Below are 72,089 nucleotides of genomic sequence, written 5' to 3' on the forward strand. Positions count from 1 at the left end.
TGTGTAAGGTGCAACTTTACACATTTCCCTTGTTACCAAAGGTTCCTAAACTAATTCAATGGTGTCAGTGTCATTTTCGCAAACAGAAAAATAAACCCATATCCAGACAATCTCTAGCAAATAAGTACCATGAACCTTAGGCTCAATCAGAAGGAAGAGATGGCACGATTGCACCGTATTTACATGTCACAACGTGTTACTTAGCAAAACAAAAGGACCACCAGCTTCGGTGCCAGGCCCAGTAGAGATGCATGTAAGAAGGAACGGTGAAAGCAATGAGTACACGCCAAAATTCAATTGATTCCATGGGCACATAGAGATAATCCAATAATGACATCCCCCGGACGATTCCGCCCTCTAAATTTCGCCGTCACTAACACGACAGTGACCCAAGCAGGTTGAATCCAATTTCACCGTCATGGAAAGGCAATTTTAACGCCCTTTCAGCTGGAAAGTAACCCGTGACCTCAAAAACCACGTCCCCGTCCTAAATCCACCCACGGATGCAGGATTCCCCGGCCAGCCTCCACCAGAGCGGCAGCAGTCAATGAGTACGAGGAGGCTGCGCTACCTTGACGGCCGCGTCGTCGTCGGGCGACACGGGAAGCACCTCGGCGTCGGCGCGCGGGGCGCGGCTTATCACGGACGTCACCTGTGACTCGCGTCGGCCCCTCGCTGCCACGGCCCCGCTCCACCTCTCCCTGGCCGCGCCCACCGCGAGCGGCTGCAGCCTCGCGGCCGCCGCAGGCCGGAGTGCGTCGGCCCTAGATCCACCGCCCAGAGGCCTGGCCGCTGCAGCCGCGGTGCCCGCCGCTGCCACCACCTGCGCCATCACTATAAGTCTATACGGGCGCGAGGTTTGGAGTTGGCAGTAGATAGGGGTGGTGACTGGTGAGGCAGGCGGGCGTGCGCGGTCGGGGTGGTGACTGATGGGCGGTGGCTGGGCTGGCTGGTTGGCTGCTGTGCCTGTGCTGATGCGGCGGCTTCGTTTGTATCGAACAGGGGTGGGGTGCGGGAGGGTGAGGACGAGGCGGGGCCCGCGTGGCATAGCTGGCGTCGTCAGTCGTCACTCGTTCGTGCACTGTCCGCTGCCTGCCTCGGCCCTCGGCGCGCGGCAGCCTCACACGTACAGTGCTCTACCTTGGACTCTCCGCCGCGGCTTGGCTGGGGCGGAATGGAACAGGCGGCGGCGTCAGCCGGGCTGCGGTTCTCTTAGGTCCAGTCACGAGGTCGAGGAGCGCTGGGTTCGGGGCTCGGGCTCAACCTGAACGGCTGGTTGAGCAGTGAATAGTATTTATTATCCCTGATGGCGAGGGCTCCTGGGAGGACGGGGAAGTCAGCTTAAGAAACCATGTGGTGGACTACGAAGGCAGACCAGGTGAAATGAGCAAATGACTTCTCCTGCCGTGCTTAATAGCACGTCCAACACGTAACGGGGGGCAAGTCAAACAACAGCTCCTGATGTGCCTCTTGGAATATGCATGCATGCATGGTGGCACGTGCTTTGATAAAGGAAACTGATGTAGCAGCACTGCGCACAGACTTCTCCTAACGTGTTGGAACAGGAACGAGCGATGTCTTAACGTCCAACTGCAATGGAGAATATTTTTGTCCGTTCAATTCTCGGGAAACGACTGCCGAAGTTGCCGGCAAACCATAAGAGAGGTAGCTCTGTTGATCCATCAAAAGTATTGCGCATACGTGAAAAAGTGTCTCAGATAAAATTGGTGCAAGTGATGACTGGCGAATTCCAATATTTTGCATGCTTGGCCGCTTCTCGTCACGCATGTTTCTCGTTTGGCACGATCGCAGGTTCACCTGCATGCGTTCAAAGATCAGCACTTGGATTCGCCGGGCTCCGTGACATGTGTTGGATATATGCGCCTAGCCCATTTATTTTTAATAATTTTTAATAAATCTTAAAACTTGTTAAAAAATTAAAGGAGGTTGGTTTTGTATTTCTGCCGGTAGAGATGAAGGGAGACCAATTTAAAAGTTGTTGTATTTTTCACTCCTTAACACGTGATGATAGGACTAAAATACCACATGTGCGCACTCAGCTCGTCTCGCCGGACTAAGGCAAAGGCGGGCGTGGTGGCTCCAACTTGCAGTTTTATTCTTTTATTGTGTGGCCACAGTTATTTACAGAAATTGTATTTGTTAAGAGTCCGATCGTGACGCTTCGATCGTGATATGTCTCAACCACAGCTTCTCTATATATATATCTACCGATCACCGGTATAAAGGATATACACAATTAGGATTTCGCTTATTCGTCTCTACTATGCCACCATATGTAGTCTACTATATTTTGCTATGTTGAGGAGCACTAATGATAGAAAAGAGGAGGTCTTCGGAACTCGTTGTACTTGCGATCCTGAATTAGGAGATGCAAATAAAGTTTTTAAGAAGCGTTTTGCGTGACTGCTCATGATCTGCTTCCTCTTTGCTGTCAATTGCGCATGGTTTGCTTCCTGTTCATCGGCACCTTCTGCATTGACATCATAGGGGCTTCTACGTCTCCCACTGTCAAGCGGTATGTTTGCTATGATCAACCTTTATTTAGTCATGGTTGTCATGCTGCGCAGTACTCTGATGTTCATGTTAGTGAGTACATTCAAGAGTTACATGTGTAGTTCTATTACATATATGTCTACTTTATATTGTCGCTACATCATGATGTTAGTCTACCATCTTCTACTCATGATTTTATTTTTGAACTAAAATAAATAGAAAGTGTGTATTTATTTAACAATTTAAAAATCTTGTTGTAGATATTTTGATTTAATGATGGCTAGTTTTGCTGAGGCACTGAGGCTAGACAAGTTTACTAATATGCACTTTAAAAGATAGTAGGTCAAAATCACATAATGGCTCACGACTATGAATGTCTACTGGATTGCATCAAGCAAACGTGAAGGAACTCTTACCTCTGAAGAGGAGAAGAAGTTTGAGGATGCCAACACACTCTTTGTATAATACATTCTTAGCATTTTTGTCGATCGTTTATATGATATGTACATGAACATAAAGGAGTTATGGGATGAGCTGAATACTAAATTTGGTGCGTCAGATGTATGCAATGAAATGTATATCACGGAGTAGTATCATGGTTACAAATATGGCTTGACTGATAATCAGTTTATAGTTGAGCAGGCTCATGAGATACAATGTATTGTAAGGGAACTTGAACTCCTTAAGTGTCAACTACGTAATAAGTTTGTGGTTGGAGGCATCATTGCTAAATTACCTCCTTCGTGGAGAAATTTTGTCATTGCTATAAAACACAAGAGATAAGAAATCTTTGTTGAGAATTTAATCGTGTCTCTTGATATTGAGGAGAAAGCTCGGGCTAATGATGTGCATGCCTTTTTTTTCCATTATCAAAGGTTCTAAGTGTCAAAGTTGTGTACAATCCAAGTAACCTTGTAAGCTTTACATGACAGGTGAGGAGAGAAATTTGATACCATTAGAACTCATATATTCAGATCTATGTGAGATGAATGGTGTGTTGATGAAGTGTGATAAAATATATTTTATGACTTCAATTGATGATGCGTCTAGATTTTATTTTGTATATCTGTTAAAAACTAAAGTGAAGTTATAGACTATTTAAAATATATAAGGCAGGAGTTGAAAATCATCTAAAAAGAAAAAAAAATCAAAAGACATAGGTAGGATCATGGTAGAGAGTGTTTCTCTAGTGGCTTCGATTTATTCTGTGAGGAACATGAAATTATTCATGTGATAATGTCTCCCTATTTGCTCTAATCAAAAGGGGTTACCGAAAGGAAGAACTACACCTTAATTGACTTGGTTAATACCATGTTAAACACTATGAGATTATCTAAGGCATGATGGAGGAGACCCTATTAACCTTGTGTCTTGTTCTAAATAGAGCTCGCACTAAGAATGAGGAGAAAGCTCCACATGAAGAATGGGAAGGGACAAGACCATCACTTTCCTATTTGCGCACTTAAGGGTGCTTGGCAAAAGTTAATATATCGATAACTGAAAATGCAAGCTAGGGCTTAAAATAGTGTATTGTGTCTTTCTAAGATATGCTGATCGTAGAATTGTTTATAGATATTTAGTAGTTAAATCTGAAATACGTGACATGCTTATTCATACAATTATAGAGTCTAGAGATGCTACTTTCTCTGAGAGCATAGTTTCCGTGAAGGATATACATAGCACTTCTAGTCAAACCTCTGAGATTATTCTCGAACCTAAGATGCCACTTGTGTATACTGAACAAACACATGAGCAAGTTCTTGAGAAGGATGACAGTGAGGCTCCAAAAAGGAGTAAGAGACAAAGGACATCAAAATTCTTTGGTGATGATTTCACTTTGTACATTATGGATGATACTTTCAAATCTATTTTAGAAGCATATGAACCTCCCGATGCAGACTACTAGAAGGAAACGGTTCATAGCGAGATGGATTCCATTCTCGCAAATGGAACTTGGGAAGTCACATATTGACCTTATTGTTCTAAACATATGGGTTGCAAGTAGGTGTTCAGAAAAGAAGCTTATGCCTGATGGTACTATCAAAAAGTATAAGACTCGGTATAGCGAAAATGGTCATATTAGACCATGATTATGAATTTGGTGATTAATAATAATATAGTCAATGAGATTAACATGTTTGTCAAGAATATATATTAGAAGGTCTCAGGGATGTAATACATTAAGAAGTAACCATAGCCGGGACAAAATTTGGTTGAATTGGAGATGTTCCAGGAAAAATGACAACACCGGAAGGTCTGGTGCAGAGGAGTTGTGAACGCTGGAGTGTTTTCTTGCTAGGTGTTTTTACACGCTGGATGATCCGACGATGTGGAGATATGAACGCCAGAGCATTTCTGAATTGAAGTTCAAGGATGGTACACGCTAGGAAGTCTGATGATTGAAGTGTGCACACCAGAGTATACGCCGGAGCATTTGTTGCAGAGAGGATGTCAAAGTCTAGTTTGGTGTAGTTTAACACACCGAATGGTCTAACAATGAAGCAAAGCAACGCCGGAGTATTTTGCACTGAGGAAGGCGCGGGATGGCTTAGTTGAACACGCCGGAAGGTCCGGCGATGGAGCTGGTGAACACGCTGAAACATCTAGTGTTCACATTTGTTTTGAGTGGAGTTCCAATGGCTAATTTTTGGAAGGTGTACACGTCAAAAGTTTCGGTGAGTACAATTTGTCTACACCGGAACATCCGGCGTATATAGAGAATTTGAGCCATTGGGGCAACAGCTAGTCTACAGGGTTGAGGCTATAAATATCCCTCCGTTTAGTCATTTGAAGGTGTTGGAGTCCAGAGAAGCTCATATACACTTAGAAGACATCCACGCCATCAAAGTGCTAAACGTGATCATGCAAGGTAATTAGTACACCATTAGAAGAGTTATTAGTGCTATTAGGCCTAAAGAGAAGTGTTGCTAGGTGCTGAAACCTAGAGAGTGGATCAAGGAGTGATCTGACCTTGTACCAGAAGGTACACTAGCGCCTTGGAGTCTTAGTGACTCGCTGACAACTTGAGCCTTGGTGGCTCAAGCTTGTTGACCCTCCAACTTAGTGTAGAACGGCGGCAAGAAGCATGTACAGGGATGCAGAGGCCCTTGCCTTGGTGGCTAAAACTCCGAAGTGAAGACGACATACAAGTGACCGGAAGAGGGGTTAGTGGTGAGACCTCACCTTGGTGGCTTGGTTGCTCATCGTGCCTGAGGTCTTGTATTGGTGGCTTGGTAGCTCAAGAGTCATGACCAGAAGAGTCTTGATGACTAGAAGCATATCCTTTGTTGAGCTCGAACATGGACTAGGGGTGGCTTGTGTGCCACCGATATCACGAGATTAAAACTCCTTGTGTCGAGTTTGCTCTCTCTACCTTATTTACATTTTTATATTTACATACTTATAATTTACCTTCCTAGAATAGGTTGCAAACCTTTTTAAACAGTAGAGTAGATACATTTGATAAACCGAGAGCATATTTAGATTGAAATTGATATAGGTTTATCTTGTGAAGTTTTTGGAGCTATTAATTTTTAAGTGTTCTAATTTACCCCCTCTTAGGACATCATCGTTCCTCACAATTAGTATCAGAGCTTTGTGCTCTTGACAGGGTTTAACCACCTAGAGTTGTGACGTCCGGAGTTGAAATGGATACCTATAGCACTCCACAATTCGACGACACTAATTTACCCTGTTGGAAAATTCTAATGATTTATTATTTGCAAGTTAAAGGTTTAGATATTTAGAGAGTCACAGAAAAAGTGATGATGTCATGTGTCACCAATAAGGAGAGGCAATTAGATTCATTGGCAAAGAGTATCATTCTATCATATTTATGCATTGATGTGTTTAATCGTATTTATTCTCTGACCAATGCACATGATATTTGAATTAGTGTCATTGAAATACATGAATGCACAAAGGATATACGCAATGAAAAATAGTATGCGCTATTCACTAAGCACAATGGCATCAGACAACTTTCCATGAAAATGTTAATGATATATACTCATGTTTGAATATTCTTGTCAATGAGATCAATGGGCTAGGTTTGATACCAATTGAAAATGATTAAGTGGTTAGAAGAATACTTTAAGCTCTTCTTCCAAAGTACAATTTGATAGTCTTCATCATCTACTATAACAACGACATCAACAAGATGACTCCAAGCTAAGTAATCAGCAAGATCACCGCCCATAAGATGACTATGAATATAGGGGGTGGAAGCTTCTTCCTTGTCCGACACTAAGAACCTTACTCTCCTAAGAAAGCAAGTTCAATGCCAACACATAAAGGCAAGGATGAGGAAATAAGAGCAAGAGTCAAGCTCAAACGAAGATGATGGTGATCAAGATGAAGAGAGCAATAAAGAGGATGATCAAAGTACATCAAATGGTAAAGAAATTGATCCCAAGATCGTCAAGCTTTTCTCAAAATTAGAGAAGAATATGAAGATGATCAATTCCAAAATTGATCATCCAATCTGAATTAAAGACTTAGTCAATATAATTAATCATATCAAGAAGGAAAAGAAGACAAGAGCAAGAACGAGACAAGAGGAAGGGCCAAAGCATTCGCTAGCATAGGAAGATGAGTGAACAAAGATGAAGAGTCAAGCTCAACTAATAAAAGCCTCACCAAACACTCCTCCAAAAAAAGCTCTTCCTCAAGATGATCATCACAAAGTCATTACACAAGATCATCATCACACAAGTCATTACTCAAGCCATCTTACAAGTGTTGTATGGCTAAAGGTATGGATAACAATATAAGTGATGATAAATTTGATGACGATTCCCCCTCTCACGAAGAACTTCTTGAATTGATCTATGAGCAACAAAGTGCCTTAAAGAAACAATCAAAATAGCTTAAGAAATTCAATTCATTTAATGACATTCATGCTAACTTTGTTTCTAGTTATGAACAATTATTGAGAAAATTCAATTTGCTAAATAAGGAACATGAAGAGCTTAAGGCTAAATTTGAGTGCATAGAATCTCAAACTAAGGTCCATTTTAAGCAATCTACATATCTATTTAATTTTAATCCTAAGATAGATGCTTACACTTCTTGTGATGATTTGATTATTTATCTAGCTCACCCATTTGCAATGAGATTTGTGTTGAGACTGTTGTTGTAGAACCACCTAACAACCTCATTGCACAAGAGAATGATGAGCTGAAGCAAGAAGTGAAGAATCTCAAGAAAGACTTGACAAGATTAAAGGATAAAGAACATGTTCAACCTACTTAAAATAACCGTGATAGCATGATGAACAAGCTTATAGAGGGGTCCACCGTGACATGCTTCAAATGTCATCAAGAATGCCACAAGTCCTTCCAATGCAAACAAGTCAAGAAGGAGACTAGGGAGAATAAAAAGACAATGAATCTCTCCAACAAGACCTCCAACCTCTACACCAAGCTTAACTACAAGATCAAGACCAAGAGCAATCACTGCAAGCTCAAAAAGCAAGATAATGGCAAGGTGGTTGCACACATAGTTAGGAGAAAGGAGCGGAGGTGGAACCAACCTATTTGGATGCCTAAGAAAATTATCACCAACATAAAGGGATCTTAATTGATTTTGGTTCCAAGACTTGAAGTCTATGGGTGGACTCAGGGATTTGGAGACTTGACTCACAAGATTAAGTAAATATTCAATCAAAGAAACCAAGTGTATAAGATTGGACGTGTTGATCATAAATATCATATACCCAAATCCTAATCTAAAGGTAAAAGAGGTGATTGTACTATATGTAAAATCCTTTTAATTAATGAGTACTTTTGTCTTGTCTAGGATTGTGCATGCTTATTTCAAATTATTGCAATGTCTAGTGTAGATTTTTTTATATGGTAGGTTGCTTGTATTTATCTCTTTCTTATGAGCAACCTACATTTATTAATTGTAAGTTCCTTATATGATACTAGTTTTATAATTGGTATCCTTATGTGCCATGAGTTCAATCTATAGAGTACTCTCCCCATTGTTATCAATAATAAGTGCATATTTCTCATAAGTATTCAGGACTTGTATGCACATATTTATGGGGAGTATATCCTATAGGTTGTGATTTTGGGATTAACATGTGTTTTAAGTAATATCTTTTGTAGTCTCATGGAGTAATCGATAATTTCCCATATGTATGCAATGCTTAAAGACTTCAACTGATATCTTTGTCAAATCTTCTGTTCATTTAAGCTACTATCATGCATAATATGGCTTAAACTTACTATCTTGACATATTTATCTAGTTGTGTATATATTTCTTTCTCATCATATGTATGTGCATATATATGAGGATTTTAAACTATATTATGTGAGTTTCATGAATTGTGATCTATGTTCTTTCATCTCAATTAATATTCACATATTTTTTAAATTGAATCCCTACAAGTGATATCATTTTATTGGATCATAGTTTATGAAGCTATCTCCCATGTGCTCTAATGTTTTTCTCTTGAGTTCGACAAGGGGATAATTGTGATTACCAAAGCAAGTGCAAGATACATGAAGGTTGGTAAAGGGGTAAGCTCTTGCATAGATCAATCAAGGGAGATAGTGGTGTTAGAGAAAGGGGAACCATAACAAAGAGGGACTAAGTGGTAAGAATATAAATCCAAGCAACGTGGTAAGACTTTGTACTCTTTACAATTGGTATTATTTATTACTTGTCACTTGCTTTGGTTATGTTGTCATCAATCACCAAAAAGGAGGAGATTGTAGCGAAAATGATCATATTAGGTCATGATTGTGATTTTGACTATTAATAATAACATAGTCAATCCGACTAGCATATTTGTCAAGAATATATATTATTAGATCTCATGGATGCAATACATTAAGAAACCACCACAGCCGGGATAAAGTTTCGTTCAATTAGAGAAGTCTTGGGAAAAATGATTACACTGAAAGGTCTAGCTCAGAGGAGTTATGAATGGTAGAGTGTTTTCTTGCTAGGTGTTTTTACACGTTGGATGATCCGGCGATGTGGAGATATGAATGCTGAAGCATTTTTTAATTGAAGTTTAAGGATGGTACACGCCAGAAGGTCAGACGATTGAAGTGTGCACGCTGGAGTATATATTGGAGCATTTATTGCAAAGAGGATGTCAAAGTCCAGTTCGGTGTAGTTTAATACGCTGGATGGTCCAGCGATGAAGCAAAGCAGCACCGGAGTATTTTGCACTAAGGAAGGCACAAGATGGCTTAGTTGAACATGCCAGAAGGTTCAACGATGGAGCTGGTGAACACCTTGGAACATCTGGTGTTCATATTGGTTTTGAGTGGAGTTCCAACGTCAGAGCATTTGTTGTAGAGAGGATGTCAAAGTCCGGTTTGATGTAGTTTAACACGACGGATGGTCTAGCGATGAACCAAAGCAACGCTATAGTATTTTGCACTGAGGAAGGCGCTAAATGGCTCATTTGAACACACCGGAAGGTCCAACAATGGAGCTGATGAAGACGCCAGAACATCCGGTGTTCACATTGGTTTTGAGTGGAGTTCCAACTGCTATACTAGAACATCGGGCGTATATAGAGAATTTGAGCCATTAGGGCAATGGCTAGTCTGCGGGATTGAGATTATAAATACCCCTCCACTCAGTCATTTGAAGGTGCTGGAGTACAGAGAAGCCATATACACTTGATAAGACATCCAAGCCATCAAAGTGCTAAACCTGATCATCCAAGGCAATTAGCACATCATTAAAAGAGTGATAAGTTCTATTAGGCCTAGAGAGAAGTGTTGCTAGGTGCTAGAACCTAGAGAGTGGATCAAGGAGTGATCGAATCTTGTACTGAGAGGTACTCTGGTGCCTTGGAGTGTTGATGACTTGCTGACAACTTGGGCCTTAGTAGATCAAGCTTGTTGACCCTCCGACTTAGTGTGGAGTGGTGGCAAGAAGTGTGTATGGGTACGTAGAGGTCGTTGCCTTAGTGGCTAAAACTCCGAAGTGAAGACGGCGTACAAGTGACCAGAAGAGAGGTTAGTTGTAAGACCTCACATTGGTGGCTTGGTTGCTCATCGTGCTTGAGGCTTTGCCTTGGTGGTTTGGTAGCTTAAGAACCATGACTGTAGTCTTGACGACCGGGAGCATATCCTTTGTGGAGTTTCAACATGGACTAGGAGTGGTTTGTATACCACCGATATGGCAGGATAAAAATCTCTTATGCCAAGTTTGCTCTCTCTACCTTATTTACGTTTTCGTATTTACATACTTGCAATTTACCTTCCTAGAGTAAGTTGCAAACCTTTTTGAACGGTAGAGTAGACACACTAAATAAATCTATAGCACAGTTAGATAAAAATTGATATAGATTTATCTTGTGAAGTTTTTGGAGCTATTAGTTTTTAAGTGTCATAAATCACCCCCTCTTAGGACATCACTGTTCCTCACACTCGAGTTGTGGCCAAGGGTTATGCCAAAAAATAAGGCGAATATTTCTTTGATACTTATTCAGCTATCGCTAGCAGGGCCGGTTCGGAGGGGGGGTCGAGCGGTGCGACCGCCCCGGGCCCCCAAAATCCAAAGGCCCCATATGTATATGTATACTGTGTATATCGGTCCAAAAGCAAACTAAAAAAATTAGATCTAGACGATTTATATTTAATAATGAGCCCTATTTTTAATCTCGCCCCAGGCCACCGAAATGTCAGGACCGGGCCTGATCGCTAGACTGGTCACAATAAGAGTTCTACTTTACTTGACTGCCTCACACGGTCTTCTCGTTCATTAGATGGATGTTAAGAGAATTTCCCATGATATATGTGTGTATTATCGTTATGGTGAAGGTGTGGGAGTTATTATGTGCATGTATGTTGATGGCATACTGATTTTTGGATAAATGTTGATGTGATTAATGAGACCAAGTCTTATTTGTCTCATAATTTTGATGTGGAAGATCCAGGAGAGGCTAATGTGATCTTAAGCATCAAGTTAATCAAGGTTGAGAATGGGATTACACTTTTGCAATCTCATTATACGGAAAAGGTCTTGAGTCGCTTTGGCTAAATGGACAACAAGACCTCTCCAACACCTTATGATCATAGCTTAATACTTCAAAATAATAAAAGAATTTCTTGGTTTCAACTGAGATACTCTCAAATTATTGGATCACTCATGTACCTATCTAGCACTACAAGACCTAATTGAGCCAGTTTACTTCTAACCCGAGTGATGATCATTGACGTGCGCTTGAGCGAGTCATGTGAAACTTCACTATTCTGGGTACCTATTAGTATTGGAGGGTTATAATGATTCAAACTAGATATCCGATGCTGATGAGATTAAGACCACAAGTGGATATGTATTCACTTTTGGTGGTGGTGCTAACTCATGAAGTTCTTGCAAACAGACCATATTAATGAGGTCAACCATGGCAGCAAAACTCACCGCATTAGACACAACCACTATTGAGGCAGAACGACTACGTGAGCTCTTGATGGATTTGTCACAGGTTGAAAAACCGATGTCATCTATCCTTATGAACTGTGATAATCAAATGGTTATTGTCAAAGTTTAAGGACAACATGAAATGCTCAACACATGTAAAAAGATGATTGAAATCTATCATAAAACTGAGAAACTCCAGAGTGATAGCGGATTATATCCAAACAGGCCTATATGAGTTATACTATAGTGATAACCTAACCTATATGATCGGAGATCCCGTAAAATAGAATCTAGAAAGAATAAGTTATTCAATAACTGAAGGAGAGTACTACACAACCCACTGCATTGAAGATGCAATACTCTCATAATCTGTAAGATATGATGGTTATTGCCTTAATATGTTATGTTGGCTGTAACTAGCGAAGATGTTATCCTACAGGACATTCTTGAAAAAATACACCTAATGAGCCTGATTGTTGGTCGTAATTTATGAGACTTGGGTGATCTCTAATAAACTCATAAAGAGATCAAGGAGTATGACTTATATGCTCTACTTGATGGGTAGTCTATTGGCTGTCAAGTATCAGTTATGACTTTACATGAAACTCATTTGTACAAAACTTGCAATTCAAGATATAATTCATTGTCCAAGTTGTAAATTAGTATATATTTAAGTTCTAGGTGAATGTTCAATCCTAACAAGTATCCAATGAAACACTGGTATATTGAACAAATATGGGAACAAGCAAATCTATATGAGACTTTGAGGGAGGGGATCATGGCCATGCACATTGATTGGAGAGTGATGGCGCGGGGAGGCGGTGATTTGAAACGGCGCGTGATTTGGGGGTGACCGGGACCGGCGGCGGGAGGTTAGGGAAGGGGATCCGGTCGGGAGGGCGGCTCGGGCGGGCCCTCATGGCAGCGAGACAGGCAGGGAGGGGCTGGCTCGGCAAGCGCAGGCCAGCTCGGCCTAACGGGCAGGCACGGGGGGGGGGGGGGGGAAGAGCGGCCCACGGGATAGAGAGAAGAGAGAGGGGGAATGGGCCGGCGCGGAAGAAATGGCCCGAGAGCACTTTTCCATTTTCAAAAGCCTTTTCTATTTTGATTTCAAACAATTTTCAAAAAGGGGTTTGAAACGAGCGACATCTAGCGAATTTTTGCAAACTTTTCCCACGCATAAAAAATCTATTGCAACTACGATGGCATGAATGCAACAAGCACAATTATAACATGTGGCCAATTAAATTTAGAAATTAATTTTCCATCTAAATTGAATAAAATACAACTCCTATTTAATTCTAACAAAATTTTAGATTATTAAAAAAAATTGAGATTTAGGGTGTTGCATAAACAATTTTACAAGTAGACTCGATGGGCGCAGGGATAGGATGGCTTGATAGACTATCTTACGGCGCACGACGATGAGATAGGTCGGACGGCTAGGGGAGGCAGGTGTGGAGGCGTTTCACGGTTAGGACATGCATTTAAAGCTCTCAGGACAAGTTGGGTTCACACAATTCTCCAATTTATGATCTAAGAGTAGAATATATACCTAGGCATGTGTCTGCTAATCGGGGTCCACCTGTAAGTTCTTTCTCTCTATGATATATATAGAGAGAAGGATCCCGTTTGTAAAGGAGGATCGGTAACCAATTCACAAGCACTCATATCAAAATATATATGATGTAGAGCTGTTATCATTTAGGAGACCTGAACGTGGATAACTCTGGTGTTCTTGAGTTCAACACGCACACACCGATGAACGTACACCTTAAACCTTAGACAGGTACAGCTCAAAATCATTATCATCGATTAACCCTTAACAATGCGGCTTTTATATACCGCTGCCACAAATGTGTTACTCATCATTGCTAGTCTTGGTGGTATACGAAGTGGAGTAGCAGAATAAACTACTTGCATGGTGTATGCGAGTTATATTGTAAGGGTACGTCACCTACTGTTGTCAGTCTTAGTTTAAATGGATTATGTGTTGTGAGTCATAACGTGTGCGTGTATCATGCGATGTTATGGTACGCCGCTCGAGCAATAGGCTATGTCCATTCGTGAGTGGCAAAATGCATGGTCATCTGTGGAACAGGCATCCGCATTATCATCACATCCCAGTACTTAAACTTTTTTTAAAGAGGAGGTCCATACTCACATAGCTGCACAGAAGCTGCATAAACGCCTTCAGAGAGCGTTGGGGCTCAAATCCGGATTGCTCCCCTGAGAACTGCTTTAGGAACAGTTGGTTCGGCAGCCCTCCCAGCACTGAAACTGAATACTGATCTGTCGCGGGCAAAGAACTTGAGCCATTGCGGTGCTAGTGCCTAGGAAGTGAAGAGCACCTCACCGTTCAAACTATCCAGTTCAACCCACCAGCATCCGGCCAGCCAAAAAGCCTGGAACCGTGAGCCCCTCAGGCACTAGTGGGTCGTGGCACGTGATGGAACTCCTTGAATCTCTTCCTCGACCAGACATGCATGCATCTGAGCTTTCAATTGTCAGTTTGATCAGGTCAAGGCCCAAAACTCTAAACATGTTGTTGAATAAATGCACACTTTTCAATTTAATTTAGTTCCTAAATAAATCATGAGCAGAAATTACAAAGTAGACATGTATATAACAGAACAACGATGTGGTCATAGTACCAAAGTAGATATGTATGTAACAAAACTTCACCTTTTAACTCTCAAAAGTACTCACTAAGAGGAACACCAGAATACTGCTCGGCATGACAAACATAATTGAATAAAGGTTGATCATAGCGAACATACTGATCGATAGCGAGAGACGCAGAAGCTCTCGTGATGGTGATGCAGAAGGCATCGATGAACAGGAAGTAGACCGCTCTATCAAAGGAATAGAAAGTAGATCACAAACAGTCATGCAGAGCACTTTCGAAAAACATTATTTATCATCTCCAGGTGCAGCCCTTTTAAAGCATTGGATGTACAGCTGGTTTCGCCCACGATGAACTTTAGCAATAAGGTGGTGCTGGCGGTCCCAGATTCGGAAGATCTTGTCCTCGATCAGCACCTTGGAGCCCCCTCATTCAGTTGGCCCACATTGATGAAGTTGTTCTTCAGCCATGGGATGAAGTAGACTCAGAGAGTGCCTTGTGCTCTCCATTCTTCCCAATGAACAGGATGGTGCCACAGCCGCAGATGTCGACCACCGAACCATCTCCAATACGGATGGAGCCCACCACGCCTTGATTGAGCTTCATGAAGACATTGTGGTGACCCTTCATGTGGTTTGTGGCACCAGTGTCAAAGTACCAGCCCTCTAGGTGGTCGCCGTGGTCGTTGACACCAAGGTGGACTTGCACACGCGGCTTGTCGAGGTGGACGTGGCTTGACGGTGGCTCCTACACTTCACTGAGAGAGTAGACTTGTCTTCTTCCTCTCCCTGTGCCAAATAAACATGTGCCTTCTTGAGCAATCGATAGTCTTGGCCCAGTGATCATAGTGCCCGTAATTGCGGCATTTGTTGTGAGAGAGGTTGCGCACGGCCTCCTTGCCTTTGGAACCGTCACATCCCCCTTCCTTCCTTGATGTGCATGCATGGCCACGGGCATTGCCGCCGCCATTGCCACTTCCCGAGGACCCTAAGCCTTGCTTCCCACTCCTTGATTCACGTGAGCCATTACTCATCGGTGAGGAGCTTTCCGCCGATGGCAAGGGATTCTTCTGGATCAAGACAATCCTCCACCACCTTTAGTCTCCCAGTCACTTCCTCCAACGTGAGCGTCGAGAGATCAAGAAGTGTCTTGATGGACGGAGCAATCTTTGAAAATCTCTTAGGGACTGCCCGTAGATATTTTCTACCACCTTCTGTTCTTCCATCATTTCTCCGTGCATGGTGAGGTTGGTGATGAGGCTGGAGAGACGCATCATGAAATCGTCGATCATCTTCCCATCATGGAACAAAATTGCCTCGAATTCCTTCTGTAGTTGTTGCGTCGAGGCCTTGCAGATGTGATTATCGCTGACACGCATCGACATGATGGCATCCCAGCCTGCTAGATGCTCATTTTGACAACGAGCGTGCCGATCATCTCCTGGGGCACGGCCTGGAGGATGGCCAACAGTGCCATGTGATCATCCTAGAAATTCGAATCGCCAAACTCCACTGCATCTCAGATACTACGAGCCTGCAGCATGACCTTCATGAGCAAGCTCCATTCAACATAGTTGCTCCGTGTGAGGATCGGGTACAACACGTCGCCAACCTCCTTGACTACACATTGGACGACCACATTGCATTCACCGATATCTTGGTGTCGCAATCATGGCGGTGGCAATGGGAAGTTGCGGTGGTTGAACTACCTCCAAGGACTCAGAGCTGCACCTATAGAAGCCGATATTGCTAGGATCGATCAACCCTGACTGTAGTACTAATTGTGGATTCGGTCCTGCAAGAGGTGGGTCGTAAGAATACACACGTGAGCACATACTGTTAGCAGCTTCTCGGGGTTGACACGGGAAGTCTCGGTAGCTCGCGAGCGCCTTCGGCGAAGTTTTTCCTCCTCTGCCCGCGCATATTCCTCGAACTTGCTCATGAGGACTTCCACTGTTCGTATTGGGCGCTGGTTCAGCCGATCGTATAAGGGGCCTTCGGCCAGGCCCTGGGTTGCGGCATCGATGACCAAAGAGTCCGATATGCCCCTATCTGGGCCTTGGTTTGGGAGAACCTTCAAAAGTAATCCTGGAGGGTTTCGTCCAGCTCCTGCCTGATAGTGAACAAGCCTTTGGAGGTTACTCGCTCGACGAAGGTGTCCTAGAAGTTACTGCGGAAGAGGTCCTGGAGTTGGGACCAGGCGTGAATGACGCCAGGGTCCAGTGCCCAGAACCAGCGTTTGGTCACCCATTCCAAGGCGAGAGGGAAGTATTTAGCCATGGTGGTCGGTCCGCCCCCGCTGGCCTCTATGGTGAGGGCATAGGAACGAATGAACTCATCAGGGTCCAAATCACCCTTGAACTTAGGTAGCTTCGGGGTCTGAAAGCCCTCCGGGAAGGTCGTAGCCTGTAGGGGAGAGTCGTAGTCTTGCACGGGATCCTCACGATGTTGGCTCCGAGGTTCCGGAGGCCGAACGTGCAGGGTCCTGGTGTCGAAGAGTTAATCAGCTCGTAGAGCTTGGATCAGAATAGCGCCGGTTGTCACGGGGGCGGTGGTGGTCGTGCGGTTAGCTTGCTGCTCGATCTGCTGGGCCGTTTGTTGTTCCTCCATATGGGTTAGGAGTGCCGCCAAGCGCGATTGATGCTCGGATGGAATGGTGTTTTTGGTGGTGGCACCTGCTGTAACCCCTAGGGGCAGCAGGGGCCTCACCTTGCTGCTGCTGGGTCTCCGGGGTAGAGAGCCCCTCGGTGTCGTCCACAACTATTGTCATGGTTAGGTTAGCGGTGATTGTAAGGCCCTCGTTCCCGCCGGTTGGGGGGCCGTCGCCGATGCGACCTATGTTTAGTCGCCTGGACTGTCGCACAGGCATGACCGGGGAGTCGACCGTCGTCACTGCAGCCTTGGTGGTCTTCTTCTTGGGTGTTAAATATTGTGGGTGAGATTGGGAAGCTGTTGGAGCTAGAATTGAGAGACTCTTGGAGATGTTTTAATCATCATCTATATAAACGGGGAGGTTCCATTGCTAGGGGGAGATCAAATTTATTTGGCCAAAGCCCCACCGCCACCGTCGTTGATTAGTTTGTCGCTAGTTCGATCCGCCACCGCCAAAGTTTGTCATTACTAACATCTTCCATCACCAAACTTCGGCGCCGCCATCGAATTAATTCACCGCCATCAATGAAGAAAATTTGTGACCGGAGCTTTGCCGCCACGTTCGGTCACCATGGTAGGTTTTGTTTATTAATTTTAACCTTCATCTTATTCCTTCTCCCTTGTCGATTGCTAGCGTCGCCGATGTGTGTTCCGGCTGGCTGTTTGCCATTGCTGCCAATGTGTCTTGCCAGTTAGCCTTGTCCTGATTTGCCACCGATGTGTCTTGTTGGTTGTCTGTGTGCCGATCTGCTACTGATGTGTGTTCCAACTGGACGTGCGCCGTTGATGTTGATGTGTGTTCTATCTGGCCGTGTGTTGTTGCCACCGAGGTGGTTGTTCTGGCTGGTTGTGTTCTATTGTCATCATTGAGTTCATGTCTGGTGGTGCCGATCTTTTGCTACCGGCTTACGATGGTTTGATCAGCTCATTGCCAGCCTATGGTGGTGTGCCTTCCACCAGCCTGTGATGGTGCTACCTGGGATGATTTGGTCAGTAGCTCTGTTGTCACCGGCTCGCGGTGGTTTGATCTGCTTGTTATCGGCCTGTGGTGGTGTTGTCTTCCGATGCTACTGATGCCATTTTGTTGCCAGACTGAGCTCTTGTTGCTGTTTGTCGCTTGTTGCCACTGGTGATGCTTTTGTTGTCAGCCCGAGCCCCCGTTGCTAAGCTGCTTATGTTGTTGGTTGTGTTGTGACCATGTGATGGTGCTTTTGTTACCGTCCTGTTGCTGGTCTCCTGTTGCCATGAGATGCTCCTTCTACTAGTGGCCGATCTGATTCTACTTTGTTGTCGGATGATACTAGTTGCCCTATTCTATCCCCTGGTGGCTAGCCGGCTGTCTTGCTGCCTGCTGATGATGGTGTTTCCGCATGGCCAATTATGTTTTTGCTAAGGCTTGCCCAATAAAGAGTATCTGGTTGATGTTGCTGCTCTGCTGATGGGTGATGCTTTCTGTTTTGCCTGGTAGTCTGCTGGCGATACTGATGTTTCCATGATGCCTAGTGTTTGCTGATGGTGTGCTCTATTGTCGGCCCTGCTGCCCTGTTGCCATCTGTCTATTGTCGGCCATGCTTTTGTGGCCATCTATCTGTTGTTGGTGGCCTGGTGACGGTAATTTTGTTTTGTGGCTGCTGATGGCTTGATGATGATTTATGTTATCCCCTTACTTGTTGGCTCATGGTGCTGATTGCCCTGCTTGTTGGCCAATGATGTTTGCTAAGGCCCAAAGGGTGTTGCCTGTTGCATGTCGGTATGCTAGTGACATGCTTGCTGCCTTGTTACCATGATCGATGATGATAGCTTGAGGTCATTATTCTAGTGATTCTGTGTGCAATGTCGTTCTTGGTTGCGGGTTCACTTGCGTTGCCGGTGATGTTATGTATAACGGCGTGCTCCTAGCTCATGGGTGTTGTCCATTATTTTGCATGAGGCTAATGATCTGCAACAAATTAATTTATTTTGAGGTCGATGATGTTACTTGAGACTGATGATGTTACAATTAGAATATTCACCTGCGATCGATGATGAAGATTGCTTGAGGCCAATGATGCTACACATATTCACAAAGAACCAACAAGGCTTTGGCATGTTACTTCTGTTTTCTCTTTTACATCTTATGCACAAATGGAGACCACCGAGACGGCGACCATAAACATAGTTTAATCAGAGATGTTTTGTGAATTAACAATGTAGATGTAATTAACTTGAGACTTCGTGAAGCCACGAGAAACAAGAACCATATAATCATCAACTAATTACTAGTCAAATGTACTTGGTGCAATTCAATATGTAATGCATGGAAAATAGTACTATGTAATTCCATGATTAATGAATAAAGCAATGTTTACCCAGTATTATGTGTGTTCATGTTTACTATTTATTTGTATACTTTGTATACGGGTATGTATGCGCTTCTTTAAACCTACACCGTAGAGTAAACTCTTCGTAGATGGTTGTTTCTCTCCATGTAATATTAGGTATGAATCAAACATGCCCTAACTAAATGTAGTCCGGAACGAAAGCTGGGAAGGCAAATACTAGTGTGCAATCAGATATGCTATTTTTTTGCATCTGCAGAAAACCTATTTACGATTAAAAATCCGTGTTCCAGATGCATGATGCTACTCGATACTGTACAGACTATTCACAAATGAAAAAAGTCTCTACATGTGAGACCTAACCTTACGTATTATAGACATACCAATAGCATTTTAATAAGATGTATATCTTTATAATAATATGAGAGTAATTTCCCCAAAACAAATCTGTTAGCTCAGCCTTGAGAGCACTCATCGATAATAATGTGTTACATCCGTAACTACCAGCGGCTGGCAGCTGTTCCACTGATATAACGCCATCTCGTGACGGCATCGCTGACAGATGAGACCCACGTTAGTCAGAGGATCTCCTTACGTGGCAGCTGCATCGTTTTCTCTCATGCTCAAAGTCACAATCATAGAAACACAGTAGATTGCATCATGAATCTACGAGACAACGTAGGGGGACGTAACTTTATCGCTTGCTTCTCGAGTACAGTTAACGACAGTAAAATCTCCCTTCGTATGTGCATATTGTTAGGGCGAGGAATCCTACTACTAATATCGTATTTAGTAGAAGCCAATCAAACTACTTCGCTTCGCGAAACCAAATGACCCGGGAGCAAGAGCCGCGCGTTTCAGAGCACTAATGTATTTCCCTTACAGCCTATGGTTAGAACTGTAATAATGAATGGTTAAGCGGACGTCTCATGCAAAGTTAGGAATAAAAGACGTTCTTTTGTGAAAAAAAAAAAATCAAACGGCAGTATAAATAGAAGACGCTGATGAGCAGTCGCCAGCCGATTTGTTGGGACACGATTCGTCGATGGTGGCGTTCTTGATCTGCCCCAAGTCAGAAACCACGCGTCCCACTGGATTAGCGTCACCTTCTGCGGCCTGTCCATGCGCAAGCCCATCAGCGCGTTCGCCAAGCACTTCAGCCCCGCCTGCGGGAGGTCCGGCGAGCGCAACGCATGCGCGACGAGGTGTCTCACGTCCATCACGTTGGTCACCCGAAATCCGTAGTCCACGAACAGCCGCTGTACGTCGCCGTCGATCCCGATGCCCACAAACCAGGAGCTCGGCGCGCGAGGAAGTCCTGCAGGGCTGCCGGGATAATGTCGGCATGGATGATCCTGTAGACGAGGCAGCGCCGTTCGACGCAGAGCGTGGGCAACGAGTCGGCCGAGGATATGACGGTGGTGTGGATCACGGTGCCGTCGTCCATTGGACGATGTCGGTGTGGTACGTGGCTGCCATTTTCTTTCGAGAACGATACGTGCCTGGCATTGGAGGAACCGAGGTGGACGAGCAGGGCTTTTGCTTTCTTCCGTCGACAAAACTTCAGGGATTGGTTTGATTGTGGACAAGAGTTTTGTGCTTGTTGTTCGTACATATGGAGTTGATGTGATCACCAGACTTCAGATTGGCATCAAGTGCATCTGACTTTTGCCTACCTTTTCCTTTCTGTTTCCTTGTGGAACAATGCTCCTTCCAAATACATTTTAGTTTGAAGAAGGAAAGAAATAATGAAGATTTCGCAATGTTAGTACAAAAATGTGCGAAGTTCTGATTAAGAACCATTGGGATATAGACGAGGACGGTCTGGGAGATAGTTGTTTGGTTTGTGCGCAGTTCAACCTTGCCAGAATTCGCCTAGCCTGAAAAAATTGGCAAACATTTGGACGATTGTCAAGCCCGTCCATGCCCATTCAAATCCTGGATAGCCGCATTGGGAGGCAGTGGAGTGGATCATGGGATATCTCCATGGGAGCTCGACGTTGAAGCTTTGCTGCCCATATCCCAAACATTACAAGCCAATTTGTAGGAATGAGATTGATGATTAAAGATGGAGTGAATAGGCGGTTTAATAAATTTTTTATAAAATTGATAGTCTTCTTCTATTTAGATCACTCAATATATCTCAAAACTCAAACGAAAATAAAAATAAAGTAAAATTTTAACAAGAGAAAATCAAAACAACATGACTCCACGAATAGTATATAAATCATATGTTCTATTTAAGATCAATCTTTGTGTCTTAGCACTTGAAAGATCACAACTAGAAAAAAAATAAGAAAAGATGAACACCGAGCAACGAAACTCTCTAAATTGATTGTCTAGAGACAAGAGAATTCAAGACACCATCATATAAACATGTGCATGCGAATTTTATACCTCTAGCAAAAAAAAATGACCTCACGAGGTGCTAAAATTTCAGCCCAAAATTAAAACAAAAATCAAATCCAGAAACCGAAAAACTTAAAAACTTACCAGAGAACCAATAGAGAAAAACTAGAAAGAGGTAAGCACAACAATATGAAAAAAATAGATTTCATTACAACAGAAGTTGACCTATTTTAAACAGATTATAAAGATTTTTCACTCAAAACTCTCAGTTAATATGTAGGCTAAACACTCAAATGAGTGGCACAATAGGCTCAAGTGGCTACTTCACCCTCTCCTATAACCATGCCCCTCTATTTATAGACGCAGAAAAATTGACCCTCAAGTTTTCCAGCTTTTTTCAAAATACCCCTCTCTTATAGTACCCTTCTATCTACCACTAAGGATGTTTTAGTGTATTTTTTTCTCCATTCATCGGACGGCCGTGACACCTTTACGATTTAACTTTGCCTTAACGCAAGCTTTGCGATGGTGCTACGTACTCCTCCAGTCCTCCCACGGTTTTGAGACCAAACTGTGAAACCCTAGCACGCTTCTCAAAGCGTGACTAGCCACCACTTGTTCCCATCTAAACCAAGCGCTCTGGTGATGATGCGCGTCCTCCATCTTGCGATCTTGACCGCCGTCAAGTCTCTCCCGCTCTTGATCCCTCGGATCGTCTTGTCACTTACACTGATATCCTCTTCGCTTGACTTTATCAACACGCTATCTTCATTCTCCGTTTCATACATTGCTTAACCTTCATGTGTACAGTTAGGATCATCTTTGACTCCACCTAGCCCTTCTTGATCATCTGGCATTAAGCACCCGCCTAACCTCGATCATTCGCCATCGACCGTTATGTTGTATGCATCACCTGCACACCTTAAAACAAGTAAACACATTTCTCCACATTTCTAAACATCTCCAGGTTAGCACTAAATCAAAAACTTCAACTCAGAGCACATCCTGCAGAAAATGTGAACACCAATATTCTGGTGTATTCTACTCTTAACACTAGACTATTTGGTAAGTGTAACACTATCAGTTTTAGGAAAACTTTCCTCTCTGCAAGAAAATATCCGTGAAAGCTTTCGGCGATATCATATACATCACCAGATAATCCGGTATGTACCAATTCACCGAACCACCTTTCTGCAACCTCCCTGAAACAAAGATCAGGTGCATTCTTCGGTATTCATAATCTCAGCACCAGACTATCCGATGTACATAATCAAACTTGGCGCAAAAAATTTCTTCTCCGCGGAAAATACTTTAGCGCTCTCAAAGTCTATCACTGAACCATCTGGTGTTTGGTTTTATTTCTGCTTCAGCACTGAAAATACTTCGATGATATGCTTCACACTCACCGGACCTTCCGATGCATTGATATCCAATTTCGTCTGAAAAATTACTCTCTGCAAGAAATAGTCCGACGAGTATACACTATCTACACCGAAACTTTCAGTGAACACCAGAACATCAGGTATACGTAATTTTTTTACGTCCAAAGAAGAATTCGTAATTCAAACATCACCGGCTCAAGTTAGACATGTAAAAAACAAGTATCTACAGACAAATACTAAACAAGTTCGAAACACATAAATTATTATCAATATCTCATCACTTCCTCACTTCGTTTCTCACGATCATTGGAAAATTGTGGGCGAACAAACTATTGGCCGAAAATTTTGGTAGGCTAGTTTTGGCTGAAACCACATTAGCAACATTTTGGCAGGGCTAGTTTCGGCTCAAACGAAACTAGCCAGATACTGATCGCTGCGGTCGCCCCGCGCCTGCTTAAGCTGCGACTGGATTTTTCGCTGAAAACTTAGATAATCCGCGATGATATTGATGCATGCTTCGTGCTGCAGGTTCTCGGGACGACTACATCAGGTCATGAATTGCGGCCAACGCCATACTTACATTTACTGACATAGTGACATGATTGCAGCAGAGTCAAGGGTAAACCCAGGCTGGAGACGAGCAATTCGACTGGAATTCGGACGGGAAACCCTTGATCCCACGAGTAATCTGGCGGTCCGAGTACCAGCCGATGTCGCTGCACGGAAAGTTGCCCCCGCTCGACAGCGCCAAGGAGATGTCGAAGCTTGTGTCGTCCAAGAAGTAGACGCCCTCCTGGAACCCGCTGAACTGGGACGCCTCGAACGCCCTGGAGCAGCCTCGAGCTAGGAAGAGCACGCGCCCGTCCAAGCCGCCGTCGAGATCCTCCCAGGAAGCCGTGTGCCGGCCGTGGGGCTGAGCCTGCACTGTCATCTCCAAGATATCGAAGCGGCGGTTTTGGCGCGGCATGGTGCTTGCGCTGCTCCCGTGTTCGACGGAGGGGAAGCGGCGCACGACCATCAGCAGCTTCCCGCGGGACTCCACCAGGTAGCGGCTCACGCCGGCGGAGGAGGCGCCGGGCCGCCGCTGCATCCGGTAGGATCTCGAGGCCATCATGAGGGCGGCCGCGCCGGGGGCGCCTCCCTGCGTGAACACTGTGACCGCCTCGTAGTCGGTGACGGCGTGGAAGCCTCGCAGCACCTCGCCTTCGTGGTACAGGATGTCCTGGAGCCTGTCCACCGTCTCGGAGGCCATCCAGTGAGTGTCCAGCCCCGGGCGCAAGAACGCGAGGTTGGATGCGCCGCACACGAGCGCGGCGGCGAGGCAGCCCGGCGAGGTGGGCGGCGCCGAGAGCGCGACCGCGCGGACGATCACGCAGCTCACGATGCCGAGGATAGGAACCCTGAGCCTCTCGGGGAGAGGGATCCTCGCCCTTGAGAAGAGGTTGACGAGCTCGTACCTGCGCCAGCCGTCAGCAGCGACTGCGAACCAGCCTCCTTCGTGGGAGCCGCAGTGGCGCGCGTCGCGGGCGCCGTCGGGGAGGGAGAGGCGGCGGCGAGTGAAGCCCGCAAGGAGGCTGACAAAGGAGGGCGCGTCGGCGGACGGGAGGAGTAGGAGCCAAGGGAGCTGCGGCGCCGGGACGAGGACCCGCCCGGCGGCGGCAAAGCGCCAGGAGCGGCAGACGGCGGCGAAGTAGACGCGGTCGGCGAGGCAGGGCAGGTGGAGGAGGACGACTCCGAGGAGCTCCGACGGCAGGTCCGACCACGACGGCGCCATCGGCGGAGGAGTGACAAGGCAGAGGAGGATCGAGGCCGAGAAGATTCTGCTGTGTAACAGTACAAGAAGCACTCAGGCATGTGAATTCTCCGTGAGTCAGACAGGTGCAAATTTGCCGCCCATTGGCATTTTCATCCTTCGTCTTTTTTCGCGGTTTCTACAGCGTGTCGGCAGCCCATGGTTTTTGTCTTTTTGACAATTTCAGTTGATGGGACGGCACTTGATGCTGAGTGACACAAGCCCATGCGTAACGAGCCAATCAGAAAGCGACGTCTGGCTGTGTGGGACCAAGAAATGGTGAAAAGCAAACAAGTGGAGTCGTGCACCCCAGCCTTGCCTACACACAAATGGACACCGAGCTTCGGAGACAGGAGTTGAGGATCGCCATTGGGAGGCAACGTGTGGAGTGGTGTTGAGGAAGGAGCAGATTTGGGTTACGCATATGAGTGGGGGGAATGTGGATTGTTTAATTCAGATGCAACTTATAGGGAAGATCTGAAACGTAGGGGACCATCATCTCACAAATAGATGGAACTTAGCATAACCGAGGATTAGAATGATTATCAGCAGTAAGTCAGAAGAGGACAAATTGGCGGTGAAATCATTACGAAGTACTATTATTAGGGAAAACTAAAAAAACCCCAAAAATCACTTGGATTTTGACTTTCCTCCAAAAGTTGTTTTTTTGCAAACCCCCCTCCCCAAGTTTGACTTTGTTAAAAAAACCACCTAAAAGTTAAAAAAATAAAAAAATCATTAACAAAATTCTAAAAATAACTAGAGACAATTCTAAGACCTTCTGTGAAATTTGTTTTCAAAAATAATATCTTTTGCATCATATTTCATGGAGAGGAAGTTTGGAAGAAAAAAAAGAAAAATGTGCAGCCCATTTATTAACTCATATTATTTTAACTTTGTCATGTCTACCATTATTTTTCCTACACAAATAATTGTTTAAGTAAACTAATAAAAGTGGTTTCACTAATTTTGGGGGTGTTATGGATTAGTTATGAATTAATCTATCTGCAACACATTTACTCAATCCTGCATGTTGCAATAACTATTTCAAGATTTCATGTAAAAAAAATTTACAAGATAGAGGATCATGTAAGAAGACTAAAAAATTTATTTCATGATTTTTGGATTAGTAAATAATTAACTATGCATTTAACTTGAATTAATAAATGAGTTGCACGTTTTTCTTTTTTTTCAAACTTACTCTCCATGAAATATGATGCAAAGGATATTATTTTTGAAAACAAATTTCACAAAAGGTCTTATAATTGTCTCTAGTTGTTTTTAGAATTTTTTGTGATTTTTTTAAAAAAATAAATTTTTAGGAGTGTTTTTGCAACAAAATCAAACCTTTGTGGGGTTTTTTGCAACAAAACAACTTTTGGGGGGAAAGTCAAAATTTAAGTGACTTTTGGGGGGCGGGGTTTGCATTTATCCCCTATTATTATTCTCATGCTTTAACTCGTGTAACCTGGAAAATCTAAACCCAAGCTAATGAAACAAGAAGCAATAAAAATACATCTTCCCAACTTTAGACACATGAGCTAACGGTGGTGATCACTATTACATAACAGGCTATAAGTAGCATCTTATCAGTGTCGATTATATAAAAATCATGACTGAAAACGTATCAGTGCCGGTTGTTAAACTCCCGCACGTGAACAATGACTGAGGCGTTATGAACCGACACTGACCTGACTATATCAGTGCCGGTTCCCTATACCAACCGACACTAATACATGCCTCGAGCTGAAAAAATCTAAGTCTTTGCACGGCTCCTCGAGCAGACCAATAAAACCGGCACTAATATATGCCACGAGCTGAAAAAAAAAATTAAGTCTTCGCGCGGCTCCTCCAGCAGACCAAGCCTTATCTCTTCCAGCGTCTCTCTCAATCTCTCTTCCTCTCATTTCTCCTCTCTCTCTCATCTCTCCTTTGTCAGCCGCTAAGGGAGGCGGCAGGCGAGAGGCAGAAGGCGCGGGATGTCGGCACCGCGACGAGGCTTGCAACCAGGAAGAGTAGGAAGCGCATGGATCCCACCAGCGAGTCCCCGCCGAGGTGCCAGGAGCCCACGACAGCCACGTAGATCTCGACAGTGACGGCGGCGCGGAAGTCAACGATGACCGTGGCCTCGCTGACGCGAAAGAGAAGTCGCGCGTGCCACGCCGGGTTAAGGAGGTCCGCGCCTAATTGGAGGACGGCCGCCGCCACATTGTCATAATTGGAGGACTCACCTTGAGGTAAGCTGCTTATCATAGCACTCGTAACTGCATCTTATTTCTGACTTTTCTTCCAGTGTCTCTAAAGGCCCTCACACTGCATATGAGGAGATGCACCAAGGAGACGAGAGTCTTGTGCGATCGAGTTGTCGATGTTGAAGCTTGCAAGACTCAAGTCGATGAATCGGCTGGTGACGTCGGCGCGGAAGTCCTCGGCGAGCGTGGCCTCGCGGGCGCGGAAGAGAAACCGCACGTGCTAGCGAGCGCAAGGTGACGACGGTGAGGCGCAGCTACGGCGGAGGCGAGGGACGTGGCGACGGCGAGGCAAGGTCGGAGCAGCATCAGTCGAGCGCGGCGAAGCTGTGGCGACGGCCTTGGTGCCACCACATTTTTCTCTGTAGGGCCCGTGTAGGGAATGGCAGCGACGAGGAGCGAGCGCGGTGGTGTCTGGGCGCGGCAGGGTGACAGGTCGTCTTTGTCTTTTTTTGTTTTTCGAAAATACTATCACTGCCGGTTGAGCCTCCAACCGGGTCTAAAACCAGTACTGAAGTTCTCATCACTGCCGATTGGAGAGTACCGAGTAAAAAATGCCAATTAAAAAACCAGTAGGAAAGTCATTTTCAACCGACACCGATATGATATTTTGTAGTAGTGGATCTATACACGAATCACCGGGCCTACGAGCTACGTACTTATATATTGGAGTAGTAGGATTAGTACTCGTCGTGAAGCAGCTGACGACCAATCTCGTAGGACACGAAGGGGTTGATGGTGGTGTACCTAACCTGCTCCGTCAGAACTTGGGTGTCCCACTGGCTCATGGTCACCCTCCGCGGCTTGTCGATCTGCACGCCCATCACCGCACGCGCCACGGCCTTCAGCCCCGCCTGCTGGAGCAACGGCCACCACAGCGCCTCCGCGGCGACGTGGCTCGGGTCCACCGTGTTGGCCACCTGAAGGTCATAGTCTTCGAACAACTTCTGAGCGTCCCCGTTGTTGCCGACGCCGACGAAGCGGATGCTTGCGTGCACGAGGAAGCTATGTAGAGCGTAGGGGATGAATAAGCATTCCTGGATGATCTGGTTGACCAGGCAGTGGCAGCCGACGCAGAGCTGGAGGACCGCGATCTTGTTCGGGTGGTCGCCAGGCCGACGATCAGGGTATTGCTCCTGAACTCCTGGAGGAAGAGCATGACGTCGTTGGCCGACGACATGACGGTGATGTGGATCGCGGTGCCGTCGTCTATGACGACGTTAGTGTCGTACGTGCCCGCCATTGGAGGAGGGCGGCTTTTGCTTCCATCTATTGGCAAAACGACGCGACTCGTTTGAGGATTGACGAGGGTTCTGCGCTTGTGCCGTTCGTATTAGGTAATATGAAAGCGTCGTGCAATCGTTTTTGGTCGCCCGATTTGTATCTTGCGGTCATCCTTCCGCCCGCTTGTGCATCCCATGTGCCGGCACGGGGTTCACGGGAAGCTTCTAATCGTGCTTCGTGTCCAACCTTGCCTATGCCCTGGTCACATTTGGCCCACGCGGTGCCTTATCAGGAGCAGCTAGGGAAAGCAGCCCCCACCCCCTCCCCCTGATTGGATCACCACGTTGCGTCGCCTGCAGGCACCGGTGTGGGCTCCATTGAGCAAGTGTGTGGGTCTCAACAACTGGGCAGGGTGTAGCTCAGGCGATAGAATCCAGTCCCCCTACCCCTCTCCCTCCTTTTTCATCTCTATGATGTTTGCGACGTATGCTTCTTGACTGCTTAGCCTCCGCCGTTGGCTCCTTGGCTCCTCACTCTTGACTGCTATGGTCAGTGGCTGTGCTCGCGCTTGCGGTACCCGTTGAATCCCGGTGGGCTAGGTTGTTTCGGCGGTTGCTTTTTTATTGTCTACAACCATATTCCTCCTCATGACCCCTCTTTGATTTGTTATCCTTTTTGGGTGGTCGCTTTCTATGTTGATGGAGTCGATAGGTGTTGTTTGCTCTTTTTCCCTTACCCTCCCTAGATTACTTTTTAATGTTTTTTTGTGCTAGTTGGTTGTATCTATCGATTTCTCTTTCGACAATTTTAAGGTTCCCGTGGTTTTTTTTTCAAAAGTCTTTGTTTGGATATTTGGCTCATGTGTCGTTTGTTCTGTCCGTCACTTTCGGTTCCTTCGTGCAGCTGACCATTCTTCCTGTGTTTATTACCTATGTTACATTATTCTGTTATGTATAGTATCACGACTGATAGATTGTTCCCTCCTTTTTTTAACTTTTCCTCGTCCCTTATCCTTCACCCCCTTTTCCTTTTCTCCCCTTCCTATTTTCATTTTACCCTCTCCTCCTTTTACTGCCTGGTGAAAAAAAAAAACCCAGCCAGAGTAAGCTGGGTAACCATATGTTTGATGTTGGTGCCTCTTATATCTCCTTCCTACAAGCTATTTTGGTTAGGTGTCGCTCTCCATACGCTTCATTGCTCTATGAAGTTGTTGAAGATGGAAGTGTTCTTTGTGGAGTGGAAATTGAATCGTCTTTGTTGAACTTCCAAAGTAGCCTACACCAACTGTTTTTCTGGTCATGCGCTAAGGCAGCGTGTGCAGCTGCTTATGAGCAGACTGCTCTTCGAGCCGTTGCCCGCCTTCAGAGCATATACGGTTTCATTGTGGTTAATTATAATTTTCAAATGCTAGCTCTTTCCAAAGAAAAAATGGTTGTGCTGTGCTAAGTATAGCTGTTGAGCACTACTACAAAAAACTCCTTCAATGTTGGCCCATAAAAGGGTTTTATTGTCGGTTTTGGAGTCAACAGTAGGCAACGGGCAGTGAGTGATAGTCGGGTGCCGAATCAATCTTTTTAGGGCTGGAAAAAATTGAAAAAAAAATATTTTTTGCACCCAAGGAAACCCCACACTTGCACAAGTCACAAGTCACGTGATTTTTCGCGTGAAATACACGCGCGTGCGATTCGTGGCACTTGAACTTGGAACCTCTCAGCTCGCATAATACGTCCTTATCATCTCACCATAGAAGTATTAGTGATACCATTAGCATATGCAATCTTTTTGACATCTTTTGTTTGAAATTTCAAATGATTATTTGGATATCTAAATGACATCAAATAAAGATATTTTCAACTACAAAGTTGTAGGTTTCGTCGAGGGCTACAGTTTTGATATAAAGTTTGTCCTCATCCGACTTCGTATGAAAAAGTTATAAATTTTTTAAAATAAGCTGTCATCCACTATAGCCATGAGCCGGTAGTGATAGTGGATTTTTACTACCAGTTATTTTTAAATAGCCTTTTAGTGCCAGTCCATAATACGAACCGGCAGTGATATTCCATCACTGCTGGTTTGTAAGAAACCGACAGTGATGGGCCAGCATATAAATCTATTTCTGTAGTCGTGGAATCTCCACGTTTACCAAGTATGGCTGCAAGTCTTAGGGATGGTGGTTTGTAGTGTTGTAATCAACTAGAGACGCAGCCCCACTATTCCTTGAAGGAGCTTGTATCGCTTAAATTATTCATTTAGTTTTCACTTGCAGTGTCGTCTTCCCCTGATTTGTTCATTGTGTTGTACATAGCTTGCTTTGCTAAACATTCCACTATTGATCAATAAATACCAACTTCACTATCCACTACCATTAAAAAAGCATTCACTAACATTTCTACCTTGTATTAAACATTTGTGCCTTGTATTGTCGACTTAAGGTGCCATAGCCTCTTTTCATTACATGTACATTTCCCCCCTCCCCCCGATTGGTCCCTACATAAACCTATGTTTTCCCCATTGGTAGCTAATGGAGACACATACGATTCAGCCACACGATGACACTGATGTTGTGTCATGTGCGTTCGTCGACCTTGCCCTTTGATCCTACCTCTATTTAGTGTATTTAGCGCAGCTTATTTCTAAGCTTACCAACTCGAGACCATTCCCCACTTTTTCTCTTTTTTTCTTCCCTCCCCTCTCCCTCCTTTCCTTAACCTGCCTCTCGTGGTTACTATTTCGATGACGTCCAGCACCCCACATGGTCTAGGAGCGGAACTCACAGAAAACGAAGTATGTTCCTTAACCATGCAATTCTAGATTTGCAACAAAAATTATTGCGCCCCTAGATATAACTAGCTATTATTGGTCAATAGGTGATGTTGCGCAAGACGTTGCGCACCACTACCCCTTAATTCTGAACCCAGCTGAATGCTGCCATAAATGTCAAAAATTATTGTATCAACAAAGATTGGCCATAACAGTGATCGTTATCAGCATCTAGCATGATTACATTCCTCTTGCCCCTGGTAATAATATTTGCCTTCACTATCTAATCCATGTTTATTGTTGTGCTATTCTAGGACCATTAAATAACAATGGATCATCATTAGAATGTGGGCGGTTCAGCCAAGCTTACATTGACGCGTTGAAAGGTACATGCCTTATTGTGCTGTGTCAATGCTCCCCGTAATATCATTGCATCTCCTGGTGCCCCCTCCCCCTTTTTGGCTCCCCCCTCTGTGCTTCACCCTTTTTCCCCATCTAATGCAAATAAATGATTAATTGTCTACATATGCAGCATGCTCATTATCTAACTAATCATTTATGTTGCTTCTTCATGTCTTTCTATGGCGGTGCCCCACTACGTTGCAACATGTCCTATATTCTAATTCAAAGTCTCTCAAGCTGAACGGTATTACGGGCGGGCCCCTCACTGTGATCGAACAGATTAGTATAGTTGCTTACAAACTTAAACTACCCCCCAGGCTTTTTGATCCATCCCGTCTTTCATGTGTCACAATTCAAAAAGAAGGTGAAGAGGTTTATTTATTGTTCAAAACTTGAATGAGACAAGAAAACAAAATTTCAATTAGAATTTGCTGAAATTGCATTGTGCTAGAAATGCAGATCTATGTTTTTGCTGAATGCATAAGACTTTCAATACCTACCATATTCTGTAATTTCCATGTCATGTCATGTTGTGTTAATTAAGCTTCGGTAGATGGAGGCATTAGCCTTCTTTGATCCATCTTTTTTCATCAGCTTCTCATTTGTCACTAGAGGAGTAGCGACAGGTTTGCAGCCATACATCTTCCAATTTCTTCAGAAGATTCTAAGTGTACTTTTTTTGCAAAATGAAGATTCCATCTTCTTCTTGGCTTATCTTGATTTAACAAAAGGAACTGGCGTCCTATAATTAAGAAATGCGAATTCGAATCCCCTCTTTCTTCGTTTAGAAGAGTGCTGGACCTCCACAACGTCAAACCACCGGCAGCAGCTCTAGAGGCACAGGGCGAAGAGTAAGCATCTAACTGAAGTTTGACAACTTGGAAAGATGGCCTCACTGATTGGGAGATTGGATTGGAATCCGAGGAGAACTGATTGGATGTCATGGAACGAATGGGGCACTACGTTGGTTACCCACTGCTAGCCTAGCGGAGATTTCTCTATTTGTTGAAAGTGTTAGCTTGCTATTTAGTACAAATCGGTGAAATGAGAGAATCCATAAAAATTATTCAACAGGTATTTTTTTTTCTTCCAGTAAATCTTCAACTCATTCCTTCCATTATTGAATATCATTTGTAGTGTATTTTCCCTCTCAAAAAAGGAAGATCCCTCACTTCACTGAACTTATTGGAAATGCCTAGGACAGAGTTCATTCACTTGCCCTGCTGCCCTACTCCTCATAGTTGATCCGAATTTCTATCCCTGATTGCCCACTTCGTTCTCTCGCTCTCCTCGCGGCGCTCCTTGCTCGCGGAGCGGCATACCGAAAAAAAAAGTATCACTATATAGATTCTTATCCTCATCGCTCCTATTTTGGCGCACCTGACTACAAGTGTAGATATTGCCATGCTATATTTTTAGCTTGGAGAAAGGATAAAATCTAATTCATCCATAAGAAACAATAGAATAATTTACAATTCTTACTGTAAAGGAGGCAAGATTTCTATACCACCTTTTAGAAAGTGACCTGAACCCCTGAGTAGCTTGGCTAAATTCGATGGTGATGCTCGTTCCAAAAAGTTTTTAAAAAAATATACGCCAGTACAATTATTTATTTGCCTTTACATCAATGGGGGGTACACATAGACGACTCTATGAATGATGGTCGCGGCCCACTTGTTTTCAAAATTAATGGTCAAATCCATCGCCGAATTGGGTCTCTACTTCCACATGATGAAAATCCTCCTAAGTTCATATAATTATACATATATGATACTGCCAATGAAGTTAGGAATAGGTTGCATGCTTTGAATCCAGACGAAAGACCTACTGACCCTTTAGATCCAAGAATAATTGAATATCTTATAAAAATGCTAGATAACCACAATCCATTTGCAAAGAAATTCAGGCTTGCAAGAGATATGCTAAGAGATCATGGCAATGAAGAGTTCATTATTAGGATCATAGGTGCGAAAGAAGGTGACCCAATGCAATATAACTTACCTACGACTCATCAACTTGCCATGCTTGTTGGCAACTTCACATTAGACACATTCAAGCGAGACATAATAATGCAAACTCATGCTGGCCAGCTCCAACAAATATCTACGTTGCACCCTGCTTACATGTCACTTCAGTATCCCCTTCTCTTCCCAAATGGTGAACACGGTTTCCAAAATTGGAGTGCCCTATAGTGATGTCAGGCCCCATTGTATTAGGACGCGTGCTAAAATGACAATGCAGGACTACTTTCGCTATATGTTACACTATAGAAAAATCTACCAAATCCATATTTATGCTGCGGTGCTCTATCCAGCCAGGCCAAAGTCGATGCTCATGCATGCATAGACGAGTTAAGACTATGGTACATACTTAGGAACCAAGCTAAACTTAGAGTAGAAAACTTGCAAGGTATAACAGATATTGTTAGTCGCGGTTGTATAGATAGCAATGAGATTGGAAAAACTGTATTACCAGCTTCACACACTGGCAGTAGTCGATACATGATCCAAAAATTATCATGACAGCATAGCAATATGTAGAGTGTATGACTCACCAGATTTCTTCACGACGTTTACATGTGATTCAAAATGGCCAGAAATCTCTGAAGCACTGAGTTTTGAGCCAGGAAAAAAGTCGACAGATAAAGATGATACTATCGTGAGAGTTTATAACATGAAACTTGAAGAACTTTTAGAAGATTTAAAAACCGGTGTAGTGTTTGGCCACATTAATGCAGGTGCGTGTTGCTGTTTACCATAGCGTATTTTCCAATATTCCTCTCTGTTGATTCAAAGTTCAACAATACTTATACTGCTTTATCCTTACTAGCCCATCAAATTTATCCTCACATCTGCAGTACTACACACCACTGAATTCCAGAAACATGGCCACCCGCATGCACACATTATTATATGGATCTCCCATGACACCTCACAACTGACACCAGCATTCATTGATTCATACATAAGCGTAGAAATTCCAGACCCAAAGATTGATCCCTTAGGATGCACATTAGTTGCTGAACACAGGACACACGGTCCATGCGATCAGAAGCACCAGGATAGTCCCTGTATGAAAAATGGCAAATGTTCAAAATGACACCAGCATTCATTGATTCATACATAAGCGTAGAAATTCCAGACCCAAAGATTGATCCCTTAGGATACACATTAGTTGCTGAACACAGGACACACGGTCCATGCGATCAGAAGCACCAGGATAGTCCCTGTATGAAAAATGGCAAATGTTCAAAAGGGAACCCTAAGTCTTTTCAGGCTGAAACCACAGTTGATGAAAATAGCTTCACGGTGTACAAAAGACCTGATAATGACCGATACATTCAAAAAGGGAATACAAGCCTAGACAATCGATGGATAGTTCCATACAATATGTATTTGCTAAAAAAATTCCAAGCACATATCAACGTAGAGTGGTGTAACAAAGGTGTTTTTATCAAATATCAGTTCAAATATGTGACAAAGGGTCTAGATTGCGGTAAAGTTTACATTGAGAGAATAAGAAATGGCCAGGATGCACCATACGATAGTGAAAATCAGACTATAAACGAAGTTAAAGAATACCTAGATTGCCACTACATCTGCGAACAAGATGCATGCTGGCGTATATTCATAATCTATATCCATGACATTTCCCAGTTATACAAAGACTCCTTGTCCACTTGCCAAATGAAAACAATATAACATATAACACTGATGCTTATTTAGCCAATATCATTTCCCAAGACTTCCTACATAGAACCATGCTGACTGAATGGATTGTGGCCAACCAAACATACCCCCAAGGAAGAAACCTAACATACTGTGAATTCCCTTCAATTTGGTGGTGGGATGAAACATTTCGAATATGGAAACCTAGGCAAATAGGGTCAAGCATAGGTCACTTATATTATATACATCCATCTGTTGACGAGCGTTATTGCCTCCATATGCTACTAATGGTTGCTAAGTGCACGCAAAGCTATGATGATGTTAGGACATACAACGATATTACATATGCGACATTTAAAGAAGCATGCAACGCACGTGGACTTCTCGGTAATGACCAGGAATGGTATAATGCTTTTGATGAGGCAGCAACCTGGGCTACTTCTGCACAACTTAGACAACTATTTGTGACAATGCTTGTATTATGTGAAGTCAACAACGAATACACTTTCTTTGAAAAAGTTTGGTGAGCATTAGCAGATGATATCCAATATAGGTTTATAGAGGCTATCAACAACCAAAATTATCAAATGTCTTATCTTGAATTGAAATATTACTTACTTGATGACCTTTTGACTTTGATTGCCAAAAATGGAGGTAGAATTAGAGACTATAATTTGCCACATAAAACAGGTAACTTTGAATCAACGTGCACCAATCAACTTATAGATGAAGAATTATCAAACAACTACTACTTAAATCTGATCATTTAGTTTCAAAACTTAGTGATGAATAACATGATGCCTTCAAATCCATAACATGTGTAGTTCTTAATAATACTCATGCCTTCTTCTTTGTTTTTGGTTATGGAGGTACTGGTAAGACCTATTTATGAAACACTATAATAACATACTTACGAGCGCGTAGAAAAATTGTACTTACAGTTGCTTCCTTTGGTGTCGCATTATTGCTACTTCCGGGTGGTAGAACAGCTCATTCCATATTCAAAATTCCTTGTGACATAGATGATGCCACTATATGTGATATCAAGCAAGGAACCATGCTTGCTGAACTTATAGAGAAAACTTCATTAGTGATTTGGGATGAGGACCTTATGACACAAAGAACAGCATTCGAAAAACTGGATAGAACATTCTATGATATATTATCGTCCCAATCACCACACATGCACCATATTCCCTTCGGTGGCAAAGCCATTGTCCTAGGAGGCGATATAAGGCAAATTGTTCCAGTTGTTGAGGGTGGTACTAGGGCACAGATCATAAATGCATCAATAATAAACTTACCCCTTTGGAACATGAGGCTCCTTTCCCTAGATTTAGACCCACAGGCACAACAAGAAATTGCTGAATTTAGTAAGTGGGTGCTAGACCTAGGTGAAGGAAAACCAGAAGTAACAACACACGAAGATGAATTAGAGGCCACATGGATAAAGGTACCACATGATCTACTTTTCATGATCAATGGTGATAAAATTACTTGCTTAGTAAATGCCATATACCCAAATTTTAGACATAGAGTTTCTTGATGTTTCATATCTTCGCGCGAGGGCTATATGAACTCCAACTAATGAGTTAGCTGATCAAATAAATTAACATGTAATATCTCTTATTCCTAGTAAGGAAAAAGAATATCTAAGTTACAACAAAATATCCAAAGCACAAAGTGTGCATGACTCATACAATCTATTGTATCCCATTGAGTTTTTGAACTTATTAAATGGAAACAATTTCCCACATCATAAACTGGGCCTTAAAAAAGGAGTTCCAATAATGTTACTTCACAATTTGAATCAATCTAGTGGCCTATGCAATGGAACACGCTTGATAGTTACAACAATGGGCGATGTGGTCATCAAAGCACAAATAATCACTGGCACTCATGCAGACAAAACTGTGTTTGTTCCTCGCATTTGTTTGACATTAAAAAACCCCCCAAACTACCTTTTATACTTGAACACCGTCAATTCCCTATAAAAGTCTGCTATGCTATAACTATTAATAAAAGCCAAGGTCAAACACTTGACAAAGTAGGCGTTTACCTAAAAAAACCTATTTTCGGCCATGGTCAATTGTATGTCACAGTGTCCCGTATTACTTCAAAACATAGGCTCAAGATATTAGTACAAGATGATGATGGCAACTTCACTGATATGACACATAACATAGTTTAGAAAGAAATATTGCCATTTACCTTGCCTCCAACTACTCAGGCATAGAATAAATTATAATTGCTCACACACACAAAAAAAACTATGTTTTTCACTTTGCATATAAAAGGGAATTCTGCAACGGCATCAAAACTTGATAAGATTACTATCTGTAGCTGCATATTTCACCACCACAAACTAAAAAAGCAGCCCGTTTCCACTTTTTTTATACAATCCAAGTGGTATCCAACAGATACATATAAATTCATGTGTTACATCAATGCCTATTATTTATACCCACTAAACTCAGATAAAGTTTTGTCTATTGATCAATGCAATATAACTGATGTGAGGTTATATTTTGAATCGATGTACAACTTGCAGGATTTGAAGATGGCATTTGATCTACTCCCCACACTCCATCCAAAGTCCAAGCACTGGGTAGTTTTTGTACACGTTTCATGCAAATGGGAGTACCGTGGCGAGACCGACGATGGACCAATAGCTCACATAGATCTTGTTCTTGTCGATGAAAAGGTGTTATCACATTTCTTTATATACCTCGTGCACTATACTGTCATATCTCTTTATATGCCTTGTATCTATACTTATGACTGATTTTGCATCCATATTTCTATAATAGTTACTTGAAAATTTAAACTACTTAGCTTTTGTTCTAAAACATAGGGAGATGTCATCTATGCTAAAATACCAAACTCTAAAATAGACAATAAAAGCCCTTTGATCCAATAGGGTGGCATCTACATCATAAGCCGTTTTAGAGTATCGAAGGCTAAGTCTCTCTACAGGCCAGTTGACGCACCTTTTACACGATTGAATTCACTTGCTACACCAAGATAGCTCTAGCAAAATATATGGTAGAAACATTCCCAATATATGTTTATAAGCTCACTCCTTTTGTTGACCTACCAAAATACACAGGTGAAAATAAAAACTTCTTAGGTCAGTATCATCACTACCTATAGCCCGATAACTTTATGTTTTTCCTACTCCACCAGAAATTTGACAAGAGAAAAAAACACAACTACTACAGATGTCCTTGGCATCGTTACTGAAGTTTCTGGCGCGATCTTGCTGCAACTTCCAAATCAACCAGCTGCCACTCAAAGTAGAAATGTAATCCTCAAGGCTCTGAGGTTACCAAACCATATCTCTAAAATTATGTAGCCAAATAAGCAATGCTTCATCACAGATACAATTGACAAAGCTATATCAAAAATTAACTCCTTTTATCCATATCAATGTTGATGCTAAGCGGACCCTATGGGGACAACGGGCTGCTAAATTTAGCATCGATGAAATTTACAATGAGGAAGAAAGTAACCAATTGTTGTCCTCATTGTTGGCAACCTCATGAAAAGTTTCGCAGGTAAATATAATGCTACTCCTAGCAAGTATCACTACTTCACAATCACACAATATCACTCTGAATTCTCTAATTTAAATAGGTGAAGAATACCTTAGTGGAAATACTACATGTCACTAGTACTTCAATCCCACAATTCCAGAAGCTGAAGAGTTTTATAACAAATATGCAATCCTTTATCTGCTACATACCAATACATGATATTCCTATGTGACTCCATACCACTTCAACTTAGACCATTACCATGTATTTACTCACAAACATTTATATACACAACATTCACAACCAGCAGTTGACAATCAAACGTACCATCGCTCCTGCACATCAAATAGTACCACTGCAAGAACCACTACAACTCAAAGATAAGCATCTGCATGATTTAGAAACAATGGATCCATATGACTTCCCGGTATGCACGATTCATGTCGTCACTGCTACTGCCTATTGAAACTGTTATTCTTCCCATGATAGTGCTACTCCCTATATTCAAATAATACATCATAATTAGTTTCCTTTCCACCACTAACTACATCTTCTAACAATCGCTTAACAATTTTTTATCATAGGAATCTGGGTGTCATTGTACTGTTACTATCACGCACCTAATCTTAAACATGCCATGGTGGTTCCCATCATGTAACAAATGCAGTAGAGCATGCATACCAAGTGGCGATGGTTATAGATGCAACACATGTTCCTGTACTGGCTACCGTTTCAAGTAAGCACCACTTTCTTTTTCTTTTCATAAAACTAAATCTACATTAATTAGTACCCTGTGCAACTTTGCTTCTACATATACAAACTATCCTTCATTAGGAATGATGGAATTGCCGAAGCTGAGATGATAGCTTTTGGCTAAGTTGCTCGCCGTATTGTTGGTAAACCTGTCTAGCAAGTCCTAAGAGCAGCAAGATTTGCAAATGACGCACCACCTGATATTGCAACTATAGTATCCTTAAAATTGACCTTTGCAATTACCCTAATAGATCAAAGCTACTATAATCCCTAGAAAACATATCAGGTCACCTCTGTCATCGCTGCTTATGGAAGACAACATACACTTCCACATATAAGAGGCAACCAACCCAGGGATCCAATAGCCTCCCAGATATCCTAGCCAACCTTTTAGCTAGACAACTATCCTACCAATCCCTACGCCTCTCTACCCGATGCTACCCTCCCATCTGGATTCAGGAGCACCGCATCTTCTTCACAATTAAGAATTGAAAAGGCAGCCACAGAAAACATACCAATAGATACTGTAACACCGCACTCTTTCTTATGGACCATTTAATGACACATAAAACATACATCGCTTCTTTACTATGATATAATAATGGCATGTTAAAATTCTATTGCATACCCCTCCCCCTTCACTACAACATGATGAATCGTCGTTCAAGAAAACTGAGTGTCCGTAAATATCCACAAGCAATGCACATGAAATCAATATCCTTATCATTCTATTACGTAATATATTAAGTGCTTATTTATATAACATACAGGGATGCTGCTGATCCATCCAAACATTCAACTGCTCAAAAAAGGCTATTCGAAGATACAACAGATTCTGGAAAGGCAAGAATGCTTTCTTATCTTCAATATTTAATCCTTTGTGCATTTACTCCATTATAATAGATCCTATTAAATATTAATCCACTTTTACTCACATCTTTTCCTGCTTGTCTAGGAGGACGTACAAAGATACCAAAAAAAAGAACAAGAATGAGACTACCAGAGGAGCATCTGACCCATTGTTTCACCTGACAGGCCAAAGGTGCAAAATGAAACTCCTCCTATAACAGAATTTCCATGTTCCCTTTTACAGCTGACCTTAATACCAGTGTTCCTACATCATTTTGCATCCACACAGGACTACTTCTCAGAAAATCACACCTAGCGCTACAAAGGTCCTAAATCGAAAACTACTCATACGCAAAAAAAAAACAATCAATGAAGGTCACTTCCACTCGCATACCATTTCTCTATACACTGTCTTTGTAACTTGTAAGGAACCATCCAAATAGTATTCTAATTAATTATTAAATCGATCTTTTACTTAATCATGGCTTCAATGATTAATCAGAATACTACTCTAGTAGTCCCGGCATGTGTTTTGTGCTCAAGATCAAAACACATGCATTTCCAACATATCACACCGCAACAAAGCTTAACAAGAGCGAGTGATTAAATAATATTACAAGTTCTTAAGCATCCATAATTTTTTACAATTTACAACAAAAGAGAGTTAGAAGGAGACTAAAACTAATCAACTCCTAAACAAAAAGAACTATGCAGCGGAAGCTAAAACTATGAACAACAAAAGGAGGATGGAGCCATATGCCTGTATGCCCCATCAAAAATACAACCTCCAAGTAGTTGTCTACCCATGCCCGCCACCACCCTCGGTGGACGTGAAGTAGCCAAAAATCAGCTCCTCATGACCAGTAGCACCTAAAAGAGCACCATGAGTACAAAGGTACTCGCAGGACTTGACCATATTGGGTACTTATAGATAACCCGACTCTAAGGATTATGAATTGGGATATTAGCAAGAATACGACCACATGGTTAAGTACATTTATATGCGAAAGTAAAATTTGACAAAAATATATGTGAGCATTTAGACTTAACCAACACAACTATCTAACTCATAACCATCGATTGAATATATATGTAAAAGGAACCATAGTAATAATACCTGTAAATACCCATCTCAACTCAGCAACCATTTCAAACCAAACTCAAAATTGTACGACTACTGCAAATGAACAAAAGCATGCTCATGACCAAGATTGCGGCACTTCGAAATGTTTTTACACCCTGCAGGGGATACATCTCTACCCACAAGACTCGAGGACCATATGGCTCGAGTGACCACACAGGTCCACCCAAGCGGGTACTTGTGCCAACCTTTCCTAATAAGCCCCAACCATTTGAATCAGGCATTGCTCGGTGTGGAGCCCACTTAGGTTAACTCCCGGAGCAACCTCAAGTGCCGGTAAGTACGGTATGTGCTAGAATCAACTGCAACAATGATCGGTGCTTAAGCGACGCAAGCGGTCTACAGTGTACGGGTTCCTATCTCGACTACCCCAGGAAACTCCACATCGGGGCAGGAGAAATACCCCTAACACCGTCCACATCTCGCCTCATCCTCACTACTCTACCAAACAACACCATCGACCTAACATTATTATCAATGTGACAGTAATTAAAGCTTATAGCTCGCGAACGGGGTTGCACCACCGCTCGGCTTCTACTGAAGAATCTATGCATAACTAAGCATTTCGGTTAACTTTTAAGCTAGACCATCATCAAGTTAAACCCTAATTACAAGGAGATAAATCACCAATGACTCAAGACAAGGTGTAATACATCAACATAGGTTCTACCCATACAAGACCCGACATCAACTCAACAACATGCATAACATAAATAAAGCATATGTTATCGTATTAGACACATATGATACAAATTAATGGGAGAAATATGCTTAGATGCTTGCATTGCTGCTAGCATATGTTATTGTATTAGACACGTATGATACAAATTAATGGGAGAAATATGCTTAGATGCTTGCATTGCTGCTCAGACGACTGTCTGATGCTATCCATACAGAATTCCCAGAACCCATGTGGCTCCGTGTCACCTTCAACCACTCCCGCGTCACGCTCCGGATCCTCGTTCACTAAACAAGAATGCGTGCAATGATGAGTATGAATAAAATATAACAATGCATGCTACTATATGCATAACAATAAGCTAACAGTGCAATACATGTGAAAATAATAGCAAGCTTTGCGATCTAAATGGCTTCAGAAATTTAACAGGAGGCCGCAAACTCTGAATTGAATTCAGAACCTCCGGGTTGTGACCCGGAATCTCCGGGTTCCTACAGAATACATATTTTACAACATTTTTTTAGCCAATTCAACTTGCACGTTAAATCTATTCTACACACACTATACAAAGGGTTCTAGACTCAACTTGCACTCTAAACCCTAACTATTTTTAAGCACAATTCATCGGGGTTTTCACTGGGCTACCCGGACTCGGGTTCTATTCGGACTATTCGGGTTGTCTAGAAAGGTTACTTCAAGGGGGAATACTCGGTCAATTTAATTTGCGAGCCTCTCCAAACCAAAGAAAAATATGTTTGAGATAGTTCACGGAGTCTAGAACTCACTCACCAACCTAGCAAGAAATATTACGAATAAGGATTCTGGTGAAGGTAAAATTAAGCCAAACATCATCTATAAAATACCGGCATTAGTAGCATGGGATGCGCAAAGAATATTATTCATGATAAATACTTTGTAAGATGCCCCAAAATAGTTCATGCAATAGATGATAATAAAACAGAGACATCCATTGATATGTTAGGAATAAATAAGATTTATAACCAGTTAGCATATAATATTGAGGTATTTATAAATGGTACAAAATACAGAATAGATGAAATTACAATACAAGATGTATATATGATAAACGATGACATGATAATTGGATTAAGGTTTTTACAACATTCTTTACATACCACAATTATACATGAACAAGGTATTACATTTATTAGATACCAAGAAAATATATCATATATCTTAGAAGTACGAAAGCATGGTGGAACACAACACCAAAAAATTTCCAATCTTGATCTTAAAATTCCAATCATTCGCAGCAAGTTGGTATAAAATCTAAAAATGATATACAAAAGATTGTACAAAGGTTAGAAAATATCCAAACAATTAGAGAAATACCAATGAAATACTGGGATAAGAATTCTATTGTATGTAAGATAAATATTATAAACTCAGATTATATAATTAAGACCTGTCGTATAGTAGTCACTCCAAAGGACATAGACGAGTTTAAAATGCATATTGAAGAATTATTAAATTAGGAGCTATAAGAGAAAGTAAAAGTCTACATAGATCAAAAGTATTTATAGTAAGAAATCATTCTGAAATAGTAAGGGATAAATCAAGAATGGTGATAAATTACAAAAGGCTAAATGATAATACTTTTGAAGATACATATAATATTCCAAATAAATAAGAATGAATTATTAGGGTACAATGTAGCAAATACTTTTCAAACTTTGATTTGAAAGCTGGATTTTGGCAAGCTAAGATGGCAGATAACCTATAGAATGGACATCATTCACATGTCCACAAGGACATTTTGAATGGTTTGTAATGCCTTTAGGCTTAAAAAATGCGTCTGCATTATTTCAGAGGAAAACGTAAAATAGTTTTTATGAAAACCAAGAGTTTATACAGATGCTCTGTTAATATTCTTAAAAACTTATAAAGAACATATTTCTCACCTTGAAATATTTTTTAGAAAGGTAGAACAAAACGGGTTGATATTATCTAAAAAGAAAATGGAAATTTGTAAAAAAAAAATTAATTTTCTTGACATGAGATAGGAGGAGGTAAAATATATCTGAAAGTACATAATGCAAAGAAAATCTTACAATTCTCTAATGTCATGAATGACAAAACAGTTCTACAATAATTTTTATGAATAAAAAATTATGCAAGAAACTATATAAATAATCTGGTTAATCTTGTTGGGCTATTATATGCAAAGTTAAGAAAGAATGGTCAAAAATACTTCAATATAAAGACAGAAATTAGTAAAATTGGTAAAGGAAAATGTTAAGGATTTAAAACTGCTAGAATTAAACATAGATGATAATTATTTTATTATCAAAATTGACACCTCTAAAGAAGGATGTGACGCTATATTAAAGCAAAAATCTAATAAATATTCCTCAAAATAGAAGAAAAAATATGTAGATATGCTTCTGGATGTTACAAGCTAAAAACTGTAAATAATACTGATAGAGAAATTTTGGTAATTATATATGCAATAAACTCTTTTAGGTTGTATTTAGGAGTCAAAGAATTTACGTTTAGAACAGACTGTGAAGCTATATGTATATATTATAACTAAATCAATAGCAAGAAGAGTTCTACTTAGAAGATGAGTTTTATTCAAATATAGTATTACTGGAAATGTCTATAAAGTAAATTTTGGATATATAAAAGGAAAGGATAATAAGTTGTCTGACTTATTTTCCCGTTTATCTATTTTTGCGGGTATGAAGAGGTCAATGAATTTTAGCAAGGTTGAATCATTTAGCTTTGGAGCTGAAAATAAGCTAAGAATATTCCCACCAAATTCATATAAATTAAAGCCAAAGGATCATATAGTCCTAGATGAAGTACAAGAATGCATACTAGATAACTTTTAGTTTCAATATAACAATAAGCGAGAAGAAAGGGGATATATGCTATCAATATTAAATATTCCTGTTGAATATTTTCATATGATAAATGAATTACTACCTATGTGAGATCATGTGATGAAAAATTGATTTGAATGTTGAAATTGGCAGAGCAAAGTGATATAGCATAATGATATTTGGATGATGTTCATGGGTTTCTAAGATATTGCTTACATATTCTTCGATAGCATAGATAGTTTGATGCACCATCAGTAGTTGGGTTTGCTTATGTTAGCATGTTGGTTTGGTTGAAGTTTGTGTGGTGTTGCATGAACTGATCTTGAGTCAAGTCGGAAAGTACTTGTGCTTGTACTCATTTGTTGATTCATATATAGGTGTTGCTTGAAGGCGAACGTGGTCAATAAAGGATCAATGAACTAACTTCAGAGAGGAACTGAAGTTCGATGACTAGGTTTAGGAGGAACGGAGGTCGTAGTGATCGAGGATGTCATACGGGACGTTCGGGGTAGAGAACAGAATATGTGAAGATAATGTTGCATGTGTACGACTAGGTGCGTTGCAAAGAAGGGCATACGTATGCGAGGTTGTGGGCAACCAGATTGTGTTTTCGGATGCTGGACTCATTCGAGTACATGGCAAGGTCAGGCTGCGATCTGATTGGTCAAAGAGTCCAATCCCATAAGGAATCGAGTGCTACTCTGAGTTGGACTTGGGCATGAATTGGATTCGATTGTGGGTGAACGTGTTTTGGTATGGTTTGTGTCTAGGTAGGATACGACCAGATTGTTTCCAAACCAAGGACGGTTTGGAGGGCTATATACTGAGAGGGTCTCAGTCAGGAAGAGGTGTGCGTCAAGAAAGAAATCAGATTTAGACTTTTGATCTAGAGAGTAGATTTGTCTAAGTTTTGGGATTTTATGGAAATCCATGTTGGATGCTTTGGAGATGCATCTTATAAACTCATCTATGCAATGAAAATCCGGTTTTGTAAGTTGATGAATTGCTGATTCAAAATTTTATCTCTGCTCTATATTCTGCGTACTTCATTTTGGTTTTGATTAATTTCATGTTTCTATCAATTTTCATCTTGGTTTAATCCATCCAAAATCTCGCTAGAATATTTAGTGTTTGATCTGTGAAAATTTTGAGTGGATTTGGTTTGATCTCGAATAGCTTTTTGGTCAACTCGACTAGGTTTTGTTCTACTCAATTCCGTTTGACACAGTTTGCTTCAACTAAGCATAATTCTTGATCCACATTTCCAATTGACTTGATTCTTGTTTGGTTAGTTTTCTATTTGTATCTAGTTTCAGCTTTCCTATTTGAGAGTAATCAAACATGTGGATCTTTCTCTACATTATTTTTACTACAGCATGTACAATCTGTTTCGAATAAAATACCAAGTTTAAATCAATTTTTGATTTAGGTGAATTAATCTTTGAATTTGATTTTTGCAATCATTCACACCCTATAATTGCCATATTAGAGTATAATCGATCCGACAATTTGTATCAGAGCCTTAGTCATTTTCTAATTGATCTTAATCAGTAATTAGAAATATAGCTTCATATAGATATTCTACAAAACCATGTGTTATCGATGAAGCTAATTACAGTTCTAGAAGACGAAGATGGAGGCCTACATTCATGCACAAGGCTTTGAAATTTGGGAAAATGTCTACAAGTCATACGTTGTTCCATAGAACAATGAGGTGACAGTGCAGAACATGCCGGTCGTCGAGGCGAACAGCAAGGCAAGGAATTTGATCATCCAAGAATTGGGAAGAATCGACTTCGACTGCGTGATACATCTCAAATCGACGTATGAGGTATAGAAAACACTATATGATTACCATGAAGATTTATCTATCATTAAAGAGGTATGTCAAGATTTATATAAGAAATAATACATAAAATTTGAGATAAAATCCGATGAGCCTTTTGATGATTTCTTTGCTCGCTATAATAAATTTTTTAGCAATTTGCATGCTATTAATGTTACATATACTGATGCTGAGAATGCACGTCAATTACTAGGATCTTTAGATATGTCAGTGTGGGTGATAAAAGTTATATCTATTACGGGATCTACTGTCATAAGTACCTCTACATTAGATGTTCGTTATTCTAAATTAAAAACTCACGAGCTAGATGTCTTTGCTAGAAAGAATGTTAATAAATCAATTGCTTTGGTCTCTCAACCCAGCATGCCTCATATTAAATCTTCCTCATCAAGTTTTTCTTTATCTTCTATACCTTCATTAACTCATAATCAGCTTGAGTTGATTCCTAAAGAAGATTTAGCACTACTATCTACTTGTTTTGCTAAAGCATTGCAGAATGTACGTATGAGAAAGAGAGGAAGTGGATGTCGTCAAAGATACTATGAATGTGGTGATCTGAATCATATTCGTTTCAATTGTCCTAAGCTTGCAAAGAAGGCATCAAAAGAGGAGAAAAAAAGAAGCGCTCGTTCAATAATAAGAAGAAAAGAGTTTTCTCAACTGTAAGGTTGTGCATCGAGTTCTTTCGGTGCTCGACCAAGTCAACTTGAGTGACATTGATTCGAAAAGCAGCGATGATGACACAACAACCAAGAGCAAGATATTGTGTAATTTGACTGGGTTATGTCTCATAGCAAGCAACAAAGAAAGTTCAATCGAGAATGCATTTGACAGCAACGATAATGAGATATTACCAACTTATGTTGATCTATCTAATGTAGTTATTCATCTTGGTACACTCTTAGAGAAACGTAACAATAAAAATTAAGAAACATGATGCTTTAATTAAATCACCGAATCCTGAAATTGCAAGACTTAGGATTTTAATTCCGGATGATGATGCTTACAAGTCATGTGACTTAATTTGTATTCAGCTCACTTCTCTTAGAGATGTTCATGTTTCTACTCTTAAGAATCTCAGAGAAGAAAATTGAGAAGAATGAGAAACTTATTGTGTTAAATTGCAGATAAGTTAAAAATACTAGTTGTTCAACGTTTGATTTGCTTTATTCAACTTCCTGTTCTAATTGCTCAATTCTAGAATTGACGTTGTATTGTGCTAATGCTAGAGTTTCTCAGATAGCTAATAGTATGATTACTTATGAGGTTTCCATGCTCTAATTGTTAGGGAAAAACCTGTGAATATTGCTTGTAATAAGTATTCAACTCTTTCTAAATAGATTGATTACTGGAAAGAAACTTTAGAATATTTTTCTAAGGGAAAGAAAAATATGAACATGATTTTATATTCATCTAAGTCAAAGCACATATAAACAAAGTTTAGGTTTTAATCCCTATGTTCGTTCTAAAACAAATATATTTATTATTGTTAGAGCTCTTAGTAGTGGCAAATTTGAAATACTTGCTGAATCTGAATCTAAGCAAATTATTTTTAAATCTGCTAAATTTTTATCTTCTACAATGAATACAAATATAGCTTCTTCTTCTAGATCTACATATCAAATTAAGTACGTTTGTATTTATTATAATAGAGATGGACATTTAGTAGAGTTTTACTTTAGACTAGCTAAACAATAAAAAAAAAGTTTATGACTAGATCTAATTTCCAAAAGACATATATTATTCCTAGTAAAATTATAACACCTCACTTTATATCTTAAATAAAACAGTCATCAACATTTACTGATCTTATATTTAGTCAACTCCAACTCGGGTTTCTCGGGTCCGGCCAACAACGCTTCCAGGGCCAGGCCCATCTTCTCCGCTAGAAACCACACGCACCGGAGCCAGAGCCGCCGCTCCGCTCCCAGGTCCCAGCGTCCTCTCCTCGACCCCAGCGTGCCCGACCGCCGTTGTCGAGTCCGAGCAATGGAGTCGAGGAGGCCGCCTCCTTCCTCCCTCGTCAATAATTACGTGGTACGCCTCCAATCCCCTTCCCGTGCCTCAACATCTCTCGCTCGTTATCTTGGCGCGTCTCGCGCTTTCTCCCTTACCCCGCCGTCCCTGCCCAGGTGCCCGGCGACGTCGTCCTGGACCTCTCGGAGATGACCAACCAGACCATAAAGCTTGGTGCCGGTCTGCGCCAGGTAAACCCTTTCGTGCCGGTCTGCCCATTTAGGGGTTAAGGTTTAATGGGTGTTTATTTGGGTCATGAGGCTTATCGGTGGTACTTGGGGCTTGCAGGAGCGCGACACCATCCAGGTTACCAGTGCCGGGAAGCTGCGGCTGTCAAAGCCCAACAAGTATTGGGTTGAGAGCTCCCAGAAGAGGGTGAGTCCTCCGGTTTGCGCTCATGCATGCTTAACTCTGAAATAAGTTTACTTTTTCTGGAGTTCAGAACTTCAGATGGGTGAAGTCCATAACTTCATGTCCACTTGAGAAAAGAATCGGGGTCAATGGAGTATGGATTACCACTGGAACGACAATGCGGATTGATCATATAAGCTTGCTGTGTATAGTGTAGCTACCACATGCCTCTTCGAACAAAAAGTTTCAAATTTCCCTGCATAGCCAAGTGGCCAAGTTTTTGTTACAAGTCATGGTTAAGCTGAAACGTCTGAGAAGATTGTTCTGTTTACTATGTGTTTATGCGATTACCATTGCTGCAGGTTCTCAGTCAGTTAGATATTCAGAATATCTGTGCTCCTAGATGACTAAATTATCAAACTAATTTGTTAACCTGATGTGCTTTTCTTGTGGACTAGGTTATATTGATTCAGTGCTGTGAAAATTCCATTACTCATGCATAAGCATGCATTGGTTATAGTCATATTACTCTTGAAATATTGAATGGTTGTTGTTTTTCTTGAAGACATATAATCTTCTTCATCTATTCTGAGCCACCCTTGAAAGAGTGCATAATAGCTTACAATTAACCTGCCTGAAAAGCTTCAAGCTTTTCCTCTTATATCTTCTTAACTGTAGAGTGGGAGACTGCAGACAGTGCTGCTTATCCCCTGTGTGTTGTATTTCAGCTTTCACCTGTTCATGTTTCTTCTCCTTTTTCTTGGCAGTATATACCTTCTGTTGAAGATACAGTTCTTGGTATCGTGTCCGACACCAAACCGGATGTAAGTATACATTTGCACTCAGATTGTGAGTACTCGCTCCGTTTTGCAATATTTATTCAAGCCTACCATGGATTCAGACCAAGACCTAAGGAAAAAAAAACCTGGTAGTATTGGACCTTACACACTCCCTATTAAATGGCATACTGCAACTATTCAACCACTTCCACAGCATTGAAGTAGGGGAAACGAGCAGAAATATTGCAAATGACTATTCTTTATTTACTCAAATGGACAAACATTGTGAAATTGCGCTTCCCAAAAAATTGGACAAATGTTGCCAAATGGAGTATTTATATATGATGTCGCTTACAAGTATCTAGCCCTATTTGTGGCAATATGATCAGCGGATTGCCATTTTGTACAGTTTTAATATATAATCAGAGATCAAAATGAGCTTTCACTGAGTAAAAGCTTGATTTTCGTTTTACATTAGATGAATGTAGTTTTGGACTTTTGGTGCACCTTATATACTTTGTTCTCTGCTGAAGTATTTTTGTTATTTCCAGAACTTTTTAGTGGACATAAAGGGGCCTAATTTGGCTTTTCTACCAGTTCTTGCATTTGAAGGTGGTACCAGGAGAAACATACCAAAGTTCGAGGTGTGGCACTGGGTTGTTTTGTACTTTCAAACTTTGTTGGGTTTCATCCTTCTGTCAGTCTCTATACTAAAGAGTCTAAAAGGTGTGTACAGTACTACAGTAGGTCACATTATGTAGTTCTTAACATGTACTCAGTAGCATGTGAATTGCTGTCTATTTGATGTTTAGCTTATTGCACATGAATTAAGAAGTAGTTCAAAATGACGACATGCCCCTATTAAAGTTGTCTCTTTCTAATTCTTTAAGTTCGTTTGGCTCACATATATTTAATGTTAGTGACTAATGAACAAATAGTTCAGTCTTTTAGATTGTACTATACTCTTACTGAGGTAGGGACACTTTAGGAAGAATTAGTTGAGTCTCTTCTCAAAACTTGTATGACAAATAAAAAAACAGATGGAGTATATGCTATTCTATTAGCTATGGAGTATGTTTCTGTCCACTGTGATCTCAGTTCTGAATGATGCCGCAAAGTGGTGGCACGGTGTCAGAACCTAGTTTCCAGTTTGCTGATTATATCCGGACCTTACCACGGTTACTCACCTGCAGATTGGTACGCTAATATATGCCCGAGTGGTGAAAGCAAATAGCATCATGAATCCAGAGCTCTCGTGCATGGATGGTAAAATTTTCTGCTTATAGTTCAGTGTTTCCTTTGTTTTTTTGTTTTTTTAGGGCAAGTGTTCTTTGTTGACTTGTCCATTAGAAGTACAGATTTATTTGTCTTGGCAATCTGTCACTCCTTGGTTCTGAGAACCCTTCACCTTGTGAGCTGTTACTCTGTCAGTCTGAGCTGTGTCTTTGACTTCGTCTGATCATCCTGTTAGTTTTCTGTTACTCTACTTCTATGTTTTCTATTTTGCAGCTATGGGGAAAGCTGCTGAATTTGGTCAATTGAAAGATGGCTATATGTTCGACACATCAACTGGCATGTCACGGATGTGAGTACAATACATGCTGTCCTTCTCCAATACTAAAATAGTGGCATCAATTTTTGTTATATATTTTAATATTGGTTGCTTGTAGGTTGTTAAGTTCTCCAACATGTCCAGTTTTGGAGGCCCTTGGGAAAAAACTATCATTTGAGATTGCTGTTGGACTGAACGGTCGAGTCTGGGTATACTTCTGGCTTATCTGTCCATTTTTTATGTTTTTATCCTGTCTTTCTTTTTTGTAAAACTCTTAATTGATAGAGTAAATTTCTCAAAACTACAACTATTTATACCATTGTAACACAGAACTATAACCTTTGAAGTTTATTTCACAAAACTACAACTACTTCGACTCTTGGTAACAAGAAACTGCAACTTTTTGGCACATGTGTGATTGACAGGTGGGACCAGGTTAAAAAGTTATAATTTCTTGTTACCAAAGGTCAAAGTAGTTGTACTTTTGTGAAATATACTTCAAAAGTTATAGTTTTGTGTTAGAATGGTACAAATAGTTGTAGTTTTGTGAAATTTACTAACTAATAATGTTTCTTGTGCTTGATATCCTATAGGTGAATGCTCCTTCACCAAGTAATGTCATTCTTGTATCAAATGCAATTATAAAGTCAGAATCTTTGAGTGGCATAAAACAAAGAGCTATGGTGGAAAATCTCTTAGAGAGATTGCCATGATGGTAAGTCAACAAGTGTCTGTTCAAAGTAAAAGGGGGACAGTTTGAATCCATTGTGTCTGTTTAAAGGAAAGGTAGAAATGTATGAGTCGAGATGATGTCCATATCGAAGATAAATGAGCATCGCATGCAATCATACCATTTTTTCTTAATTGATGATAAACATGTATACCCATTTTCCCTGTAAAAAGATTATTTTATTTTGCTGAAGTTCTAATGCTGTCAGTTTTCACATTAAGCTCTGTGCACTTGCTATCTCCACTGCATGAAATTGTACTTCTCTGTTGTTTGATTTCTTACATAATGGTATATCTTGCATCCACTAACTCTCTATGGTGGACATGGCAGCATCATTTGTCGTGCGAAGATCGCTTTTTAGTTCTATCCACATAGATTTCGTTTCCCACTGGATCAGTGGACATCACTGCATGTTTCTGGGCTTAACGTCATGAAATATCGTAATTTATTCTTCTGTGTATGGAAGAAAATTTTGAATACTGTACTTGCTGATTAAATTTCCTTTTTTATTCTCATTGTATTCTCTAGTCAGAATTGTGTGAATATTATTCTTTCCCTGTGCAGGACATACTCTGGCAGTATGAATGGATTGTGGAGGATTGCTTGGTTACAGACCACAGATGATTCTGCAAACAGAAGAACAGAAATCGCTATCATCGCGACAGAGGACACTAGATGGATCATGGATGGTACACATAAAATAGATATCTGTAAGAGGCTGGTGCCTTTTGATATTTTAGACTGAACTGGTAGATTAGCAAGTTTGAAGCTGAGTATTTTGTAGTCAACACTGCATGATTTATTGGCTATTTAAGAAGATGCTGTAAATTGGATATTTCCAAAAGATTGCTTGCTGATATTTTGAATATGCTTGAAGGTCATATTCATAGCATTCAGAAATTATTAAACTATATAAACTAAATCATCCGGACCACCGCGTCAATGCAGCTGATGCTGAAACGTCTTTTGCTGATTCCAGTAATTGACTTTCCGTATATTTTTCTGGGGCTGCTGGGGAAGTTTGGTCCTTTCCACGCAAACTTCAACTCTTGCTGCGGCTTATTTTCAAGACAGGTTCAACAGGTGTAGAAATGGTTTGAGCTCAAAGATTGACATCCGCCTGTCATGAAACTATATATTAGACGTGAGCCTGTTAGATTATACTATATGTTAGACGAGACTACATGATAACGTTACCATTTTGCTTTCTTGTAAGATTCGCCAAGCTTATTGATGTAATTGTATTTCTCTTGTTCCCGTACGTGTTCTCCACCCTGTTGGGTGTTTTTTTGAAACGTCACCCTGTTGGGTTTTGGCTCATCTGAATCGACGTGCCCTTTGTTTTGCGAGTAACGAGGCGTGTACCATTTGCTTGCAGCTTGCCCCCACGTCTCTCCGATCTGCTATCAGATCACATTAACGCTTACGAGATTTTGGAGATCGACTCCATCCAACTCAACGGCCGTGGTAGGAGCGTTGTAGATACCTGAAGTCTCGATACATGAGTTTCGTTTTACACTTATTACCTGGATTTTGCTGTTATCGTCGTGGTAGCTGACTTGGAGATCACATGATGTTGCAGATGCCAGCAAACGAAAAGCGAAACATTTTAGGAGAAAACCATGACATTCGTATACTCGGCTCTGAGCACAGAGTAAAGCGTTAAATAATTTATTTTGACCACCTAAAACGGGTAAAATCGACAATATTACTTTAAAACTATATATACACCACCTTCAATTTTCTTCAAGCTTGGCAAGCCATCCGCCAGCGCAGCACAGCACAGCTTTGCGCCTTTGACGTCTTGTTGGATCGGCAGCCACCCACGCGCCCCGTCCCTTTCACGCGTCGGAGGAAGCGAACGCGACGCCTCTGGATTCCCTAGATTATTACCCGATGCATCGCATCGCATCGCACTGCACCCGGCACCATCATCGCACCCCGCAACCATCAGCAGCGTTGGAACGATATCCTCTGACACGGCGGAGTGACCTCACTCTACCGTGGGCCATTAGATTTGAGTGGACGGTAAGATTTTGATGCTACAGTGAGTGTATAATAATTTTATGAACGGTGATTTTGCCTATAATACCCAGAGTTACAGTAAATGAAGTTAGGGATTAATGTTTACTATGGGTATCTTACTGTTGCTCTCTGAAAACATTGAGCCGACACACGTTTGTTCGCCTTCTAAAAGGTCTACTGACCTGTCGGTGAAAAGTCGGTTAAAAAAAATAAGACGTAGGTCTGTCATCTCTCTGTCAGCTCTATGCTCTATAGCCTAAAGATCATGAACAGGTTTAATGCTAGAAAAAAAGGAGATCTGCCCCTTTCTCATTTCAGCCCTCGTCTTTTTCATCTTTGGTAGGAGCCTTTAGTCTTTTGATTAGAGTAGAGGTCGCGAGAGAGCGTACCGCCCTACCATAGTTGCGAGGATCTTAATAGTTAATCATGACTGGCAAGAGCAGGAAGCAAGCAAGCCAGTAAGTCAGAAGAGCAGACCCAAGATAAGCAAGGCAAGGAACTCTGTTACGCCTGGAAATCCGATTTAGTTGATTGCTGAAATGATTTTAGACCACTTTTACAGCTTATAGCTCTGATACTATATGTGAGTCTCAAGCAGGATGTGGCCCATTTAACGACATCCTACTTTCTAAATTCCCTAATTTACTATTAAGAACAAATCAATCTGCTCTGACTCCCAGAAGAACGGTTGCAGTTGCTAAACACTTTAATTATACCTTCCGGACAGCAAAGCAGAGAGAACAGAGCCCTCGCCTCCAAGGAGCTATACTTTTTGATAAGTAGTAATAAGGAGTGTAATCAATTTTTGATATTTTGCTTTCATTCTTTCAGCACAATGTCTCCAGTATACATGAAGCATATAGTTCTGTTTCCTGTTGATTCCTGTAATTAGTTTTACAGCTAGCTTTCCAAGTTCTAGGTTTCTTTGCCAAGTTTCTTTGATTTTGCTTCGTCATGTTTTGAACTATTCTTATACCAGATGTCAGTTGCAATGTCACTGAACTTTCACGTAGCCGCAGTTGTTGCATCAGGATTTGACAGTTTTTTCATCCAGCCGCCCCACACTGACAGCACCACCGCACCGTCGGGGGCGCCGCCACTTTTCGTCCGTATCCTGAATTCTCTCTCGCTCTCGGCCGCCCCGCCCCTCTTTGTGAGCTGTGATGTGTGCGGCATGCACGACAAAGACGTGGAGCTGTGTGTGCGCGTGCGCGAATCAAGAGGCAGAGCCCCTCGTGGATTCGTGTTCGCGTCAGGTAACGGCACCGCGCACTCCCCTCGCTCGCCTTTCCCCTTTCCCTTCTCCCACCCGGCCACTCCCCTCGCTTGAAGCGGGCTGGAGCGAACTGCCCTCGCCAATCCTTCGCATCAATAGCTTGCTCCTGATTTCTCCAGGTGACCTCTCTCTCTCTCTCTCTCTCTCTCTCTCTCTCTCTCTCTCGGTATTCGTAGTATTACTTCGCTGTGGCCGACACTTGCGCCGCGAGATTCCTAGACTGCCCTGCCGCTGTTTGTGCCCATCTGATTTAACTGAAGTTCTGAACTACACGTTGGGGGTTTTAGTGCCTGTTGGGAGGCATGGATTTGCACTTTGTATGGCTGCCGATCGGTGGTTAGTGGCGAACTGATCGCTATTAATCAGCAGTGGTTGCGTTTCTGTTCTCTGAAGCAACCATTTGCTCTGCCGATTAGGTAGTTGGGTGGATGCCGTTCCCTGAACTTGTCGTATTCGATTGCTTATTACCAGTAACTTTTTGCTGGTTTGCCTAAATGATGCTCAACAGTACGTACGCTATTCTGATGTTGTTTGGCAGCTCCTCGAAGGCTCAAACTGCTTTCGTTTTTTTAATTCCAAATCCCCCATTTTTTTAGTGTTTACAACTGTTTGAGGTTTCCTCATTTGTAGGCTGAAATTTGGTGTCCTACCCCAGCCATGAGTAGCAGGAGGTATGCCATGCTTGTCTTTTCTGCAGTTGGTTGCGCAACTTTTCTGCTACAACATCATGACAGTATTAGATGGTAAATGCCAGGTTTGAAATCAATACGAAAAAATGCGGGTCGCATTCAACGCCAAGTAAATCGATGTATCTAGATGCTCAAGGTGTCCGCTGCCAAGCCAATGTTAGGGCAGCCAGAGACCGCGATGTTGGTTCCTGCGCTGTGAAGCATCACTTCCCGTCTCCAATCATTTCTTGGATAGAGGATCTTTCGAGCTTCGGTGATGTTTCGTTTAGCACTGATCCTGAATATGTGGAGGAGCAAGCAAGATCTTCAGTGGGGCAGTCTTCAACATCTAGCTACTTGCATGACATGCAAATAGTATGTTCTGTTCCATTCCTTATCCATCTTTTGAAATGTCTGATGTTTCTAGGAGCCTGAGAGGAACTGAAGTTTTAGATGAAATAACTTCCTTGTGCATGCTATTCAGTCAGTGAGATTGACAGATGAGTTCATGGAACTTGCAAAGGAGAATACAAGCAATAATCTAGAGACTTGTGGAATTCTTGGTGCTTCACTTGTAAGTGCAGTGGGGAATAAATTAAAATGTGACAAGCATGCCCATTTTTCAGATTGGGTCTTGAATCTGTTTATATTTATATGCAGAGGGATGGTACTTACTTTGTGACTATGTTGATTATACCAAAGCAAGAAGGAACTGCTCACTCAGTATGTCAGTAATTGAATGGTTTGAAAAAAAAAATACATTTACTGAACTTATTACTGTTAGCTTGAACACATTTGCCGACAAATATCCATCTGCCACACTCAGAATCTGTCCTTTTTCAAATGCAGTGTCAGGCTGTTAATGAGGAAGAGATACATGCCGTATTGTCAGAGCAGTCACTTTACCCTGCAGGATGGATACATGTATATATTTTAACATTTCCATACTATATGTACTTTGTTTTTCCTGTTGGTTCAATCATGAAATGAAAGAAAGTGCATATAAGTAACCTGACTCACCTAATCTAAGTGTATCCTGTGGCTGTTATGCATGTGAGATATGCTAATGCATTAGATTGCTACCTGATTAGGGCACATAATCTCACTCATTTATATTCTGATCTCAAACTATTATCACTTATTCATTTAACTTTGATATTCTTCTTTTTAAGAAACTTGAAGGAAATATATTTAAGTTTATCTTATAAAGTAACAAATATTCTCACGAACAAAATGTTCCGAATAGTTTGCTTGGTTGGCTGGTTGCTGTTTACATTGCTCCCTACTTCTGAACATGTTTTGGCGATTATGTTGTGTTACTAACATAAAACATGAATGGTGAATATCTTTCTTGTATTAGCCATAGGAAGGAGCAGTGGTACATGTTACGGACTCTGTCAGTTGGAAAAGAAATGTGCTGGCTGTGGCATCCTTACCTTTAGTAGCATAATAATGGCACATCCTAACGAGAATGACCAGGATATTCTTGTTTTTTTAGTACCTCGCAATGAGCTGGAAGGTGAACATATTCTGTATATTGTATCTTCTGTGTTAACTCCACTGCATAAGAATGACAAAATGGTAGTAATGGCTATTCATATTTCTAGATTTCCCATGATTGAGAAGGGTGAAAATCTGCAACCTAATAATCTACCTTCTTGTTAGAAAAAAAAGAATGAGATTTCTTGTTTAATTAAAATTCAATAAAAGTGATTGCTTGTTAAAAAAAACTTGGAATTCATCTTTTTTTTCCTTTTTGAACATTGTTGCTTTACACGCATTTCTAGTGCCCTTGGAGGCTTGGATGGAATAATCACTTTTGTTTAATAATTCCTTAGAGTTGACATTTTTTTTTGTCTTTTCCAGACTCACCCTTCACAAACATGCTTCCTATCATCGATTGATTTGCACACTCAATACTCTTACCAGGTAATGGTGCGTTGATCTAATACAAAGAGAGGAAAAAAGTGTTTGTTTCTTATTTAGAACGATATTGGTAGAGTTTATGCTTTACTTCGTTATATACAAACTTATGCTTGAGTGATACGCATCAAGCATTACACATTATTGATATCATCTTGTCATGAAGAGTTCAGTCCATAATTTATAGAATGCAAGCTGCATTTGCTGAAGCTTCCATTTTCACACTTTCTTAGGTACTACAGATGATCAAGCATGTGGTATATGGCCTTATTTGACCAGATGATCCCTTTAGGTACCAGGAGCTACTAGATGTGCCATTGATTTTACCAAGCCATCAACCTAGAGAATTACAGACATATGGTTGATTTTACCAAGCCATCAACCTAGAGAATTACAGACATATGGCTGATTTTACCAAGCTATCAACCTAGAGAATTACAGACATATGGCCATGCACAGACAATTAAAATTGTGAAGATAACCACAAACATATGTTCGAAGAGATCAGCCGTTATGGGCCTAGACTGGGCCCATGTACCTGCTGGCCCAGTTGCGACCCAGGGAAGCCCATGGCACTGTTCACCACGACCCAGCTGTTTATGGTTCGCATTGTAGCACGGGCCCACTCTCATAAAGCGTTGTTACTTGCCCGTTAAGTTTGGTAGGATTAAATTAGATAGCTTCTAGATTATTCCAGATTGTAATAGATTACTTAAGGTTAAGTTGTGATATCTCTCTATAAATAGAGGCAGTCTATCAATAAAAGGCAAGCAAGATTAAAGGGGTAAAACCCTAAAGCTCTCATGCCTCCTCGCCTTCCAGCCACCGTGCGCCAGCCTCCCGCCTTCGCCATCTCTCTCTCCCTCCTCTCTCATCCCTAATCCTGTCCAATCGATCCATGTCCTTAACACCAGCCACGAAAAATGACATACTTTCCTCCCTGATATATGAACAGTGTGCTCTATATTTTGTTGAGCAGCCATTGGGCTTACATACCAAAAACTATGTTCTCATAGATTAGCAACGGTCCACCCTGATATCTGACCATTATGCTCTATCCTTTGCTGAGCAGCTGTTTGGCTTACAGGGCAGATATTTGATAGTTACGTAGCTTTTCTTTTTGTACTGACTAATTCACAAATAGTCCAATAAAAAAAAGGAAGGCCAATGGGCCATTATGCATCTTTAAATTTTGGGGCAATTTGCTAGGTACTATCGTAAAAATCGCAAAAGTTGGAAAATACCATCGGCTGTGATGATGACATGTGGGCCCACTAATATGGGCACTTTTGCGATGGTATACACCTAATTTTGCTTTAAATTTTTGTGGTATGTGGACATAATTATGTGGCTTAAGTAGCAAGGATGCTTCTATTAGAAGATTGCCTATATCAGGACAGATAAACCATGCTCCGCAATTAGGAATAGCATGACTTCTGACAGCATCTTCATAATTGTACCAACATTGATAATAACATTTACTAGCTCAGAATTGTTAGTCTGTCTGTAACGGTCTGTAGTCTAACACAGAACAACTTCAACCACTGAGTCTTTCACCTGCTTTGTCACACATCTAATTTTGATTGATGAAAACTGCTGAATTTTTGCAGGCTATGTTACCAGAGGCTGTTGCAATTGTGGTTGCTCCCACCGATCCTACAAGGCATGTGTTTTTTTCTCATAATTACAACACTTAAGATAAAGTGTGGTCACACATTCGAATTTTTTTATTGTTAATAAGCTTTTGGTGCAACCACCTGGCTAACATACTGTAGAATGAAATCTCAAATCCTTCAGGAGCTATGGAATATTTAGGCTAACCGACCCAGGCGGAATGGATGTGATTAGGGAATGCGATGAAAGTGCATTCCATACTCACCGAGAGACAACCGATGGCAGTCCAATATATGAAACCTGCTCGAAAGTGCACTTCAAACCTAATTTGCGGTTTGAGATTGTTGATCTGCGTTCTGTTCCATGATCAATGAAACCAAAGCTATAGCAACATGTGCTTCTTTATGCTCCCTCTTGACAAAAATATATTGTGGACTGTGATGTGTATACCATAGACCTTACTGGTGAAGCCTGTTAAGTGACTGTTTATCAGCCAGATGGATGGATCATGCTAGCAACATGCTCATGTTACTGATCTGTGATATCACCCATCTTTGGGGTTCTGTGCTGGTATTAGTCAGAAAGAGGCGTAACTGAAAAACTAGCATTGGCTGTCTTAGGATTCTGGCTGTTCAGTTCAGCCTTTGCGCAGCAGGGCAGGTACTTGTAAGTATGATATAACTAAATCGGGCACTGGCTGTCTTTGGAAAGGTCGGAAACTGTGACCGGAACATAGCGCGTGACTGCAGCATTGTCATATTATCATATAAAGAATATTCTTGAAGTTTCAGACACTGCATATGTTCACATCGGAACTTCTTTAAAACAGATGTCAAAATGTTATTAGGATTTAGGAGTTTAGAACCTGTCATGGTAAATTTTGGTCACTAGAACGGGATGTGTGTCTAAAGAAAGCGAAGTCATTGTCGAGCAATCACACAAATAAAAGTTTCCTTGCGAAGCTTCCAAAACTCATTTCATACGGGCTACTGAAAGTTACGCCCTGTTCATCCGGAACATCTGGTGTTTCTATCAAGTGAATTCACTTGTTCGTACCATGGTCAAAAGATGTAATATGTATATGCCTTTTAGTCAGGTCGTTATCACTAACTTGTATGTTTGCTATACCTTTTTTTTTTTAAGGAATCGGGATGGTTTTCAGTGATATGCCTGAAAATTACAAAACACCGGTTACAAAGACTGGAGCTCAGATTGCACGCCTCGCCGGCGGACGGAGAAACACACCGAAGATGAAGCCGGAAGCGTTCCTTCAAACGATGAGAAAACGTAAACTTCTCCATTCAACGTGGGCCGCATGGATCGCTTGTTCAACGCAACAGGAAAAGCGATGAGCAGAGTAGCGAAAGCCTATAGCTACAAAGAAAGGCTAGCAGACGAATTGCACAGCCTCTACAACAAAGGAGATGAATCAACTCATAAAAAAAAGAGAGAGGAGGAGATGAATTGCATAGCAAGGAACTAGCTGTTAGCAAGGATGCAGGAGTATGATTCGGTCTTGCAAAAGGTTTCGACAAGAAGCACCCGTTCGATACCTTCATCGATAAACGGCCGGAAAAAAAAAATAGATAGCCCGGGCAGACAGATAGAACGAATTGAATCGCTTTACACCCTTGACCACCTGTTGGTTGAATCGTGTGCCATCCATCGCCGAATAAAAAAAAAAAGCAGAACGTAGTGCTAACAGCCTATAAAATAGGGCTGAAACATTATCTTAACGAGAGATTAGTACACTTATTAACAGAGTAGGAGCTTAAATAGTATTAACGGACTAGAGTGAAAGACCTACTAGAAGGGGATAATAATACCAAATATTTTCATTTAGTGGTAAATAATAAACATAGAAAACAACGAATATATAAGCTGAGCAAGAGTAAGTACCAAGCGTGGGAAATAATGAGCTCAAGAAATATATTATAAAATGTTATAAAAGACTTTTTGGCCACCAGGAGAAAACCAATTCTCAATGGTGGAGTTCCTTAGAGATGATATTCCTTAAGTGAGCGAGAAAGAAAATGAATTCTTGACCGCGTATGTCAATGAGAAAGAGGTTAAAGATGTCATCTTCCAAATAGAGCATAACGAGACCTCAGGTTCTGATAGGTTCCCAATTGAATTTTATCAGGTGTTCTAGAAGATAATAATGGCAATCTAATGGCCCTGTTTCACGAGTTTCGTAAAGGTTCCCTACCACTTTTTAGTCTCAATTTTGGAGTAATCACACTACTTCCAATGATTAATAATACATAAAAAATACAAGAATACCGACCGATATGATAGCTTAATGTCAGCTTTAAGATATTAACGAAACTTGGCACTAACCAGATCAGAGGGGTTACTAAATATGTGGTACGTCCTACACAGACGACATTCATGTCGGGTTGAAATATTATAGAAGATGTTATAATCCTTCATGAGACCATTCATGAATTACATAAAAAGAACTTAAACGGGGTAATTCTGAATATGGTCTATGATAAGGTGAAATGGTCCTTGCAATAGGCTATAAGGATAAAGGTGTTTTTAGAATAGTGGTGCCAATGGATACATAATTTTGTGTCTGACAATAGTACTGGGATCAAAATTAATGATGATGTTGGTCCATACTTTCAGACACAAAGGATTACGACAGGGTGATCCTATGTCCCCAATCCTTTTTAACATAGTGGCATATATGCTTGCCATTTTGATTGCCAGAGCAAAGATGATGGACATATTTCAGAGGTTGTACCACACTTAGTGGAGGTGATCTATCAATATTGCAATATGTAGATGACATCATCATTTTCGTGGACTATAATATGGAGCAAACAATAAACATGTAGCTCCTTTTATGTGTCTTCGAACAACTATAAGGTCTTAAGATCAACTTTCATAAAAACGAAAATTTGTGCTATGGGGAAGCTAAGGGGACCAATACACACAAATATATGGTTGTGAAATTAGTTTGTACCCCTTCAAATATTTAGACATTCCTATTCACCATCGCAGACTATGTAACATAGACCGGAGGAAAGTTGAGGAACGATTTGAGAAAAAAATTGACAGGTGGAAAGGTAAACACATGTCAGCTGGCGGAAAATTAATTCTCATTAATTTCATCATCAGCAGATGTTCATGATGTCATTCTTCAAAATCCCTCGAGATGTGCTCAAAAGACTAGATTATTTACGATCTAGATTCTTTTGGTAGTATGTTAGTCATAAATGGAAGCATAACGACAACATACAACACATATTCTTTAATTTCCTTTTCACTAAATTAGTTTGGCGCATTATCAAAATTGCTCGCAATGTAACCACACCTAGGAATATAACACAAATGATGGATGGCTAGCTTAGGGGTGTTGGGTAAAAATATAAAAAGAAGATCTTCGTCAGTGTAGCAGCTCTATTTTGGGCCATATGGCTATGCCATAATGATATCACTTTCGACAAAAAGAAAATCACATCTTTTATGCAAGAACTCTTGAGAGAAACATATTGGTCATGCATTAGACCTTGTTGCAAAAAGAGGAAGTGGTTGCTATGGAAGTCTTCATTAAGAATAGGTGGTGATTTAATAACAACCTATGTGGTGGATGACATTTCAATTATTATGTAGTTTGTTAAATATTTCCTTTTTCAACATAGCTTGCATAATGCAGCAATTATGTAATAATAAATCAGACTCTGTGTATCATGTGGTGCAAAGGCTGAAAACTGAAAGTGCCTAGAGGGGGGGGGGGTGAATAGGCTTTTCTGAAAATTAAAACTAAAACAGCGGATTAAATCTGCCGGATACTCTGGTGAAGGTCGGATACTCCGGTCTGGTCCGGAGTATCCGGTCTAGTCCGAAGTCTTCGGTCTATACAGGAAATCTAGAACAACTACGAATTAAAGCAAGTAGCTAGAATCTATAGTTGAAACTAGGTCTACTGGATATCACAGAGCTAAAATAACAATTAACACTAGCTAGATGATCACTAGAGCAATTGGTATGAAGAATCACAAATTCACACGATTAAGCAAATTGCACGAATAAGAACGCGAGAGATTATCCCGGAGTTCGGCCACCTCACAAAGAAGTGCCTATGTCTCCGTTGAGGAGCTCACAAAGAGCCGGGTCTTTTCCAACCCTATCCTCTTCTAGCGACCACTAAGATCAAGCTAGAATTCTTACTCAATTCGAAGATGATTACAAACTTCTCGTGGCACTCCACAAAGTTTGGGTGCTCTACGGGCGACGCCTTGCCGTCTAGAAGCACGAAGCTTCAAGAGAAATAATCGCAGCGAATGCTCGAGGAAGAACTCAATGCTCAAGTGGCTTAAACCCTCTCCAAACACAAACTCACTAAATTTTGCAAACTTTGCACTAGAGGTGGTTAGAGGGTCTTTGAATGCTCTTAAAGTGCTCAAAGAGTCTAGAGTTCACCAGCAACAGCAAGCCTTAAATGCCATGAGGTGTGGGAGTATTTATAGCTCTCTCTCAAAAACTAGCCGTTACTGTTCTGTCAGAACTGACCGGAGTATCCGGTGAACACCGGAGTATCCAACCCCAAATCCAAAAACGGCGTCAGAACGGTCACAGAACGTGTCAGAACTAGCCGTTATAATTCTGTTAAGTTACCAGAGTCTCCGGTGAACACCGGAGTCTCCGGTCCTGACAGGGCTTTCAAAAAGATTAAGTCCGGAGACTAGCCGGACCCTCCGGCCTCTCCAGGTACCGGAGTATCCGGTGAACACCGGAGACTCCGGTCTTTTTATCAAAAATATTAAAAGCTAACCGAGACACCCCTGCCGGAGTCTCTCTCGGAGACTCCGGTTAAAACTTATCCTCTTACTGGAGTATCCGGTGAACACCGGAGACTCCGGTCTTTTTCAATTAAAATAAAGACTTAACCGAGACTCTCTGGCGGAGTCTCCCTCGGAGACTCCGGTCTAAAAACCCATAAATTACCGGAGTATCCGGTGAACACCGGAGACTCCGGTCTTTTTCCATTAAAAATAAATTGGAACCGAGACTCTCTGCCGGAGTCTACCTCGGAGACTCCGGACTAAACACTGAGTACCGGAGTATCCGGTGAACACTGGAGTATCCGGACTCAGTGAACTTTTGCAGAACTAACTCGGTGTCCGTGGGTGAGTGTGTCTCTCAACTAGTTGGTTCTAAGGGATATTTTGAGTATTGAGACACTAACCAAGCAATCAAATGCAACCCTCTTAATAGAGCGGCTATCCTAGACTCAATTTCAAAAATAAAAGAATTTAAATCCAATTGAGTACTCTAAGTTGCTTCTCCTTTTGTTTCGACGGGCGTCAAACGTCATATGTCTTCTCAACTAATACTTAAACCTGTTCATAACTTAGATAAACATATTAGTTCCTTAATCGTTTTGTCATCAATAAGCCAAAACCCACTTAGAGGGCCTAGATGCACTTTCAAAAACTCTTTTCCGTTTTCTAAAAAATCCATCGGGAATGGTCACACGAACAAGCAAAACAGTAGTTGCATTGTGCATCCATATGATCGATGGTTTCGAGGCAAGCAATGGTTGTGGGGTACGAACTGTAACCAGAAGCCTAGAACAGTGCCAGCAAAGTAGAATGTGCGATGTTCTACGTTACATTACGTGGTTTTGCATAGTACCCTCTCACAGAAGTAGAACGCTATTGTTAGAGCATGCCCAATTATTTCTCTTGCTTTGCACTATTGATCTTGAAATACGTAATACAAATACAAGAGATCCTGGCTCTTGGGGTTTCTCTATCGGGTGAGGCATCGATTGGCAGCTATTCGTGAATTCACCTCGACCGAATAGAAGGAAGAGGATGATCATCATTATCAGGCGCATATGACAAGGTGAAATGGTCATTCCTCCAACAAACATTGAGAATGAAAGGATTTTCAGTACAATGGTGTGACTAGATCCAAAGTTTTATGTCGAGAGGACATGTAGGAATTAAGGTCAATGATGAAGTTGGACCTTACTTCCAAACTCAAAAAGGACTAAGACAAGGAGACCCTATCGCCCATACTTTTCAAAATAGTAGCAAATATGCTTGCAATATTAATATCTAGAGCAAAAAGGGATTGATCTGGTGGATGATGGCTTATGTATTCTGTAATATGCAGATGACACCATCATTTTCATGGATCATAACCGAAAGCAAAAAATATAAAACTTTTACTATGTGTGTTTGAACAACTATCTGACCTTAAGATCAACTTTCATAAAAGTGAGATCTTTTGCTATGGGGAGGCTAAAGAATGTGAAGACCAGTACTCATAATTATTTGGATGTGATATTGATTCTTTGTCGTTCAGATATCTTGGTATTCCTATTATTCATAGATAGCTAAGAAATAGTGATTAGAAGGGTGTTGAAGAAAAGTTTGAGAGGAAACTGAGTAGTTGGAAGGCAAAGCTTATGTCTGTTGGAGGAAGATTAATACTCTTAAACTCAGTGTTAAGTTGTCTCTTCGTTTTCATGATGTTATTCTTTGAAGCCTCTCAGGGTCTGCTTAAAAGACTAGATCATATTTGGTCTAGGTTCTTTTGGCAAGGGGATAGCGATAAAAAGAAATATCGGCTAGCTCGTTGGGATATACTTTGCCAACCAAAAGACAAGGATGGATTAGGTATTATTTTTGATTAAAAATATTTGACTCCTTAGCAAGTGGCTTTTTAGACTGCTTAATGAGGATGGGGTTTGGCAATAATTGCTCAGAAATAAATACCTTAGCTGCAAATCTCTCACACGGGCTGAGGAGAAACCAGGAAATTCACACTTCTGATCTGGACTCATGAAAGTGAAAAAAGATTTTCTCAGATGGAGATCTTTCCAGATTAAGGATGGTAGCAAAACTAGATTCTAGAATGATAGTTGGTTGGGTAATACCACTCTAAGGGAACAATATCCGACATTGTATAATATGGTTAGAAGGAAACAAAGCATAGTGGTGGAGGTCATGAGTTTCATACCGCTAAATCTTTTATTTCATAGATCAATTATTGAGGATAAACAAATTGCTTGGCATAATATGATGTCCAAGTTGGTACATATTCAGTTATGGTGGACGAGACATCTTTAAATGGGGGTTGCATTCGAATGGAAATTTTTCGGTTCAATCAATGTATAACCAAATGATAACACAACACATTTCTAAACCTACAAAAGGTCTATGGAAGCTTAAGCTCCCACTCACAATCAATGTTTTCTTGTGGTACTTATGTAGATCTGTAATTTTGACCAAGGATAATTTGACCAAAAAAATTGAAATTACAACTTAAAATGTTGTTTTTGCAACCACAATAAAAACATGCAGCATTTGTTTTTTTTTAGTGTCATTTTGCAAGATCTATTTGACATATAATTACTATTGCCTTAAAAATAAAAAATAAACCTAACAGTATAAGTCATATAATCGGAAATTGGCCAAGCACAAGGGGAGCTACTTCTAATCCCAAGCTCTAGTTAGGGCGGCTGCAATTTTTTTTCTATATGGCTCTACCGTAATGATATAATTTTTAATAAAAAATATTCTATGACTTTCATGCAAGGAATCTTCAACGGAATCTATTGTTATGTTTCTGGATGCTGCTTCAAAAGGAAATGCAAAGAGAAGACATTTTGAAGGTATACCATTGTTTGAAGTTGGTGGTCATGCAAGTCATCACTGAGAATGGGTGGTCGTATAATTATAGGCTACGTGGTTTATGTTATTTTTTAAAAAAAACTTATTTCTGTTATGCTTAATCGTTAATGTAATAATGAATATAGGCTATATGCATCAAAAAGATGAAAAAAAACCGGAACTCGTTAATCTAAAAGAGCACGCCCAATTTCACCTCTCAAACGGATCAAAATTCAAACCTCGTGCCCCGATCGAAATTCAGTCTCACGCACACAGTTTGGATGTGCAGGACAGCAAGACCGTTCTCAATTATCAGAAGATTACTTTTATAGCGTCTTATCGCGGATCCGATGTCGAGATCCAGCGAGCCAAATCCACTTGGTTCGCGGATCGGGACCGAAAGATGGCACCACCACCATCCCGATCAGTCGAGCCGCGCGGCACGGCACGCTGAGGCTCCCGCGCCGGCACGGCATGGCGCGCGGAGCCCGCCCGTTTGGCGCCACGCCCATGGCCTCCGCACCGCACGCACCTTCGGCGGTGCGAGACACGGAGAGGGACGCCAGGCCCTCGCGCGCGCGCCCTTGTCCCCGCTCCGCCCCGGGCCGACCGATGGGGGATCACTCGACACCCGTTGCTATCAGCGACGCGCGCATGAGCCCGCCGCACTAGACGTGTGCGCTAGCTACCACTAGTGGTGGTTGCATTTGTGCGATCTAGCTAGCTCGCAAGATGTGTAATACTGACACTACTAGTAGCTTAGCCACCTACTGGTTCACTCAACAGCACACGAAAAGAGAACAAAAGCTTGGATGGCGAAGCCTCCGTGTTAGCTAGTACTAGGCTACTTGCTCTGACTGAAAATGAAAAGAGCACAGCAGAGCAAACGATTCCTCAAGGCGCTTTCACAAAACGATACACTGGTACGTGTGTGGCTGACTTTGGTTCACGCAGCAGCTGCTGTCGCGATCGTGCCCCGAATAACAGGCTCGAATGCTCGACGGATGGGCGTGCGTGATAAGGAGACGACGCCGGAGCCGAACGCAAGCCAAAGCTTACCACCAGAGAGTAAAGCTTGGGAAGGGGAGAACGAGAAGGAGCTGGGGAGTTCTTGATGCTCGAGTTTTCTGCTGTCCCTCCCCACATCTGACGGATGAGATAACATGGAACTCGGCGTGCATATATCTTTAGTTTCAGAACAAGGTATCATTCTTTTCTTTTCTTTTTTTTGGTGAGGGAACAAGGTAGCATTCGACGATAATAGAACTGGATTCGGTACGGTACTCCTAGGATAAGTTCAGAGCATATCTATCGTGAACCTTGGTCAGTACTAAGTTCACAACGAAAAAAACAGCCAATCAGGAACCAAAGAAAACCAAACACAGATAACAAGTGGTGGCCAAGTGGGGAAGAAAGGGAAGGATGCATCAGGAAAATGGCGTACTACTGTGTAATGGCAGGTGATATGATCAAGAGGGTTGTGTCGCTTGTATGCACATAAAAGGGAACTGTGTCCTCCAAATGTTTATCTGAACACAAGCATAAATAATTCCGTGGATATCGTCCAAATCGTCAGCATCTAAAGTCCTAACAGATTTCTTTCGTACATTAATAAGAAATATCTATAACATATCATAACAAGCCAAGAATCGATGACCTCTTGGGGCACAAGTACGGTAGCTATTGTATATCAATCACGGTGCTACTCGTGGCATGCGAAGCCGGCACTAGGGAAAAAATGCTGGAGAAGCTGAATTTCCCTGTGGTCACTGCCGGTTGGATCTTGCCGGATCCGTCTCTCCTCCCTTCTACCTCCTCCCGCCAGTCAGATCTGCTTTGTCGCCCGCCGCGTCAATCGCGAACGCTACACGCCTCCCGTGGAGATGCTCATCGTTCCTGTCGGATCTGCTCCGCCGCTCGTCGCATCGAACACGAACGCCGCACACCACCCGCAGAGAGGCGCACCGTGTGGAGGTCATCACCACCACCGGCGAGTAGTCGTTGTGACCCTACCCTTCATATCTACACAGGAGCCGCCGCCGAGTTCCCCGACCTCGCCACAACCGCCACCACCAAAGTCTGTTGGGCCTTGACCCCATCAGCCTCCCCATTGGTCCTAGCAAGTGCCGTGACGAGGAGCTCACCAACACGTGCAGCTTCAAGGCCGTGCAATGGGTGGCTCCGACGGCGGTCCACGCGACAACCCGCCTCGTCCGCCGTCGGATGCGGCCAGCAGCCGGAAGCTCTCGCCCGCCACGGCGCCACCGCTTGGGCTTCGACCAAGACTCGCGGGCTCGCGCCCGTGTCGCACGCGATGTACGTGCCAAGACATTACCGCTGAGGGCCGCAAGCACCTAACGAACAAGCCGCATCCACGCAAGCCGTGCTGCGAAGCACCAGCAGGGTGGCTCGGATCTGGCCAGGGGGCCCTCTTCTGGCGGCGCCACTGTAGCCCCTTTTTAGGATGTCGTCGATGTACACCCACAGCGGGCGCGATTGAGCGGGGTTTGGGCGTGAAGAAGATCGAGGCTGCATCCCCTAGTATCCTAGCTATTGAAGCTATGGTCCTTATCAGTGTGGTCGTGGGCAGATATAGCCTCCCACCTCGCCGCCAGCTTTCTCAAGCTACATACGCTCCTCCAGACATGTGGCTCCCCTCCGCCATCGCTGCTGCTATGTCGCCCACCACCCCGGCCCACCCCGGTGGACAGAGAGAGGACTAAGTAGAGAGAGAAAGAAAGAGAGAGAGAAGTGAGAGGGTTTGGATAAGGATCATGGCCTGCCCCGGTGGCCGGTGTAGAAGAGAGAGAAGTGGGTGGAGAGAGAATTGAGTGGATTGAGAGAGACAGAGGGTGAGGGATGGATAAGGATGGCCAACACTTTGGTTTTCTTGTGCGATCTAGTTTACTGTCGGTTCACATGCACAAAACTCCGATGGGTGCGCATAGGCGTGCCAATCCACCTATTAGTATTAACAAGCCATGAAATTGTCTAGGCGCCACCACACGTACGTATTGCGCTACGCAACACATTAATATTATTAAAACCAACTGTCGTGGCCCCTAACACAAACCAGAAGCTACCAATTCAAGCGGCGACAACAACAGTACTACCACATCCACATCCTTAAGGGAAATTTACATAGTCATAGGACATATATGACTTATCAGAACAGTTTTATTTAAGTTGAGATCATGTTAAAGAGATAGATGAAGATAATCAATTCATAGATGAATGGGATGATTAGGATAAGACATGTGTCAATAGAATCATCCATGGACAATGCTAACCTATCAAGCATCAACACATATCAGAATTATACCATGAACATACAGAAATATATGGTGTCAGATAGTGAAAACAGATAAACAAACCAACAACCACGGATTGTGAATGAAGCATGTAAAAGAACAAAATAAGTGGCAGTACATATTATCATACTCTGCTACTAATGCATTACCTCTTCTCTTTTTTCTTTTTTGAGATACCAATCTACGTTGTTGAGATCATGATGTTTTTATACTAATCCTAATTAAATAAGCAAATAATTTAGAGAAAACACACCAATTTACTTCTACTGTGAAACTAGAATAAGTATGGAGAGTGATATCCAGTATGCACAGAGAGCAAGCAAGGTCGTACGGACGGCATGGAGGAAGCCTATTAAAATGGGTGATAACTTCGGCGCAACCCACCGACGTTGGCGAACAGCCCGACAAGCTCTTGCCTGTACGGCGGGTATGATCGCCTCCGGCTTCCTCCGCTGCCGCCTCGGCCGCAATAGCTCCACTGATGGCCCATGGCGCCGGCGTCGCCTCCTTTGTTGCTGCCTCTTCCCTCTTCCTTTTCCTTATTACTAGGCGGAGGCTCCGGACCACCGGCAGCTCTCAGGAACACGAACTTCTCCTTGCCGTCGCTGTGGCTCCGCCCAACGAGGCGCTCGCTGATGCGGCGCCACCGGAGGACCGACCCCGTGGAGCTGCTCTTCAGGGACCGACGCAGGGACGCGGGCGCCGACTGCCCGCCGGGCGCCCATAGGCAGTAGGTCTCCGGCGGCACCCCCTCCAGCTCCTCGTCCCCGCCGGCGCTGGCTTCGTCGTCGTCCTCCTGTGGCAGCGCCCTTGTTGCTGCTGTCGATCGGCCGTCCCGCTGCCGCGCACGGAACTCCCGCTCCTCCAGCAGGAGCCGGCCGAGCGGCACCCGCACGGTGGCCGTCTTTGGCTCCTCCTCCTCGTCCTCCCTCGGCAGCGGCGGGGACGGTGGCCGGCCGAAGATCGGGTACACGGGCACGATGCACGCATCGGCTGCCAGCGGCGGGACGGGGAAGCTGAACCCGTCGTCTTCGCCTTCACTGCCATCGTCTCCGTCGACGACGGTGTCAGCGGCGGCGGTGGCCAGAGATTCCGCAAGGTTCTCGGCGGGGCCCTGACCCCTGTCCTCCATGGCTGCCGAACGAACCTTCTCCCTTGATTCTTCCAGGGATTTTTTGTTTGGTTTTGTTTTTGCTTTTGTGTTGCTTGGCTGGGGTTGTTTCGGCGC

General features: G+C 42.0%; 6 protein-coding genes across 8 annotated transcripts in view; 2 read left to right on the forward strand and 4 right to left on the reverse strand.

Moving 5' to 3' along the window:
- LOC133908404 (plastidial pyruvate kinase 2-like) overlaps positions 1-1,046 on the reverse strand; it is a 7,884-nt gene extending 6,838 nt beyond the window's left edge. Inside the window, exon 1 of the mRNA XM_062350416.1 lies at positions 572-1,046. Coding sequence (XP_062206400.1) covers positions 572-832 — 261 coding nt within the window. The 5' untranslated portion in view covers positions 833-1,046. The remainder of the gene's footprint in view (positions 1-571) is intronic.
- A 22,391-nt stretch (positions 1,047-23,437) lies between these two features.
- Positions 23,438-25,451, reverse strand: LOC133908405 (uncharacterized). Its single transcript, XM_062350418.1, has one exon. The coding sequence runs from the start codon at positions 25,009-25,011 to the stop codon at positions 23,851-23,853; it is 1,161 nt and encodes a 386-aa protein (XP_062206402.1). The 5' UTR covers positions 25,012-25,451; the 3' UTR covers positions 23,438-23,850.
- A 2,507-nt stretch (positions 25,452-27,958) lies between these two features.
- On the reverse strand, positions 27,959-28,521 carry LOC133905486 (uncharacterized). The gene is made up of 2 exons (XM_062347295.1): positions 28,334-28,521; positions 27,959-28,283 (listed from the first exon to the last, which is right to left on the reverse strand). Exons 1-2 carry the CDS (start codon positions 28,519-28,521, stop codon positions 27,959-27,961), a joined length of 513 nt encoding a protein of 170 aa, XP_062203279.1.
- Positions 28,522-48,819: 20,298 nt separating this feature from the next.
- On the forward strand, positions 48,820-53,362 carry LOC133908406 (uncharacterized). The gene is made up of 10 exons (XM_062350419.1): positions 48,820-49,019; positions 49,115-49,189; positions 49,287-49,373; positions 50,117-50,173; positions 50,680-50,772; positions 51,322-51,394; positions 51,638-51,713; positions 51,799-51,889; positions 52,274-52,395; positions 52,975-53,362. Exons 1-9 carry the CDS (start codon positions 48,972-48,974, stop codon positions 52,391-52,393), a joined length of 720 nt encoding a protein of 239 aa, XP_062206403.1. The 5' UTR covers positions 48,820-48,971; the 3' UTR covers positions 52,394-52,395; positions 52,975-53,362.
- A 2,250-nt stretch (positions 53,363-55,612) lies between these two features.
- LOC133908407 (AMSH-like ubiquitin thioesterase 2) lies at positions 55,613-60,706 on the forward strand. 3 transcript variants are annotated; one of them, XM_062350420.1, is made up of 9 exons: positions 55,619-55,830; positions 56,342-56,382; positions 56,466-56,754; positions 56,864-56,953; positions 57,040-57,102; positions 57,229-57,303; positions 58,246-58,308; positions 59,913-59,965; positions 60,100-60,706. In XM_062350420.1, the coding sequence occupies exons 2-9, from the start codon at positions 56,369-56,371 to the stop codon at positions 60,281-60,283; spliced, it is 831 nt and encodes a 276-aa protein (XP_062206404.1). In that variant the 5' UTR covers positions 55,619-55,830; positions 56,342-56,368; the 3' UTR covers positions 60,284-60,706. The 3 variants fall into 3 exon arrangements, with proteins under 3 accessions (XP_062206406.1, XP_062206405.1, XP_062206404.1); XM_062350421.1 differs by lacking the exon at positions 57,040-57,102 and having other exon boundaries at positions 55,615-55,830; XM_062350422.1 differs by lacking the exons at positions 56,864-56,953; positions 57,040-57,102 and having other exon boundaries at positions 55,613-55,830.
- Positions 60,707-70,935: 10,229 nt separating this feature from the next.
- Positions 70,936-72,089, reverse strand: part of LOC133908408 (uncharacterized) — a 1,240-nt gene continuing 86 nt past the window's right edge. Inside the window, exon 1 of the mRNA XM_062350423.1 lies at positions 70,936-72,089. This exon is cut by the window's right edge and continues 86 nt beyond it. Within this exon, the coding sequence (XP_062206407.1) occupies positions 71,214-71,993 (780 nt within the window). The 5' untranslated portion in view covers positions 71,994-72,089 and the 3' untranslated portion in view covers positions 70,936-71,213.

Source organism: Phragmites australis, chromosome 2 (genome assembly GCF_958298935.1).
Source record: "Phragmites australis chromosome 2, lpPhrAust1.1, whole genome shotgun sequence".
Taxonomy (NCBI): Eukaryota; Viridiplantae; Streptophyta; class Magnoliopsida; order Poales; family Poaceae; genus Phragmites; species Phragmites australis.

Bases quoted from the DNA above. Each gene is read 5' to 3' on its own strand.
- LOC133908407 (XM_062350420.1), top strand. The intron at 57,103-57,228 runs GTATGTCAGTAA...TTTCAAATGCAG, and splicing joins AAGAAGGAACTGCTCACTCA to TGTCAGGCTGTTAATGAGGA. The intron at 59,966-60,099 runs GCATGTGTTTTT...CAAATCCTTCAG, and splicing joins GCTCCCACCGATCCTACAAG to GAGCTATGGAATATTTAGGC.
- LOC133908406 (XM_062350419.1), top strand. From the start codon at position 48,972: ATGGAGTCGAGGAGGCCGCCTCCTTCCTCCCTCGTCAATAATTACGTG. The intron at 49,374-50,116 runs GTGAGTCCTCCG...TTTTCTTGGCAG, and splicing joins TTGAGAGCTCCCAGAAGAGG to TATATACCTTCTGTTGAAGA. The intron at 51,714-51,798 runs GTGAGTACAATA...GGTTGCTTGTAG, and splicing joins TCAACTGGCATGTCACGGAT to GTTGTTAAGTTCTCCAACAT.
- LOC133908405 (XM_062350418.1), bottom strand. From the start codon at position 25,011: ATGGCGCCGTCGTGGTCGGACCTGCCGTCGGAGCTCCTCGGAGTCGTC.
- LOC133905486 (XM_062347295.1), bottom strand. From the start codon at position 28,521: ATGGCGGGCACGTACGACACTAACGTCGTCATAGACGACGGCACCGCG. The intron at 28,284-28,333 runs GTCAACCAGATC...CGCTCTACATAG, and splicing joins GCGTCGGCTGCCACTGCCTG to CTTCCTCGTGCACGCAAGCA.